Raw genomic sequence first — 70382 nt, forward strand, 5'->3', positions numbered from 1 at the left:
TTGTTTCTGTTGCTGTCGTGGCTTTTGTGCTAATGGTTTTGCTTTTGATTTCAACATTGTTTTGTGGGCCAGTTCCCCCCCTTTGCAGTCGTGTGGCCGAGACCCAGCCCCGGTCCACTCCCCGTGGAACCTGCTTTATTGATGATTGCTCTCGCCGTTGACAGCACAAAGGCAGCCAGCCAGCTCGAAACTTACCCTTATCCTGGCCAGTGCCGCTCCTCCGGTGCTCTGGGGTCGTTGTGATTTGACTTACTGCTCGAGTTGAGTTGCAGCGGAAAGCCCGACAAACAAAAAGCAAATTTGCATACAGTCGAGGCTGGGACTCGCCTCGACTTGACCAAAAATGGCAGAAGCCGCCATGCAAATGGGAGACTGGAGACCTTCTTCAGTGGCCAGATCCGCATCCATCTCCCGTAATAAAGTGATATGCGTGCCCCGAAACAATGGGGTATGAAATTAGCATAATAAAAGCCAAAGGCCAATGCTCAAAGAAAGTGCAGCTTCTCTCTGTGGAGCACTCAATCTCAGGGCCAGGTCAGCTTGCAGCAATTTGGCGGGAGGAATTCTCTCGAAAATCAAAGAAATAACAAACAAAAAATGGGAAATACCAGCACTGGGAGAAAATTTGATTTAAAATTGGACGTAAAACATCTTAAGGTCGTTGTTTTTCCTAGAAAATAAGTCAAGTACATTATCATATATGAAACAAAACAAAATCAGAGTCATCTGGCTTTCTTTTTTATGGGTTTCTTATAATGATTCTAAATTAAACATTATAAATTTTCAACAATTTGTTTCTTAATATATTTTAATTTTAGAAAACAATTCTTTCAAGTGCTGGCAAAGTGTTACACGCATTTTAGTCACGCGCAGCCAGTTACGTGCTTAGCTATTCAGCATCTCGGCAACAGTGGGGAATCGGCGGCGGAATCAGCATCTCAGCCACAATCAACAACTGCGCGTTGCGTGCAAAGTTTGGCCAAGGACTTTGGGCCACTGGGTTCGGACATGACACAGTTATGCGATTTATGTAACCGAGAATTATGTGTCAAAGCGGCAAAAGTGACAATGAGGCAGTTGCTCTTTTTTTTTACCCACTGCTTGCCTTGCCTGCTGTAAAAGTGTGTAGAATGTAGCCACGAAAATGGCATGCACTTAAAGATCACTCACGTGGTGACATTTAAATTAAAGATATGCAAAGATAATATAATATATTTTGATGTAAAAGAAGAAAACAAAAATACATATCGAAAATTTAAACAAACTGTTTCCCTTGCTTCTTAAACTTTACCTTCGGTAGGGCTGCAAGTCAGAAATTATGCGTAACAACTAGCTCGTTGAACCTCTGGAGTCTTGCAGTTTCCATTTAGCGCTTTTCAGTCTGCCTCCGTCCTTTGGTCTTTACGTCCCAGTCAGCGGACAAACGGGCCCACAATAAACTTGGCCCAAAAATATGGCCGGCTCAAACGACAATGGGCAGGCGGCTGTTGGCAGTTGGCAGGCGGCAGTTGGGAGTTGGCAACTGGGCAGCGACAGACGTGGTCTTGGCTATCGCCAGACCCCAGACCAAGACAACTGATATGCAAATTGCTGGTCCAGGCTGCTCTCCAAGTGACAAACCCAGCAAAGAGCTGGGTCGGCGGGTAAATCGAAAACGAAACGAAACAAAACAGCCACTTCAAATGGGACAGGCTGGGGACCACGAAATTACCAGCAAGGAACGCAGTCTTCGGTTTAATTACGGAAGGACCCACGATATGGCAACGCAATATGAAATTGAAAGGCGACAAACAGTTGAGTTTGTAAGGAATTCCAAAGGGGTTAAATAACAGGAATACAACATAAGGCTAAATACCTTTAAAAGCTAAATAACATTTCATGTTTACAAGTCATTTTTAATATTTTGCAATAAATATATATCTAAAAAACCCTTTATAACCCAAATAATTTTATATATATTTTTCTTTTATAGATATCTTCATTTCTTGTAGCAAAGAGACTTTATAGAAGAGCAACCAATTGCAATTGTCCATCTAGGTGTCCGCAGTTCTCTGTGTCATGTTCCTTTTGGTTATGGAGCCTTTGCCGCCTTCTCCAGCTCCAGTTGCAGCGCCACCTCCGTGATCTCCCCCTGCCGCCGAGTGTGTCACTTTATAGGCGGGTGGTGGTGGTGGTGGTGGTGGCAGTGGGTCAGCTCCATGTCCAGGGATCCGGCGTGGTCATAGCCAGCTGCTGCTATCACATTTGCTGGCCATTTGTTGCGCCATAATTTGACTCGCAGAGTCGGAGGCTGCTCTAATTAATAGTGGGTCGTTGGCTGTGGGCTCGATTTTTATCGCTGCCTTTAAACAATTTATGCCCGACTGGCAACTGGTAACTGGTAAATGGTAACTGGGCAACCAGCCATTATGGGGAAGGCCCTTACCCGGACACCGGACAGTGGGTCGCATTGATAACGAATTCCAAACATGAAACCGTACCCCTATCATGCGCATTTTAGATGAGCGGACACAGGAACTGGGGCGGAGGAACTAACTGATGGGTGAAACGCACATTTTCCCTGAATTTTCGTAAATTGAAAATGGCCAGGCCGGAGATAAAACCCTGGAAATGGCCGGACTCTCAATTTTCGCCTTGGCAGCGAAAATATTGAATTGGTTTGTGGAATGTTTTCATTATGCGCTCCGGGAAAGCGAAAGCGTGCCATTTTTTTCTGCGGGTTAAGTGGGCAAGGATCTGTAGATCTGGACCCGGAGAATGGATTACTGGCCATTGAAGGTGACTGGCAGATCAATATGCCGCCAACGCGCTGCGGGAGACTTGGCCACACCCGGCATTTGCCATTCGATTTTTTTTTTGTATTCGTAATTGGAAATGCAATTTGCCAATCGCATTAAATGGCCAGCAATTGTCGTCGTCGTCGTCGCGCACAGTGGCAATTTGACAAATTTTTTATTGTTTCCAGCATTGGCCATAAAACGTTATTAATACCTCGCTGCATTGTCCGCTGCGGTGTGATCGGCGATGGAGACTTATTGCTGACACGACTGCGGCGTATCGTGATGGGGCGGAATTATGGCGATATGATAATTAAGTGAGTTTATGATCTTGTTTTATTCAATTAAATGTGTGAAGCCAGTTGGCTTACTGTAATGGCCAATGAACGTGAGTTTAAAGCTGGCAACAAGCCATTGAGTTGAAGAATTAAAGGTAATTATCTTCTAGGTATGTTGAGGTTAAGAATTTTTATAAATTGTTAATGCTAATACACCTATAATTTATCTGATTAAATCTTTGTTAAGAAGTCCCTTGAATCTTAATTTATTTTAAGTAGTTTACCAACGCAATAAAATTCCCTTATTGTTGACCTGATTTTTCCTCATTCCTTTTGCTCCTTGTAAAGATTGCCTCTGTCTTCAACCAATTAAGCCTTATCGGCTGACCTCTCTATGGGGAATTTCCCCATCTACCGACCCATTGAACCACCCCAAAATCTGCAATTGGGAGAACAATAAATGCTGTCAATGCCAGCGGTCGGGAAATATGATAAATCAATATCTCGGGGGGCCTGCTGCACATTTGTGACAGGCCTCGGCCCAATATGCATGCGCCAGATATCAATATAAATAAATATTTGTGTGCTGCAAACAAAATGGATTGGCGACTCATGGGTTAAGCGGTTCCTTGGCCAGGTGACTGTGAGTCAGGCCTCCAGAGAACTCCAGGAGACCTCCAGCTGAGAGCCGGAGTCAGAGGGCTTTGTTTCTGGGCGTCTCTCAAATGTATTGCATAACACCTACGCGATGACAGGCGGGGTCCAGGGGATTTCCTCCGATCCGTTACGATCCGTGTTAAACAGCTGTCCGGCCGGTGTTCTATAAATTTTCCTGATTGATTTTTATTGAAATGGGGCGCAGCTTGAGACCTGCTGACAATTGCATAAATATAAATATATATTTCTCTCCCCCATGCGGGCTCTGGTTTCACCGCCTTTGGTGGCGATTTATGAAGTGACAAAGTTGCGACCGGGACGAGTGGAACTTCACCGACTCCTGGACTCGAAACGGGTTTTCCCCGTTGAGGAATTAATACTTTCAAGGGCAATTTTTAATCTAGTACGTGATTTAATTCGCTGCCCAGTCAACGGGTTGCAGCGACTTTAAATACAATTTAGTTGCTGCCTAGTCTAGCCTCGAGTTAATTTGCAAATGGCTTTTCAGGCTACTGGCCACGTCCTGACGTTCCGCTTCCGTCTCTCGTCTCTCGTCCCGCGTTGATTGGCCACGTTTACGAAATTAGTCCGCACCGGGGACGCTGGTCGTCATAACTTAGTCTCCGCCGATCCGGCTTGCTTCTGCTCCAGCTCCGCCGACTACTCCAGATGATGAAGTGGTCCCTGTCCTACCCTGCCTCTGCCTTCGCCTACCCTGCTGCCTGGCCAGGGAGTAAGTCGAGACAATTAACTCGGTTTGGGCGGCCCCTGGCGTAGGTGTCTCCCACTTCTAGTTGTATCTACCAAGTTATCTAGCTACCTGTATACAACTATCTCGCTGTTGCACAACAAACTACTTTACAATAGCTTTTTGAAGCAAGTTGTTTAGTAAACTTTAAGAAATAATATACAATAAAATACCTTTTTTTAAGCTCAAAAAGTAACAAGATAATTGGGATTTTCCGTAACCAACCGAACTTTATTTACAGCTCAAATGAACAGGTTTAACCCTTGGCAAGCAAACTCATCAACGCCCTCAGAGAATACCTCTTTCGCATCGAACCACTTGGCAATTCCATTGGTATATCCCCCAGAACAATTCGCTCGAGGAGCTGCCACTTCACACAGGACAACAGCACAGGAGCACGCTGCAGGAACCGCACGTACATATGCATAAAGGATTTTTATTTGCTGCGTGCCCCGCCACCTCAGCGATAGTGAACCTGGCGAACAATAGGCTCTCCTCCTGACGCCCACTTGTTTGGATGGCCGAAAAAGCGGCAACTAACATGGGTCGCAGTGTAATCCTGTTATTTGGCCGAGTGCAGCAATCAGCCAGGTGAACAATCCAAACACAGCAATGGCATTACACAGGGAGAAATCAAACTAAAATATTTTTTGATAAAGAAATTAGGAAATGGATGTTAAAATTGTTTTGACTCGAAGATAAAACTAGTCTCTTTTACATCTATAAATATATTTTCTAGGTATTTATATGAAATACTTTTCTTCTGAAATAGGTATAATATTTCTTACGGTGCATTTTTTGGCAAATTTGGATTGTGGCTGTGCATTTTTGGCCGAGCTCCGGCACTCCACTGGCATTTCGGACTCGAGTCGAGCGTCATAAGCGCATCACAACGGCAAATGCCACAGACATATCGCATATAGCCAACAGGATATAGCATAGAACTCGCTCCCTCCAATATGCAGTAAAAGCTGGGCTTCGCGGATGGGTTCGGTGTGGTTCAGGAAAGGCCAGGCCAATTAGAGCGGCAGAAAAGTGCCAACTCGACGTGAACGTGCCGTTAATGCTGAGCCTCCTCCTCCTCCTTCGGGCAGATTCAGATACTCGTCAGTGCTCCCCCTTAACCCAACTCTAACGCTCCAGTTTGCATTGAGCCGGCGGCTGAGTATTTCGCGCTAATCGAGTTGTTACATTTACGAGGCCCCGGCAACGAGAGCCGCCTGCCAAATGTCAAGAGTTCAAACGCCTTGAACTTGAAGCGAAAACGTGGCCAAGACGCGAACGTGGACGTGGACGTGGGCCATGAATGTGGGATGAGAACGGTTGCTGCAGCCCAACACCAGCAACTGAAACTGCAGTTTATGGCTTTTGCCAGCAAATACCCTCTTTAAATCTAATAATCCGGGGCATACAAGAATGCGAATGACTCTTTTATGGGTTTAAAATGTATTTAGAGTTGAGGGAAGATGAAGTCTGGGATGGAAGAGAATTTATAAAATAAATTGGCTTAGAAAGAAGGCTATTTAAGGGAAAGCTCTTTACTTATTAGGTCTTTAAATTGAGCAATAATACAATAAATATGAAATTACCAATGTTATTAATCTATTTTTGAAATTAAAAATAAAAGCAATTATAATCTGATGAATCTTAGTCTTATCAGTCCTTGTAAACTATCTATAATTATTGCATTCCCCAACACCTTAATTAAAATTTATTCAAATTTTATTTTAGAGCATTCCCAGGTCACCATTATTCATTTCCCGCCAGATCTCTCGTTCGAACTGGACTCCTCCGACTATCGCGATCGCAGCGTGCGCATGCGCAGCCCAGACAGCGGCGTCTTGCAACGCTCCCGCCTGCGGGCCAATGGCCAACGATGGCCAAGATGCGGCCGGAGCACAGCTTGAAGTCCGCGGCAAAGTAAGAAATCATGGAGCGGCCTTACAGGCGCTGAGAGGTGTTAACTGAGCGGCCATTTCGCGCAGTGTAGCAGCCACAGCGGCCCATCAACGCCGCTGATTATGATGCATGGCCAAGGCACTCAGTGGGCTAAGACGGCGGCGGTGGTGGGACCTGCGTGTAGAGCACATGTGGCGATGAGAAGGAGATGCCGCCGCCATGATGAACTGGAGCTGGTCGGACGCGGAATCCGATGCCGATGCGGGGATTCCTGTGGCGGATCGGAGCGGACATAATGAAGGCCCATTATCCGGCGACCCGGAGGCATATGACCGGTGCCGCGGCCATTGCCCCCTTTGTCTAATTACATAATGCAATGCAAATTGCCACAGCCACGCCCCAGTTGCTTTTCCCATTTGCCACAATAATGCGGCTGGCAGCTTAACCCCTGAGTGGCCCCGGGACCACCCAAAAAAGCACTCGAAATAGAAATAGCAAACAATACAGAGCCAGACAGGCAGACAGACGAGACGGTGGGGCTAGAAAAAATATAGGAATATAAAACGGCAAACTTTGAAATGGAAATGCAGGGGAACACGAGCAACTACGACCAGAGCTTCACCTTGACGTTCTAAAATGCCAATTATAACAAGCGCAAATACAAATAAAAACGCAAATATCAAGCCAGCACAAAAGCCAGCTTCGAGCACTGTTTTTGGCCAAAAACAAAAGTATTTTCTGCTGTTTTGCTGTAGCTGCCTTTGTTTTTCATCAACGGGTTTCGGGTTTTCCATTATGCTGCCGGCCATAAAAAATATTTGCCTGCAACCGATCCAAACTGAGTCAAACTGTGGCCAGGCACCAACGTTTTCTCAGTTGATTTGTCAGCGCCGAGTCGTGACAGGGATATTCTTGTTTAGAGCCTATAAACTTGATTTGTGGAATGACATTTGTGTAATGTCCGATGGCCCAGGAATGTGCGATATACTGCGACTGCTTAAAAAATATTAACATTGGTTTGTGGGTCCCTAAATGGTAGTACTGTCTGTTTTTTCCTTTTACTTCTGATCTACTTAGTCATTCGGTTTTTAAAGGCCTTATCAGAGTTGGCTTTAAGTATTCTGATTTGGTTGTAGGTAGAGATAAGTTAAATTTGAAAGTATGCTGATAAGATTTTCTTAATTGAAATTCAAACACTTGAACTGTAAGAGGGTTCTTAATAAACTAAAATACCTTGACGAATATATATTTTTTACCTTAATGTATTCCGTAACCTGAAAGTGCATACAAAATTCGATCAGTTATTACCTATCTGTTTTTTTCGGGTGACCCACCTCCGTCAGAGATCTGTGAAACGCTTGGCTCACATGAGTTACAGTTACGGCTCAAATATCGTTGGCGGTGAACTCGTTAAATATTCGTCGGTTTGGCCAATTGAAATTTTCGCATTAATCGTCCAAGTGCAGGGTGTGCAGGGGGTAGCACTCTTTCATTGCCTGAATCCGTCGTAATTGGCAATTGTTTGCTGAGGGAAAAATCACAGTTTTTGTTTTGCCTAATTGAAGTTGCAATTATTGATTGGATGCAAATTGATTGGCAATTGCCCAGATGCTTTGTGGGGTCTCTTGGTCTCTCTTTTCCACAAATTGATTGCACCTGCTGCCACCTGCTAGCCGAGAGCCAACTTAATGAGGCCTCCAAAGTGCACAGGCGGCACTCGACGAGAACTCCAGGAATCCGCAAAATGATGTAACTCAAAACTCCATGAAGGCTGAAGTCCTTCGCATTGTGTTTCTTGACAAATTTTCCGCAAGCGGATGGGAAAGTGAAAAGCGAAGAAGACCCTGCAGATGCGTATGTAAATGAAATCCAGCCAGCAGCAAGGATGTTACTTTGGCCAGATATGTGTGTGCATGCCATATATGTGGTCTATATGTCTGTTGGCTGTGCGTGTCTGGCATGGCAAAGTTTCGTTTGTCTGGCGGAAAGTTCTTCCAGCAGCAGTCGAAATTCTTATGTTAATTGTTGGCATAGGTGGAAGTAATAAAACATCTTGGTAACATTATCAAGTACCACAAGTTCCGCCAAGGAGTAAGGCTAATGAGCTACTCCGGGCTACAAGCTGGGCCAGCCAAGAGCCCTCGTATAAAACTGCTCTTAAATTGCATTTTAATGAGTGCGAGGGTTAGAGGAAAAGTTATATTATTATTTTTATATGATATGTATATAATCTTTGAGCTTACCTTTTGATTTTATAAAAAGTACATAAAGTTTCTTAGTAAATCCAATTATTTTTATTGCTCTTTGTTGGCTAACCAATAGTCTCATATATTTCAAACAATAACAAATCAAATATCCATCGAAATTAAAAAATTCAAAATTCAATTCCCAAGCAGCTGCAACATTGTCATTATTGTTATTGTCAATGGTTATTAAAATGTTTTACAAATGTTTCTGTCTGCACCGGCGATCGACTGACAAAAACTAGAACCGGACTGTCGGGTAATAACACATAAATGCCTATCGCATATGCCATGTTCCACGTTAAAGCCATGATTTGGCCAAAGAAAATTGCGCATTCGCCGCGTTGACCCACATGAAACGCACAAATATGTAGGCACTTGAAAAAATATATACATTTAAATATAAATAATTAGCAATATATGAGTTTATAAAGATTTTAAATTTGTAATTTCTAACCCAAATAAAAATATTTTAAATATAGGTATTATGTTCTTCAGAATCTATATATTTTGGGTCTGTAGTACTTCACTTTAGTATTTATTATAAATTTTTTTCTGTGCCCCTACTGTGCAGCAGTTTCAAGAGCACCTGAAAGCGAATGCGGTAAAATTATTGGCAATGCAATTGGCAAATACAATTATAAACTAACCCGACTGCTGAATTTTCCACTAAGCGCGCAATTTAATTGAATACCCAGCGATTTATCAGCCGCATTTTCCGCCGCGTTGCGTGCTCTCCGCTTGAATCTGAATTTATTTGCTACCGAAAATTGCCGCGTTTGGCATTTGATTGATCCCCCGGCTGATCCGCCGCCCCCGCAGATTTCCGCAGATTTTCCGCCAGCCATCATCATCGTCATCATCATCATCATCCGCCGAGTGGGGTAATCGCTGTGCTCAGATCTTCGAATAGCTGCGAGGCCCCCGAGGCAGATACAGATTTATTTGCGGCTGCCTGGCTGGAAAAGTGAAAGGATTACGGCATTTTATTGGCTTTCGTTACCCTTTTTCCGCCTCCCAGGCCCACTTGCATGTCAAATTAATTGATCTCCATTCGGCAGTGCAGTGACGTGTTAAGAAACGCTCGAAACGTCGACAGGTGTCGGCTAATGGTCGTCCGATCAGGTGTCCCTCGATTCGGTGCTGATGGAAAATGAAAACCTCGTTCGACGTTTGGCATTTACCCAAACGAAGTGAAAGTGAGCTGGTCCCGAAACTGACGGCGAATTTATGGCCCCCATTATCTAGGGTAAGCGAACAGTTAATCGGCCCCCAATAACATATGCCAATCAGGTGGAATTGCCGGCCAAACCCCACCAATGAATACCCATTTGCAGAGCCATTCGTTGGGCCAATAGATGCCTGTTCCCAGATAAACACAGGGGATGGCCAAAACGATGGATAATTTGATTTAAACTGAAGTGCAGCGCAAGACTTAGTTAAATTAATTCAATGGGTTAGTTAAATAGACCAACTACAAAGTTCTCAGAAGAGTTGGTTAACTAATTTGTTTACATAGAGCCTTTGATTTAATTAAAATATTGTGCAATTATTTTTATAAGGTGCTATTAAAATATTATCATTTTACAATTTAATTAAACTTGTGTAAAATTACATTTCTATAGCCCCTTTTATATGCCTATTTAAGTTATTAAAATGCAAAATATTTTAATTAACATTTTATAACTTAACACTTTATAGGACGGTTGCCTCTGGTGAAAAGTAAAGGCAAAGTTTATGATTTAAATATTTTTTAATTGCTGGCTATCTTATTCAAAAGTTTAATACTAGTTGTAAATAAATAAAAGTTGCATCGGGCTCTTTTATAAATTTCGTTTTCCATTTACTTTACCGCGTTTCTACTTTCTGACTAAAATTATAATTTTAGAATTAACTTTTTTCAAGTTTTATGTAGATCGACTCTTTATTATAAATTCTTCTGTATAGATCAAAAGAAACCCTAAATTTAGAAAATATAATAAACAACACGTACCACTAAAAATTCAATTGCCAGAATGTTCAGCTATTTCAATCACCCATCAATATTTCCAGCATTCCCGATATCAGCAGCTGTGTAACCATAACCCCAATTGGGCAATAGAGACTCTTAAACGTGACCCAAGAGCTCAGTTCTGTCACCTCCTCGGCCAAGTGTCAAAACTGAGACGTGTTGACAAATTTTTTGAGGCGTATCATTGGCGTATTAATTTCCGTACGAATCGTTTGCATAATTTCCACATTTATTCACTAATCACCCGCGTCAGCCTGCGATTTGCCCTACCCAAAAAAAGGCAGCCTTGGTTGCATATTAATTTCCATCATAAATTACCAAAAAAGAAACGAAAGAATGAAAAGAAAAAAAATCATTTAAAGAGTTGTCATAGAACCAACCAAAAATATATATGAATTCAGCATTCAAAAGTAAGAAGCCGGCTGGCATTCATAATGCTGCCAGTCGAAAACTCTGAGGCCTTGTGCATGTGTGCGCCAGCATGTCTATAAAATATTAAAATTATATTTCATTTGCAATTGTCGCCAGCAGTTGGCGGCGAGTAATATTGGGGCCTTTGTTTGAAATATAATAAATGTCTGGCAAAAAAAAGAAGGAGCATTCCACGCCCGGCGAGCGGCTTGAAATTTATGCCCCATGCGAGCCTTGTCAGCAGCTAAGCGGGTCCAAAATTTTTATGTGAGAATTTTTATGCGAAACATTTTCTGATTGCCACCAAAAAGGGTCTCTAAGCCAGACAAAAAAAAGTGTTTCGCGCCTGGCAAATGACATTTAATGGACACTTTAGTTAAGTCGGAGCTATGAGCCAGTGAGTTGGATTGAAAATGTAATAAGCGTGGGTGCAACTCATTTCCCAGGACATTATCGTTTTAGAGATTTTGATTTACAAGGGCCAAAAGGGGTTCGTTAAAGATTCAAAAGTCTAAGGGATAATATTATCTTATATCGCAAGTTTAATACTTAAAATTATAAAGAAATCAGTAGCCAATTTAGTTCTTTAAGAAAGATTCCTTTTCAAACTGAATCCTATACTTATTATAGATATTTTTAACCATATTAAACCTAAACAATCTCTTATGCTTTAAGTAATTCCAGTCAGAACTTTACATAATTATTAAAAAATAAATTAAAAAAATATCTCAACACAATTATCATCCCATTGCATATTTATTATGAGCCCTCGGCAAATCGGATTTTGTCAATTAAACTGTTTAGTAAACACATCACACCTCCGCGGGATTCCCACAATTACCTGGGGATCGGACAAATGTTGAAAATTCCAAATTAAATATGAAACGTACAGGGGATTTGCATAATTCAGGAGACAACAACTTCGAAAACAAAGTGGGGAAAATAACCTGCCTGATCCATAATTATATTTTGACACCTCAAATAAAATGCAGCGAGCCTTTATATACAAAATACTCGTATTTGAGTCGCATGGCAATGAGAGTGTTCAATAAATATCCGGGGAAATAATCGTATTATCGCTGCCTCGGATGATGGATGGGAAATAGACATGCTCGGGCGTAGATCCCCTCCTCGGAAGGGTCTCTCTCGGTCTCCATTTGGAAATACTTTGGCTGTGATTATCATAAAATACCAATAAAACGCTGCAAAAGGGTTCGTCCCGTCGCAAAGTTGTTCGCCGTCCTTATGACAACTCTGTCGACGGCCACAAAAAACTGGTGCTGGTCGGGCTGGCATAAATCAATGCTTCTCGTCGAGAAGTTGACGTACTGGTCGCTGGTCGACGCTCGATTGATCGCCGGTGGAACGATCGCAGCATACTATAAATTATGGGATATTTGACAGTAGCGCTCTTGTAATGAGAGATCACCAACTGCTTAATTGATAAGTTTCGCTGTGACCCGCGAGGCTCCCGAGCTTCCTGGCAGTCTCCTTATCGCTATCACTGCGTGATGTATTGTTAGCCGTGACCAAATCGTGTAATAAGCCGGCCCATAAAATTGCCAACTCGGCCCAGATAATGCCTTCGACTAAACAACTGTCTGCCCGCCGGTTTATCGCCGCTGTTAATCTGGCGACATTATGTCAAACAAGGACAGGCCCCTTCGGAGGGGCTGCTCTGGGTTCCAGCTCTGCGCTGTGGACCTGGTCCAGCGACAGCGACTCCTCTCGCCAAAATGATCGATTGCGCGCAAACGCATTGACATATCGACATGAATCTTGCATTATTAAGCAACGCCAGGAATCTTAAATGAAGACCGAGACGCGTCGGTCGACGGCTGCCGTTTAGCCGCGATTGTTATCGAAATGATGCCTTCGGAGGAAAAGGCAGCCCGAGGCACTAAACTGGCATTCCATCGCATTCACACGCCGCCGGCCGGGAAAGGAAAACCCAGCCAGGTTCGCGGAGAAGGGCCCAGGAAGAGCAATGCGAGAAAATTAATAATTTCGCATCGACACCCAATTGGCAACCGTCGCTGTGACAACCGGCTGATAATAAATTATATTTTATTTCTTTTCGATGCTAATGACAACATATTCCGGCAGCAGCATCTTTATGGCCCATGTTCAGGTGTTCAGTCGTCAGCCAAAGATCTTTGGCACCAGCACCAATTAAGGGGCAGATCTGTCTTTCTCATCAACATAGCACAAATGTTTTGAGGCTTGAGAAGACACAGGGGTTCTGAAAATACTTACCTTATAGGGTTTTTGTTTAAACTCTCAGTAAGCTCTCACTAAACTTTAATTTGTAAAAATACACTTTGATTTTCATAGAGATTTAATAGTTTTATCTGCATTTTTATAGCCTGCCCCTGTCTTGTTTACTCAACTCGTACATTTTCTGCAATAATATGAAATATTATTCCAATATTTATTACATATTCCTGTATGCTGACACGATTCACCCTCCTCGCTTGATGGATTGCATTTGTAGGCATTGTCACACAGCATTTAAATTGAAATGCAAATCCTAGCCTGGCTCCTAGTTTGCCGTTGCATGCACAAAATGCAAAATAATAAGCCAGCCACAATATTTGTTCCAGTAATTAAAATAAATAAATACAAATATGTGAGCTTTGCATTCTCGGTGTGTCTGTGTCTGCATTTTGTAATTATTATGTGCGTGATTTTTGGTTGAAAAGCAGTCCATCAATCCCCGGGTGGCCCATAGGAGGTCACCTGGCCCGGCACGATTATTTCAGTAATACAATAAGACCAATCAATCAAACTGTTAATTAAGTAACCCACAGTCGATGCATTTTTAATTTTTAATTAGCTTGTCTGTCATTTCAGAATAATTTTACAAAATAAATATGCCAATGTATTTAGATGAGTTTAATGCTCTTTATCCCACAGCTGGAAATGTAATTTAGTTTTGATTTGCCAAACAGTTAATTGGAATATGAGTATTTGCATTTATTTGGATTAAAAATAGGCATAGAAAAGATATTTATAGAGGAGTCCAGTCACAAATCGATTTCAACCTCTAAATAAACCCATTTAAGTGCACACAAAGGATATCACTTATGCAACCCGCAATTCCGTTCAGCCAAACATCGGTTTCAATTCGGTTTCTGTTGGCCCTGTTTGGCTGTCAAACTTGGCCAACTGTGTCAACTGTCAATTTTCCCCGCCCCTTCGAGTAAACCAATAAAATATACCTCGGAACGATACCAGAACTGTATGTAGTTCAAGCTGAAAAATTAAGTAGCTCGGGGACGATTTATGCGATTCGCCGGCAGCGGACCAAAAAGGAAATCTTAAGCACTTTTTCAGCTGATTTCGGACCGACTCCTTGCACTTTTTGGCTGACTCGGGTGCACTTTGCGATTTGTCAGGCAGAGGAGAGAGATGTCAGTGCAAGTTGGCTGCAAAAGTTGCTTGCTTAGAATTTATCTACTGTCAGCTGTCCGACCGCCCCTGTCCAGGACATTAAAAAAGTTATGACAGTGTCCTTGTTGACTGCGTTACAGTTTCCTCCGTCTTTCTTTCTATTTTTTTGTTCAGTTTTGCCACTTGGCTTTGTTTGGCGGCGAATTCTTGGCCAGTTGTCCTGCAGCTTGTTGGTTGTTTATTTGTTTACGGCCAGCCAGGAGCAACTTTTGATGTCCTGCCGGAGTAGGGATAGGGATTGTGGGACCTGGACATTGGACCTTAGCGCGGGCGTCTGGCTCTTAATGCCAGAAGTTTTATGCATCCACGGCCGGCATTCACTTGAGATTTATGGGTAGAAGCCCGTTCCATTTGCCATAAACATTTTATATGGAAAGCCCTCAGAGCAGCGACGCCCTCGAAGCTCATTAGACCGAGATGAGTCTGGGATTGGGACAGGCGGGGGGATCCTGGCCAGAACCAGTTGCAGAACGATGTGACATGATTGCGGACAGATTGCAATATAAACCCGACGACTGCACCAGCGGCTGGCACATAAAACACAGGTCCACACAAGTTGTCAACCAGTTGGCAGCTGCACGGAAACATTTGCTTCCTTAAACAGTCGCTCCACGGCCAAGACCACGACCAAGTCCAAGACCAAGATCCAAGACCCTGGCCAATGGCTTAAATTATGGTCAATGGAATTTTTATAGATTTTCCAAAGACCAGGAGAGGCTGAGGTGGAAACTGAAGCTGCAGCTGAATCTGCCGACCGCACAAAAAGTGTGCAACAAAATTAAATGCATTTCATAATTTCTGCGGCGAGCAGGCGATGTCTGGGTCTGGTTTGGGGTCTTCGGTCCAAGTCTGAGCCCCAAGATCAAATGCAGAGAGAAAAATAATTAATATATATCGAAACTTATCAAGTTTTCACTCCATCTAAGGCTTTTATTATAACTTTTCCCCTTTATAATTTGTTTGCTGCACATATTTTCCATTACCTTTCTAAGTTTTGCCAGATTACAACTATTAAGATAGCATTTTCTTCAAGTGCACATCTAGCAACTCCTGGTCCACGTTCAAGACCAAGCTGGGGTCCGCGCTTTTTGGCTGCGGCAAGTGCAACATTGTCTGTCTGTTAACTTATTGACACCCATATTTGGGATTGAATCATTAAAGCCAGTTTAGCTGGCCGTATGTATCTGCCCCATTACCGCGACTTTAACCCTCCTCCTGCGATCTCTGCGGAAAATCCCCTGGCTAGCTGGCTTGGCCTTTGTTTATTTGGCTATTGTCTTGGCCGTTTTGGACAAATTTTATTGGTTTACGCACGCGCAGTGACGTTGACAATGTGACCTTGTCAGCATTAGTGACAAGCGGACCGGGCTGTTATCATATTTTCTAAAGCGGAATTGGTCTGGTCCGTTTTGGCCAAATGGGATGGGAAAGCCAACGAATAGTGCCTAGTGCCTGTAGTATGAGGTCATCCCATCTACTTTATTTCTGCCAAGTTTGAAAGTTGCCTAGATCGGAAAATGGTTATTGATATTGTCTTAACTTCTTATGGGGGAAAGTTTTGGTTATTTGGGGGGTAATTAGGCAGATAATGGGTTTGTACTTCTTTTAAATAGAGCTTTATTAATGGGAAATCAATAATAAATAAACTTGAAATAAAAAGAAATACTTTACTTTAAGAATAAACTAATACCTGTTCTCACACAAAAACAATTCCCTTTCAAAATGGTGCCACTGTCAATGTAATAACCCTTTAATTGCAACCATTAAACATGGGAAAAACTCAAGTTTACGACTCAATCATTCATTCGCTTGCATATTAATTGCACTTGGCGCTCTGCAGTGCCGCCGCCCACCTGGCTTTATGTACATATATGGTATGTAGCTATCATAACAATCTAATGAGGCACTTAATTCGCTGCTGCCACACTCGAAATCGAAATCTCGCACGGCCTGACAGTCACACCTATCTAATAACTTCATTACCCAATCAATCAAAGTGGCAACACGGCCACTGGCGGCATTATAATGCGACACTTGGTCGATTCAGCTGCACAGTGCCAAAAAATGCGGGGAAATGACAGACAATACATAAAATAAATATAAAATATTTGAAATCTAAGAGAACAAATATCATTGCATACTTTTTGGATAAGTGATAATTTCATTGTTTTCACAATCTTCATTTAAAATTTAATACACAACGAAATCTGCTACTAAAACTTATTAATATTTATATTTTCCCTAAAAGAAAATGCTTAGGTTTTTAACTTTATTTCCTATAACATATACCCTTGATTACCCATTACGGAAAATAGGCCTAGAACGTTTTCCGTAAAGCTGTCCGAATGCAAATGCCGAAAGCTTGCAGCTTAAACCCGAGAAAAGCTCCCCGAAGCCGCTCGGCCTTTCACACACAGCCGAGCATGTGTGGAAAAGCTCCCATGTGTGTGTCGAAAGAGAGAGAGTGGGTTCAGTTTCCGGCCAAGCTCATTTCCGCTCACTCTCCCACGCGCTCACGACTCTCAGCGGGCAGTGCAGTGGGTGGCCGAAAAGACACCGGAAGTAGGAAATTGGGTTACAAAATGCATTTCGTGCGCGCCAACATTTCCGTAACGGCCACCGCTAACAGAGCCGCAACATCGGGCAAGGACATTTCGGGGCCGGAAAAACTCAAACTGCAGAGCAACAGCAGCAGCTACAGAACACACGCATTTCCCACATGTTTTCCCCGAACACAACACACACACACGATGAGCTGCAAGCTTGGAACTGGTTGTGCCGCCGGTTCTTGTCTCCGCTAAGGCGCGAGTGCATTTTCAAACTGCAGCAGCAGCTCGGCCTTAACCCCCTATCCCGTCCTGTCCTTAACCCCCAACTGCCTCGGAGAGAGACCAATTTGAATGCCTCCAATCGAGTGCGCGGCGGTAACAAGCTGAAGAGCCTTTGAGTAGCGACTTTGGCAGTTGCAGGCAAATTGAATGCCGGCTAAATTGTGCGACAAATTGCTGGCCAAGGACTAAGGACGAGGCATTGAGAGGAGGTTTGTGGGCGGCGGCAAGTTCACCTTGCAACTTTATGCGCGCTTTGAGCAGCCAAACTTTGAGCAGCGACTAAAAGGGATAAGTTGGGGGAAATTAGTAAGAACATGAATAGGGATAAAGCCACTTTTGCAAATGGGAAAATAATCTTTTAGCTAAAAAAATATGCTCCACCTTATAACATAGTTGTTTACTATAATTTAAACTAAATTAGCGCCACTTCTGTATGGCTTTAAGCCATTAAAATGTATTATCTATAAATATCACTTCAGGAAATAATCCACAGGCGTATGGGAAACGAAGAAGGGTTGATTTTTCACTGCCGCCAGCTGCTTTTAGGTAATAATCCACCCACTGCCATCGCCCTGCCCTGCTTACCCTCAGCAAACCCTTTAAGTAGTTTTGTGTAATTTAAATATAAATACCGATTTAATTAGCCCGGCTGCTGCGAGACTCACTCTGGCTCCGAGACCTTTGATCTCCGGCAAATGTGTAAATATTTGACATTAATTACAAGTTGAATGCAGCCCTCGTCGCCTGTCTTCGGTTAACCCGTTGGGGCGCCGCGCACAGACGCAGGCAATAACTGGAAAATTTATTTAATATTCACTTGTGAGGCTCGCGAGCCCACGCTCCGCCACTCCGCCGCTCCGGCAAACGGTGGCAAATTACTTAAGTGCTTATTTGTCAACTCCGACGTGGGCGGCCGACTTGGCACATTCCCCATACATTTTATACACATATATATTATGCATATAGAGGCAGTGGCAACTCATTAATAGCTACTCCAGACGCCGGATGATCAGGCAGCCCTTAACCCATCGCAGCCCCATTGAGGCCTCAATTATTCAGGCGGCACGCGATGCCGGAAACGCCAGACGAAAGATGGCCGCCAGCAAAATGGCGTTTCTTACTCCTAACGGTAACCGCCTGGGAAATTACTTGCGCTCGTGAGTGCTAGTGCGAGTGTATGTGTGTATGGCTTAGTAAACGGATCAAGTGCGTGGCTTGCAGATAGCTTGAAAGTCACCGAAAACTTTGTCACACTGGCCACAGATGGATGTGCACAGGGAGAAATTGGGTTTATGATAAAATCTGTATTATAAAGAAAGAAATTTCAATAGGTAACTGTAGAAAATATTCGAAATAAACCACATATTTAATAAGCAATATGAGTTTTCTGCTTAAAGTTACTATCTATTTATTTCAGTACACCAAACATCAACAGCAAACTAACAACATCCCAGTTGCACTTGCGAAATGATTTCCCAAGTAATGGAATTTCTATATGCACAGCTCGGGGCAACTCTCCAGTAAACAAACAGAATAGAGTTAACCTGGAAACTTTCACTTGGCAGTCGTCATCGTCATCATCGCACACTTTGCATGTAAATCCCGAATGCATGAGACCGTACATTTATATCCTTAGTTGTTGGCACTAAACTCTCAATGGCATAATACATTCATTTGGGCCACCGACGCACAGACGCAGCAGGAACTTTAATTGTAAATAATTATTCGGGCTACGAGTAGGGGCACTCAACAATGCAGAGTTAAGGGATTGCGTCCACCGTCCCCTGGCCATGTGTTAGTAATGATGAGTAATGCGGCAGTAAATATTTGTTAATTAAATTAGCATTGCCTGGCTACTGGATGGCTTGTGTGAAATGTATAACCAAAACTCTCAGATGTCACCATGCGCTTATTAATAAATTCCTTGGCTTAAGGTGTATTGGCGCCTTATTTGTATTTAAACAATATGGTTTAGTTTATACTGGCAAAGGTGTTGTTAATAACAGAGTTGTTCTCTTTATTATTGATATAGCGACAATGATATGGGCTGCTTCTTGATCCACTTATTTAGGACGCACCATTATATTGACAGTCTTGTAGCTATAAGACGCGCCTTTCCAGTCGGCCCAGACTATTCCGGAGCCATAGAGATCGGGATCCGTATAATTACCGCCCAGATAGGCACCATTCAGATTGCTGCAGATAATTAAGGCATGAGTTATGGAATTTTGATCACCAAAATCGTTAACAATTCTCACCTGTTCAGGCAATCCCTGTACCACCAAGCTCCCTTAAATTTAGCTGCGCAATTAACGTAGCTTTGGTCATTATCCTTGTCGAAGGTGCTGAAGGACTGGCCCACATGGTATCTCAAGCTGTCGCCAGCAGTTCCACTGTAGTTGCCCAGCTGCGTGAGGGAGTAGTTACTGTACACGTTGCCCACACTAAACAGATCGTATTGGGCATATCGAGAGGTGTTATTGAAGTCCACCAGCTGGATGAAGAGCTCCTGGGGCTCCAAAGCCGTGATCTTGTTCAGCTTGTCCAGTCCAAGGAAGAAGTTACCCTTCAGATCACCGAAGCCCGTCTGATACGAGGTCCAGTTGCGGAAGAAGTTCTCCTCGACACTGACCCTGCGTTGGATGACCAGCCAACCCTTTCCATTGATCCCTTCCTCGCAGTACACCTCAAAGGTGTCCTTGCCCACCTTGATCTTCTGGACACCACTCTTTTTGGGGCTCAAGGCCTTGCAGGAGGAATAGGTCTTGGCAAAAGGTTCCGCTTCTACAATCTCAGCGCTGGCCACGGAAACAAGGGCCAGCGAGAACGCGGCTAGAACGAAGCAAATGGCTTTCATTTTGATAGCGAGAAGTGAAACTAAAATCTGTGGGCGCTGAATTGGCCTTTTTATATCAATTTCTTTAGTTCTTATCGTTGACCATTACCGAAATTACTTAGAAATATAAATTGATAGAGGCTATCTCGTCTGAAAGGTTAGTTGAATCCGACTGAAACTTATTTGGCCATCGATAAGAGCCACAATCAGAGAAGTGACTCACAGACAAGGGGAACTTTTACTTGAAATAATATACTTATTACAATCAAATTTGAAATTTATACAGGCCTTGAGGGTATTTTTAAAATGCGATAACTTTTTACTAGACTTTAGAGTTAGATGTATCATCGATGGACTGATATTCTCTGCTTAAAAAAACCCCATTTTCCAATCACAATATTTTCTCCTCGTTTCCGCAATCTACAATCGCATCTGCTACATGGACAAACACTCATCCGGAGTTATGGCGGGCAATATTTTCGCGGTGCAGCGATGCCAATATCGTGTTAGCCATTCTAATTAGCCCTGCCCATGCCCATGCTCGTGGGCCGTGGGTCGGGCCAAGGCGGCTTCGCTGCTGGAAATTTACATTGGCCATTCACCGCTCAACATGCACTAAATCCAGCTGAGGGCCCCTTGGCCAGAAACCACATTTACCACCGCCGCTGCCAAGTCACATAAACTTGCAGCAGCAACAGCAGCGGCAGCGGCAGCCTTCTGAGCCGGCAAATGCATGGGCCGCGCTTTGTGGCCAATTAATTTACGCGCACTTTCCGAGCACTCTGGCTTAGAGAGATGCGGCCCGATGCCTATCGCCGGATTAAACCTATATCATTTCATTATTATTTGGCCATGTGGCGCTCCCTTTGGTGGGCCCGTCAACATTTCTAAATTAATTAGCCGACGAGGACGAGGGGCTTGGCTGCAGCTCCCGGGTTGAGCAACCATTTTTGACAGCCTCAGCTGAAAAGCAAAGCAAAAAAACGGCAAAACAGGCGAAAAATTTAAGAAAAAAGCCATGAAAATTAGGAATAGTGGAAGTTTAAAATACCCTGACAGTGTAAAAGTGATATATCTTAAAGGACTAGGAGTAATAGATCAGTTAAAAGATATAGTTTGGGTTAATTTTATGGCAAACAATAAAGTTTTCTTTGCTAATTATTTCAACCCAAAAGGTAACACATTCAATTTTAATGCTGATGTTAGTATAGCTCCAAAATCATAATACTCTCCAATAGGGTACACAAATTGAAGAGAAAAAAAGAAAAGCCAGTTAACATTTCGGTAGTCCCTCTTATCTTTGGGCCACACGACGATGCCAGGCGACGTCGACGACAACGACAATTTATTGACAAGACAATGGCGCTCAGCGTATGTAATTAATCTCGACATAATCTGAGTAGATAATTTTTGCGGCTCGTTGTTGTTTTGTTTGTTTGTTTGCCGTTGCTGGTTGCAGATGCTTTTTGTGCCTGTGCGGCGGTCTATTTTGGTGTGTTGTGCGGTGTGGTGTGGTGTGTGCTTGTCTCCTCGTCCTCGCCCGCTTTGGTCATGTTCTTTTATAGCCGGCTTGGCCCGCCTCGGCATGGATCGGGCCCTGTCCTGTCAGCTTTATGAAGTGCACAGGCACGGGCACAGTCTTGCAGCCCATAGAGGGCTAGGGACAGCGATATTGTCCTTTTACGGCCTTCCCCCGCACCGCATCGCTGGCCTTTTTCAATTAAGTAAAATGCAACAAATGCAATCTGCAGAGAAATGCATTCCATAAACTTTCCGGAATGCCCCCTTGCCCTCTCTCTCTCTTTCACGCTGGTCGACGGCCCCGGACTTTGGCCTACTTTCCGCGGGGTGCAAAAAGAGTGCTCCTACCATTAATTCTGCGGAAAAGTTTCAGGCATTCAGGACGAGGAGGAATTTTTCCACGGCACCGGCGAGGCGAGGAATAGTTGCACCTAATGGGTATGTAATGGCAGCTCTATTTCAAAATATATCTGTGTGAAGACACACAAAAAGAAATGTACACAATTATGTGTAAAGCCTTTTCTGGGCTAGATTTATGGTTTGAGCACCAGACTTGGAACTAAAAGAAATTATATCAAAGACCATCGTAATTATTTGTGATTCCTTTAAACAAAAATTCCCTAAAATCTATATTCTTTCTTTTAAAGCTTCCTTTTTTAAGAGTCCCCAGGTACTAACCGTTCGATTGACCCCATTTCTCTTCTTAATGGATTATGCGTACGTGGAAAAGTTGTATTCGTATCAAAAATTCAGTATGAATTGTTGTAATGCAGGCAGTAGGGCAGCGCCCTGCCCGCCCCGCCAACATGCAACAATGAATTTACATTAATGATGAGGCAGGCAGCCTTACATCCCGCTGTTATCCCTGCTTTGGCGCATCCTCGGCCAAAGTTTCGCTGAATCGTAAAGCAAATGAAACTATGCGAGGCAGAGTTTTATTTTTTAGTATTTTCTTTTTTTTTGGCCCCACAGCCTGTATGCAATTTTAATGCTCTTGGCAAAGGCTGCCATCTAACCTGCTCCTTCCAGCATCCGAGCATCCCAGCATCCCAGTGCCCCATTATCCGCCCCCGAACCCACACCCGATGGCCTGTGCATCCTCATCTCCCTGGGTGGCCATTTGGTCGGCGTTGGAAAATTTTACGGCCATGCATATTTCAGATAGCGAAAGTGAAATTATGAGCCGCAATTTTTGGCAAACTTTTAAAGTGGATGGATTTCAGGCGCAGCCACTCCCCTCCACTCCCCCAACACACCCACTGGTGCAGCACATCCACAGCCACCTAATGTCAGGCGACGGCGTTTTTGACAACTCATCAGAAAGTTGATTGCCATTTAAGAGCCGGGGTGAAAATGCCTGAAAACGATATTAGAAGACGATGGCTGGCACTCGTAAAGTTGTTAAATTAAGTGGAAGTGGCACAGCGAAATGTCAACTGCTGTGACGACTTTTCATGGTTTATGTTCGGCTTGTGGCCCGACATCTGGGAGCGGCGCACCGATAATCTGGTCTGATGGAGTACCGCTTGCTGAATAGTGGGAAGCTTTTATCAGAGTTAAGCAGCAGATTCTAAGCATTCTTCGTTTTATTCTTTTGTTAGGAACTTGTAGCCCAACATAAACAGTTATGGGGTAATCGTTTCATATATGTAAATGGAAACCATAACAAACTAAAAATAGTACAAAACTACTACAATACAAACTTAGCATCTAATAAAATAAAAATATACAAATGATTGAAAATGAGAATACAATAAATTAAAAGAATAATTTAACTTCCCTAAACATTAATACAGGAAAATATAATTAACTTAGAAAATTATTTTAAACTAAATAAAAGAGAAAAAAAAAAGTACTTCACTTTACCCCAGATGGGACTCGAACCCACAATCCCCGGCTTAGGAGGCCGATGCCTTATCCATTAGGCCACTGGGGCATGTGTTGGTAGACGACCAAATGCTATTTTAAGCGCGGGGTGGCAATGCATGAGTCAGTGCCGATAAATGTTCAGACAAGCAAACAGAATGTGTTTTTTCAATGAAGTATTTACGGGGTGGAAATATTTGCTGTTGTTTTTGTAAATAATCGGGTGCCGGTTAGGGAAGATAACAACAAGCAACAGGATAGATAAATTTGCATGTTCATATGTATATTATATGTATGTAAATAAAACATGATTTTTTCCAACATAAAATGAATAAAAACTTTTATTTGTATTATTTATTTCCATTACATGTAACTAAGGCTCTGGGCAATACTACATTATTCTAATACAAACGTTCAATAGCCATCACAAGTGTTTTTTGGTAAACATAACCCCAATATTTGCGCAGATATTTACATACATATCTATGTTTGCATACCAAGTTTCAGAACAACAAGAGAGAACTTATTTAAACAGTTGTTTTCGCCACAAAACGAAATGGAATACAGTTATTTATAGTGGTTCTTAGTTGTTCTTGTTTTACTTGTTATAAGTCGTCTACAGTTCATAAAGGCATTCTGGCAGCGCGTAACTCAAGCCCCAGTGGCCTAATGGATAAGGCATCGGCCTCCTAAGCCGGGGATTGTGGGTTCGAGTCCCATCTGGGGTAAAGTAAAGTACTTTTTTTTTTCTAATCTCTTTTTTTTGTATTATTTATAACTACAAACATATTTATTCAAATATACAAGCCGAAAAGTATTTTTAAACAAAAATTCACGAATATAACAAAATCTTATCAGTATGAATTTTATTTTACACATATACCATTTGGTTATTTATAAATATATTTATGTGTTTAAACTTTTTAAAAATAATATACAGTCCCTTTCGTTTCGAAGAATTCTAAAAAAAATGTCTAAAAAATTCTACAAAGAAGGAATTAAATATTTAAAAATGTTATTTAATACTTCTTTTAAAACAACATATTCTAAAATAGCTTTCATTCGGCTATAACAGCAAGGAAATAAATTCAGTAGCCACCTTTGGGCTCATTTATTATATGCAAATTGGCGTTACGTAATCTGGAACGGAGGCAACAAGCTGCGGCCTGTAGTGTCTGCCGCCTGTCTCCTCGACTATTGTATTGATTTTTTGTATCATACATATTTATTTATATTTTTTTCGGTCTTTCGGTAAACGGCACTTTTATTTATTACAACTACATTAAACCGAAAATGTCACGACATTAATTTCGCAAATGCGATTAATAAACGTCAGCATAATGTCATTGTTTGCAAATGCCCCAAAGAGCCGCTCGCTATTGCTGTAGTTAATGTTGTTGTTGTTCGGGGCAGCCATTATGTACAAGCCATTGACCACAAGTCAAGTAAAGTCAAGTCTGAGCCAAAAGCCAACACCAGACAGACAAACGGACAGACAGTCGGACAGACGGCGAGGCAGATAGACAGCGAGCAATGCAAACATGATTTACACCGATCCATTGTCCCTGCTTAAATTGTCAGGGCGAAAAGTCAGCTGTGACTAGGAAAAAGCCCAGCAAGGTGTCTGAACTGTGCGTAGTCCAAATTTCTAAAATTTATTAGAAATATATACAGCTCTAGGTCGATTTTAGATTATATTAATTGAATGACAGAGCTGTGACCTCAACAGCAAATAAATATAGGTCATCCTTTGGAAAATTATGCTATTTTCTAAAATCTTCTATTTTTCCCCACAAGAGAGATCCCTAGTGACCCGAAATTTAAAATTAAAACCTGAAAAATTGCCAAATATGCACAGCTGTAATTTGGCAAGGGCGCGGCTAGAAAGCCTTGAAATGTCGCAATATTGCAGGCCACAAAATCATACTGAAAGCCGCATGGAAAAAGCCAATCTCGATTGCAATCAGTATGGATATCAAGTTAGTCCGGGGGGCAGGAGAAGCAGAAGGCCTTGCATGTCGCCGGGCGATAAAGATCAAATGAGAAATGAATCTCGCCGACGCAGCCCCAGATGACTGCATGTTGCATGCTGCGTAGATATTTGCATCGCTGCATCGCCGTTGACAAGATTTGTGAGCAGCCCAGCTGCAAATCGGAGCGAAACCGAGTAGCTGGCGGTCTGTAATTAACGAGCACCCAAGAACATGTGCTGTGTGAAATTAAAAACAAGAAAAATGTGATAAAAGTCAGGTATTCACTTGGTTTGCTGTAAGTGGAATCGATTAAATATGGCTTAAATTGAAATAAGTAATACGTTCTATCTTAAAAAATCAGCTAGGAAAAGAAATGCTTTATAATAAAAATAATTTGACAGCAGATTCGCCATTACAGACTTTATTTCAATTCCGAAAATTTCTGGGAATAATTTTGGCTAGATTCAAACAGGTTTCGCTTCAGAGTCTCAGTAGATGTGTTCGCCTGATGTACCTACAACTAATTGACAGCTTCCAGTTCGACGAGGCATTCTCAACTATTCCGAGAGCCGTTAACAGAGTTTCGTGATATGTCACGCGCCGGGGCAAATGGGCATATGAAAAGTTGCAGCCGAAAAACCTGCCCACATCTTCGGTCCACCTCAATTACTCGGTTCTGGGGGGAGAGACCGTAAATTATTTTGCCAGGCTGTGCGAATTAATTTCAACTAACTGACAGACTGGCCGACTTCGAGTCTCTCGAACGGCATTGGTTTTGTATAGTTTTTATGAGCGCCTGCACCACGCCCACTTTGGCTGCTGGCAGGCCCCGTCACCTGGCCGCCAAATTTGGCTATCAATTTGGCCAAATTTTCTGGCCAAGCCGTTCTCCTGTGGCAGTGACATTTCCATGCTGCAGCCAACGCGTGCCTCCGACAGCCGCAATTAGTGCTTGGCCAGCAAAAACCGGCCAAAACCGAGATCGTTTTCAGGTTGATATTAACCAATAATTACATGTGTTTGGTTTTTTAATAAAAATCAGTCTTATAAGGCACTCCTTTATACATTTTATTTTATATTCTTTATTAAAAAAAAGTTATAGATTTTAGATTTTTGGGAATGCATGGCGCTGGGCTGGCCTTACCGTTAATATGCCGCCCCCTCTGACATTGCAACAATGCCTCGGTTGAACTATGACATGACCGCAGTTGGCATAAATCAAAGCTCAGTTCAGGCCCATTGTAAGTCGGCTAAGATGAGGAGGAGGAGGAGGAGGAGCACCTCCTCTGAGATGAGTCGGAAAGAGTCTCGCGGAGAAGGTTTGGCTTTCACGCCGCCTGCGATGGGCACACCTGAACTATGGAGCCATCATCGGCTCCGCTAACTAAATCAACAGCCGCTGAACAATGGGGATATATCGGAGTGCACATACTATATATACTCCTACAGAGCGAATAGAGCCGCGCAAATTAAAGTTAATCGAATGCCTTTGACCTTTTCACACAGCCCTTCCTACCCCGGGACTAACCGGGAACTGCCTTGCATTGCATTCGATTGGCAATTTCAGATAAAGCCGAGAGTAAAGAATTTTTCTCAGATTTCTGGGATGAAATAGAGAACACCCTGTAGATGGATAGGTAATATCGTAAGAGAGACATCTAGCGGGAAATCTAGGGAACTTGAAAGTGTTGATCGTAGGGAAAAGGGAAATTTTAAGAATATTTCCCATGAACAGTATCTGGTTTCTACGATATTGATAGTACAATCTTCGATATAGCTAAGAATTTTTAAATATTAAAATATCATCTGATTCCCAGCTTTTGTACCAATAAAACCTGATCTCTCAGGAACTTATACCTTAACTCTTTCCCATTTTAGGTCCTGAATACCCTCAAACACCCTGCAATCCCATGGAAAAGTTCAGTTCACATAGAACGCCGGGCGGGTTGAAAAAAATCTACAGAAAAAAAAGGTGAACTGAGAATTATCCTTAATTAAATTTGTCATATCTGGGGTGTATGATCGACTCGGTTGTGTGTGGCCAGCTCTCCTCCCAGAACCGCCGCTAATGTCACCGGCAACATGACAGCCGACAAGCTGGTAACAAAAAGTGCTCTGAGCAGGCAGAAATTAAACAAAAGCCGGGCAAATAAGGCTAAAAGGCGAAATCTATGTTAAAACACCGGCGATTAGAATCGTTTTGGCCCGGCTAAAACACACCTAATTGCCGGACAAGTCACTGGAGGACGGCTAATTGAAACGCCGCCCGCTTGCCATTTTTTTGCTAGTGTCTTGTTTTTTTCAAGGTCCACTCTGACTAATTTCTGTGTGTGTTCAAGTTTCAGTTCAGTTTTTTCTCTAGATTGCATGATTTTTTCATTATTTTCGCTCTCGCAACTGCACAGAATAATTTCAATTTTATTTACTTGTCTTGGGGAGTGGCCGCAACCGGACACGTTTTGCTTTTGGCCCAGAACCGATGCAGGTTTCACGGACTCAAGCGGCCAGTAAATGCGGCCCCCTCCCCCACCCCTTTTTTTTTATGGCCATCAAATGCGTTGTTTAATTCGAATTGACTTTTTGAACTCGCTGGGAACTGGGGAAACGTGGCGCACGTGCCCCCGCCGTTATTATTATTGGATTATTGATGTAGGGAATTGTCAACTGTCAGTGGGAGAAATATCGGGCATCAGACGGTGGACTAACTTGTGGGAGATAACAAACCACTCAGCGGTGACCTATAATTCGGTTAGCGAACACTTGAATTACAGGTTATCGATGTTTAATGATTGATCGGAGGGCAGAGATAAGGAGTTCTGATAATGGGCTTTCTAACTAAGTAATATTCTTTGAAATTGGTGGTAAGGAGGGAAGGGTTTCATCAGATAAAAAAAAATATATATATATATTATTTGCTAATGGGTTAAGATGACACAAAAAATTCATTAAATAACTTAATTTCATATTAATTTATTTTCTCAAATACATTCAAATACTTTCAAACCCACTAAGTACTTGAAAACCTAAAACAAACTAAAGTCCTTTTTTGAAAGTTTTCAGTGTAGGCCGCCTCGCAATTGATAGTTATTCCATAAACTATCGCCGGCGCGCTTTAGAACTATTTCACAACAGCCGAAAAACAAAAGCCGAAAAATAAGAAATAAATGCAATCAGCGGAAGTTGCCCCCTCGTCCAAACTTGCTGTTCAGGATTGGGCCGAATTGGATTGCGGTGGGTGGATTGGGCGGTGGGTGCCAAACTTTGTGGCATAAACTTTTAATGAGTTCTTTTTATTTGCGATTTGCATGGCCACGCCCCCCATTTGTCACACAAATGAAATCTGCCAGAGCGAAATTGCATTAAGTTGCCGCTCGTAGGGCATTCATATCCACCGCCGCCCAATTTTTACCCATTTTCTCACACTTTTCCACACTGCACTTTGAAAAACTATAAGTTTATAATATACCATAATTAAAATAATAATTAAATATTCAAATGGGAGTTAAATTTATTTATTAAACTTATAATATTTGCAACCATATTGTATTTATTGAAATAGAAATTCGAAATTTAAAATATATGGGGGATTATTAAAAAAAATAGTTATTTAAAGAAACTCTTACTATATCTAAAATTAATTTTTAAAAATTACAATACTTATATTTCCATTTCTCCCAGTGCACTTTCTCAATGACATTGCCTACTTGGATGCAAACTTTCGGTCAAAGAGTCCACCAATTCGCTTGCCGCATGCCCCTCGCTCCGTCCCCGGGACTCAATGATGAGCGGAAAACAAAAATTGCGAAATAAAATAAATAAATATGCCCGAGTGCAAAACTTTTAAATTGAAAATGCGCTTTGAATATTTCAGCATTTCAGGATCCTTCGGATCCTTTCCGCCGCCATCTTGTGCGCCATTGCACTCGCTAACTGCACTTGTGCTCATCTTTGTCTCCGCTTCCTGCCACGCCCCCCTGCAGCTGTCGACGTCTGCGAAAGGCGAAAATAATTTGAAATTTTAATTAAAAGTATTTGGGCAGAAGTTGCTGCCGCTGCTGCCGGCGGCTCTGCTTTTCTATCACCAGACAAATACGACAAAATCAAAAACACAAAAAACGAATAAGCGAAATCACGAACGAAATTGGCAAGCCCATGGGCGGGCATTTCATGAGGGGGGCAAGCAGCTAGAGCTAGCAGCAGCGTTGAGAAACTATTTCCGGGCCTGCTCTCACTCCCGGCTGCAGCTCGATGGCATTTCGGCTTAAATTTTAATATTGCCGCCAAAGGCAAAAATTGTACACTTGAACATGCAGTTGAGATTTGTAAGGGACCGACGGAGGGTGGTCCGGGAAATTTGCAATTGTTGCCGATGCGACAAGTGTCCCCTCGGAAAAGTTTAAGGGCTCATTTCCTTTTGGGGGAGTTTATGCGTTGCGGAAGTTTACGAAATTGTGTGATTTGAATATTAAATAATTGAGAAGATTTTTAATAATATTTTTATAATGAAGCAGAAAGTATATTTAAACTATTTGTTCTGGGAAACAGAAGCAACAAGTTCTAAATATAATTAAAAGTCTAGAATTTATGATCTCGAATTTAATTCAAGCACACACTTTTTAAAGATTTTTGTATATAGATATCATAAGTTAGTATACTTTGTCACAAATATTGATGATTATCTTGGTTGTATTTTCATGAACATCAAGAAAATTCAGTGTCCCTTTCCAGGTTCTCGATCTCTGTAAACCTGTAAACCTATTCATCCTCTTAATATGCGTATATGCAATATACAAATAAAAATATGTAGAAAACTATTTCCCGCTGCTGGACCCTGCACTCTTTTTGTGGCCATAATTAAACCTTAGAGGCAAAAAGGGAAAGAAGCCTCGAGCAATACTCCATAGCCGTTGCACACACTTTCTTCTGTCGGCTCCAACTCCTCCGTCTTATTCTCCTTCTCCTTCGACAGAAAGAAAGAAACTTTATTAATAAAAGTTTTTCCTTTGGTATTTTAGCCAAGTATTATTAAAAACTTCCCTATACGCAGGGCATACCGCACTCACAACGCCACACGTGTACTCCAACATATGTCGACGTCTGTCGGAACATTCAAGCGTTAAATTGTAAGGCCCTTTTTATGCATGTGACAATATTTGTTGCTGTCGTCGTTGCTGTTGCTGTTGCTGATTTTTACTTTTTGCCTCTCTTGTTTTCCCCTTATTAAATCCGTTGCCATGACATTGAGTTTGCCAAGTTTTTCGGGTGCCATGTGCCGTGGGTGTCGAATCAGCAGCTAATTTGGCTTTGTTTTGAAGTCTTCACACGTCAATTGCTGGGCCAAAAAGATGCGAAATGGAAAATTTTACATAAATCTGTATATTGTTGAATGAAATAAATAATAATTAAATATTTAAAATTTGCATTATTGTATTTTAGGTAGCTAAATATATCAGCGATATGATTTTACTTTTATTTATAATTTATCCAAGTCTCAGTACCATTATAAACCATTATAAACCAGTATTCTGTATATAGTTCTGAGGACTGACAAACTTTGCCTGCCAAGTGGTTGGTCGGCAGGACAAAGTGCCTAGCTCTGCCAGCCTCCGTCCGTCAACCTCTAACCCGCTGCCGCCGGATACTGTATCTGTATCCGTATCCGTAGCTATGCGCTTCTGCCGGATTCCGGCTCTCAAACTATTTGCACATTGAGTGCATGCATATTAGCATTGGAAAGAGAATATCTAATGAAGTGCGTCCCGTCCATTAACTGGGGAACGCATTTTCTCTTAGTTTAGTTCCATTAGAGTCAAGTCTGGGCTTTGATGGGATCCGAGTTGCCTGCAGTTTAATTCCCACTAGTTTTATTTTTACGGCACTCACTTAGCTAGACAAACTAAACAACTAATTAAAGTAAATCGAAGGCATTTAGCCAGAAAATTCGTTGACCAGATGGGCGGAAGCAATTGCTAGAATGCAGAAACACCATGAATATGCAAATATGAGGCTGTCATCCAGCTCATTTCCATTCCCGTTCTATGCTTTCCCCATTTCCCTCAATTGGCTGCGTTGTTCATTAATTTGCCGGCGTCAGGGAAAGCCGGGGGGAAATGGGGGAAAGCCGAGAGCTGAAAGCTGAAAGCCGAGACATCGCAGCAGCTGCTTGCTGGCTTGACATCGATACGGCGACGGTTGACTTTGTTGGCTCTTAATTGATTGCAACCATTTAGGAATCGTTCTCAGACCCACTCGCATCCTCATCCTTGTTCTGGCGGTGTGAATCTTTGCACTTGTCTTTGAATTAATTAGCGAGCGTGTTTTCCAGCAGGCAAAGGTTATGGAAATTGCCTTTACAACTTGGAGAATATGTTTGTTAGCTCGAAAGGGAAGTCGAGTTAGCTTGAAATATTTTTAACATTTTATTTGACATTAGTTTTAAATGAAATTTCTAAAGAAAATCTCATTAAGATGTACTAATGATTAATTTATTTCAAGTTTGTCGCAGTCAGAGCGAACTTTCGTTTTATTTCCATTTTAAAATTGCTGATATGTATGTATACACTAGACTCATATGCGTATAATCATAATTTAGGAGTATATATGTATATACATTAGTAATATATATGTGAGTGAATGGGACTTTTTCTAGCTGATATAATCTAATATATAATATAGATTGCCACATAGCTTAAAAGCTCGACAGATCATAATTCATAAAATATATTTATAACATTTTAAACATTTATTAAAATTTAATTACAAGTCAACGGATACATTATTACTTTAATTTTCTTTTGAGCGTATCATCATCTGAACACTTTGCATGGAATAGTCAAATTCATGCCACTCTACGTCGTGCCAAAAGATGCCTGTGCCAATGTTTTCAAAGTCCAGATTTGCCAAAGTTGGATACTTGCCATTAAGATTGCTAAATATAATATATATAAATATAAAACTCTTGATAATAATTTGAGGGTATAATCTCACCTGAAGCCGCACATTTCGCTGTACCACCAAGCTCCCTCAGTTTTTTGTGCACACTCGTCTGGGCTATCTCGATCGAAGGTCGAGAATTTTGAGCGAAGATTATAGGACAAGGCATTCCCGGCATCTCCGGAATATTGTCCCAGTGACTTTAGCTGATAGGACGACTTCTCATCGCCGACCTCGAAGTTGTCGTAGCGGGCGAATCGCGTCTCGCCCTCGAAGTCCTTCAGCTGAATGAGTAGTTCGCATGGCGCTAACTTGCTGGTGAGTTGATGGAGATTCTCCAGGCCAATGAAGTATTCGCCAGCCAAGTCACCGAATCCATTGCGGTAGTCCGACCAGTTGAGGTAGAAGTCGGTATTACCATCTGTTCGTCTCTGGATAACCATCCAGCCGGGGCCCTTCAGCTGTCTATCGCAGAATGCTCTATCCTTGCCCTGCCAGGTGAACTCAAATGGTCGGATGCCAGTGGTGTTTGTGAAGTTGCTACAGCTTGATGTCTTGGAAACCTCCATGAGATAAGATGGGGGATTAATTTTTTCCTTAGTAGGTTGCTTCCAGATTTCTTGAAAGTCTTGAACCTCTTCAGTTTTGGACTGTAGTTGTTTCTTGAGCTCATAATTTTCGTAATATGTGCTGTTACAGGACTCCAGTTGAACTCTCAGGTTGGAAATAATCCCTTTACTTTGGTTCGGTGTCAAGTCTTTATTTGGAAGCACTGTGTTTGGAATAGCAGCTCTGAGCCTTTGGATCTCAGCTTGGAGATATTTAATTTTTTGAGTATTTAGTTTAATCAACTCCTTGTCTTTCTCTCTATGAGACTTGAACTTTCCTATGACTTTATCCTGTTGCATAGATTTTTTAGCAAGCACTTGATATTTATTATATAGCTTCTCGAGCATTTTGGGCCAGTAACCGTCTTTACAATACTGGGTATCGTAATCGGTGACAATTGTTCCCACCTTATAAATAAGGTTATCCTGGTCACTTGTATATGTAGGGCACTTTGAACTGGCAAAGCTGCCTCTCAACACGATCGCAATTAACAAGAAGCGAAATCCAGGTCCCATTGTTCTTCTGCCAAATGCCACACTCAGACTGTCTTGCGGAAAATAATCGGGAGGCAATCACACTGAATGAACAGTCGCTCTTATATATAAATATACATTAAGAAGTCAAAGATCAGTAATACAACGTTAATATGAATCATAATTATAAATTCATTAGAATTTATTCTCCACTGGAATTATTTTACTTTATATATTTTCGATTATATATAATATTCTTATAAAATGTTAAAATAACGGAACTGTGTGGACAGTTTTTATAGCCTATTTTTGGTGTTGATATTATTGTTTTATTTTGTAATTAATTCTGGGAATTATGAGGTAACATCACAAGAAACAGATACCTGGCTTCTTTAAATTACAACTTAAAGTAGATGGCAAGGAACAACGTGAGATGCCTACGGTTGCCACACCAATTAAATGGTTATATTTTATTAAAAGCGCTACAAAAGACACATTGGCAATGCCAGTGCCATTGCCATTGCCATGGCAAATAGACGCTGCGATTCTCGCTCATTTTGCGGTGCAACTGAGCGTATACGCAACGCGGGGGCAAAGCGCCTGGAAGAGCCACAATGGGCAGGTGTCTCGACGCCGTCGGTTGCCATAACGCCCCTTTGCTGACGTGGCACAGCCCCACACTCGATCCGGACCCGGGATCCGCATCCGTATCCGCACGGCAGACCGCCGCAGGACGGGGCCAGACAAACGCTGTTATTTATTCCGGATTTGTCTACCTTTCCCCCTTTTTATTTATGTTTGGCAGACGCCAATTTTCATGGCGGTGGCTGCAAGTCTGCTGGTAGTCGCGTCTTCTCTGGCCGGCAAATCTGCGGATTCCAGTCCCACATCGATGCACTCGAAAAATCCTGAAGCATAGAAATTTGATTTAGGAATTTATCTTGATAATTACGGAGAGTAAATAATTTACAACTAGACTAACTAAATCTAATAATTTGATATTTCCAATTTGAAGAACAAATATTTTTTACAAAACAATCAAGTGTTAAAAAGCATTTCGAAATGTGTCCATTTTCGACAGGAACAAAGTTTTTCAAGTGTGTGATTTGAGGCGGAAAATAAAAGAAGACCCAAGTAGGAGCCCCGACCCCAGCCACGACCCGAGCAACCCTTAACTGTCGTCGGAGCTGCCAGCTCACCTTTGATTGTCTTAGAGCGGCATGCTGGTCAGCCAGTAATGAAATCTGCCCCCGAACCAGGGAACAGGCGGGGAGGAGCCCTTTGTTTGCTATCTGCACAAAACATTTCTGCTGTAAATATTTTAGCTGGAAATGCTTCTGCCGGCTGCCTGGTTTTATTCCTCGGCCTTTGTCTTGTGTCTTGTGGCCAAATGGAAACGTTTCAGATTGTTGCCAGTCAAAGTGCAAGCTGCTCTCCTCGCTCCTCGGCATCTCTCCTTTCTCTGTCATTTGGCTAAACACTTTAAGCAAACTATTCCAGCCCGGGGACTTTTGATTAAAAAACTTTTGGCCAGCAGGGCAAACAAATTCAATAAGTGGCGCTGCGAAAATCAATACGAAATCGCCGCCAGATGCCAGACTTACTAATCTAAGCCACAGAACACGGCCACAAAATGCGGGGAAATGGAACTGGAGGTCGGAGTGGAGATTTGCGGGGCATGAGGCACATAAATTCAAGATGTGGCCATAAGATTTATGACGATTGCGAACGTGAACGTGGAATTTTCGGAGAGTCCTGAATAGACACCAAAGTGGCCGAAAAAGAAAGCGGCCGAAGAGGGAAGGAAGCAAGTCCTGCAAGATGGCCGGCAATTTACAGTAGGCATATAAAATACACATAAAAATTGAGACTGCTCCACGGACATGGGGCGTATACTTTACGCATTTTAAGTTTCAATTTCACAGTCGAATTTATGGCCGGAGATGCGGATGTGGATGCGCCATGGCCATTTTATGGCCACTTCCGCTGACCAAAGGTCTAAGTGATTTCTGACATAAAAACATTACCTCAAGTCGGCGCAATACGAGGGAGTCACCAAATAAATCCCGGCCAATTCTGCCCCTACTAATGATGAACTCACACTCCGTGGGGCGATAGAAAAGCCAGGGAAATGTTTAAATCAAATTTTTCACTCGCTTAATGAAAGCCGACAAATATTTTTTCGTGCCATTTCCACGGCCAGCAATCAATTGTCAACGTCATCGGGCTCTTACTCCGCCTTCGCGGCGCTCGAGGGCCGCCATAATCCGGCTTATTATGCAAAGTAAATGCGACGGAGTTGGAGTCCGGAGTCCGGAGTTCCGTTGATAATCTTTGGCGATATTTCATTGTCGTCGCCGAGGCTTGTAAATGCGTTAACAGCCCTCGATTCGTCTTCTTCCGCTTCCGGTTGCCGCTTATGCACTTCCTTTGCTCATTTGTCGCCAGTTTGTAGCTCTGAGACTTTACGATTTTGCGATTTCACGATGTCTGCTCCGTTATACATTTTCGTCACATGCAAATTTCCTTTTCATCTCGCAATTGTCTCGCAGCCGCGGATTTTGCTTGGCAATTTCCGTAAGTGAGTCTCGATTCACATATCGCATATCGCGCTCGTTTTGATTGCCGGACTGGCGCGTTGCCCCTTTTCCGAGTGATTTCCATATTAAATGGTTTTCCTTCGAATTGATGAAGTATCAAATTATACGGGGAGGCGCCTCCGCAAATGACAACGACTCGATTTCAACCCCAATTTCGGACACGTTTCGTTCTATTCCGGTCTCAGCTGGAAGTTATATGAGTCTGCAGCAGTCCCATTTCGATTACGAATTCATTTGGGTATTCAAATCGAGGGCCAGGTTATGGTTTGCCTAGATAAGCGAACGAATATTGAAAACGGTTATTTATATTTAATTGTACATTCACACTCACTTCGCATTGAATCCATAAGAACCTCTTGATCTAAATATATTGCAGTATATTTTAAATATTGTTCTTATGAGTTGTTTATCAAAAAAATCTAATTATGTTCCCTACTTTTCTCTTGTGCTTCGTATAATAATCTTGACGATTCACCTCATAAGCTGTGCATTGCATATTGAACAGCTTCCTTGATGCGCTTTCCACGCTTTTCCACAACCACTTTTCCCATTATGCTTTCCCTTGGCCCTCCCAAGTTTTGTCATTTTCGGCTTGGCATTGAAATGACTTCATTTAGAAGCTCGTCCATGCAAATTCGCAACTGATTTCGGACCAAATCACATTGTCATGTGTAGGAGGGATGCAAAAACGATCTGAAAACTCTAAAATTAAGCCATCATAAGGTTTTACAGCCGGCCATCAACTTGGAGCACAAGGTGGAACTCTCCGTCCGGTGGAAAAAAAAGGAGAAGAAATCAAGAGTATAAAGAGCCAAAAACGAAATAAGTGCAGTGCAATGTCATTAAAGCAGACAAGCAGACAATGAGCAGGAGCAGGAGCAGGGAAGTGGGAAGTGGGAACTGGGAGTAGCGAACAGGACGTTCAGGAGGACTATGGCCAACATAAAATCACAACACTCTGCAGATACGAGGGACGTGCCGGTCAGTGGTGTGATTCTGGCTAGTTTTTGTCGATATATTAATATTATTTATGCAGAAAAAATAATAAGAAACACATGCTTGACTTTGACTACTTGAAAATAATTTGAATAAATATATAATATAACCCAACTAGTTTTTTATACATTCAAGTAGACATCACTGGTATTCGGAGAGCAGTTTGGCGTCCACTTAGAGCCTCCCGCTTATCGGTGCACGTTGTGTGTCCTGCCTGGATGTCTCCATAACCAAACCCATGCTTCTAGCCCCTTGACAACCCATCCTTGTGCGTTACGTATACGTAAAGCTGTAATCTGTGCTTATAAAATGGCAAATGGCAGAGCTGCAGAGGGTTTTTAATTGTCTGTGCCGGATGGCCGGCCTTAAATGCTCCAAGGAGTGCACACACACATGGAATGGCCAACGACTTTGTCGAGGGGGAAGAAACGAAAAAAAAAGGAAATAATAGGGATGTGCTTTGGGTTTTTTAATTAAAGCCCTCTCATAACATTATGTTAATGTGTGTGCGGTTGCCTTTGTCGCCCACGCACCTGGCCATGGCCCCGGCCACCTGTCAACTCTTTGGCCAACTAATTACTGGCCGAGATTGAAGTGCCAGAGCTAGAAAGTTATAAAAAGTAATTGGCTGGCAGTCATTCCACTAGATTTCGGTCCCACTCGAATGCAAATTGAGTGTGCTATCAGCGGGAAATCCCCCTTTATTCGCTCCTCTCTCCACGACCAACCAACCTGTTTTGGCCAGGCCCTGTCTCATTGTGCCCTTTTTGGAGGCTCCTCGCTGACGTCGGCAGATTTAGCGCACGTAGCCCATTTAATAATGCCGCCAATTGTCATATTTGTGCAGCCAAAACGCTTGTCTCAGTACGCGATCTGTTGGCTGTTGGCTAAATTGCAGCAATTGCTTTTGGCCAGGCCCGGCAATTAAAAGCCATGGAGCTGTAAACGTATTTTACAGAGAGAGGTGGTTGTAAAGAGAATGAACTGATACATACTTTGTTAGTTCTACGTTATTTCTAAATTATACATATTTATACTGAATTGTATATATTTTCACAATTCTTTTCCAGCTTTTTGCTTAAAATATACCTATTACAAAATCAGAATCTAGCCACTCCCAGGACATTCATCCTCTGCTCCCCAACGAATTCATTTTTATTGGCAATTTTTTACCCCCGCCTGGGGCCACCCGCCTGTCATATCAATTGTCAATTTTAATTGCTGGCAGTTGTCATAACTCGGTTGTTAATTTTACAACTGTTTGGATCCACGGAGCTGTCACTTGATAGCGCCCACGACACATTTTGTGTTTCTTCTTTCTTTCGTTTTTGTCGTTGTTTTTTGTTGGCCGTTTTTTTATGGTTATATAACAGAAAGCTATGGGGCTCTGGACTCTAGATGTGGCCATATTCGATGACGAGCTCGGAGCCCCGGCTGCTTAATATGCAACTAGCGGCCATATTGAATCATCTGAGAGGCCGGCCGACCGGGGTTTCTGTCATTAATGAGTTTGCAGCTGCACCGAGCGAAATTTTGGGTCATTAATAATTAAAAACGGATTCAAAAAATAACAAAATATTTGAAAATTGTAATTACAAGATGTTAGCTTTCACTGAAAACTGAGAAAAAGGATTTAATAATACAAAAACATTAAATATAATATTCCGTTTTAAAAATTTCAAACTTTTCCTTAGTGCCTAGCTAAAACCTGAGCTTGGGATCCTGGCCCTGCTGATAAGGCTACACCACAGTCACGTAGATATGATTTGAAAGAAATCATACATTAAATCGTTGGACTGGCCGACAGCACGTTTAATTGCGGCCGATAAGGTGTTCCGCGGAATCCCCAGGCCCTGGACTCTCACTCCCATTACCATTTGCCACTCTCCTGGATAGGCCAGTCCATTCCCCATTACCATTCCAGCTCTCAGCCGCAATTAGTCAAACGAATTTGTAGCGCCCAGCTGAGGAATTAATCAGAAGTCGTCGCCGTTCGCAGCTCGCGTTTAAAATGCAAAATGCGTGCGCTAAATTACGGCGAACTGTGAGCCGCAAAAGCCCAGGCATTTTTCAGCATGTAAAGACAGAGAGAAAGAGAGAGAGCCGGCTCCTTTGTGGCCTGGCCCAAAAGAAGCTCCTCCAGCCAGGCCCAGACCTAGTCCAAGTGTCGCTCCGCTGGCAGATGATGATGATGACTCGTTTTGGCGTCGTGCTCGCCGGCGCGTCCACATTTGAATACTAATTGAATTTGGCCCGTCTTATAGTTCGCCCCGTTTGCGGTAAATATGATAAACAACAAAGCGCGTCATTTTGACATTTGCCTGCTTTATGCGCCCACGTTGCCACCAAAACTCCCACGACTCTGCTTCAGCCTGAGATCCAGCTCCAGCCTCATCCTCAGCTGAGCCTCGTCCCAGCCTCATCTCCAGAGCCAGCTCCTCGGTAATCGCAAATAGATATGCGGCTCAGATAATGATCGTCTTGGCGGTTGGCTGGCTTTGAACTTAAATGGGTTTTGTCTCCGTGCTGCCGCTGCTGCCAGTCTGCGGTTTTGGCCCGGCAAATTTGCCATGTGTTGGCCAAAAAAGCCCGCTTGTTGTGCACTTTGAGTGGCAGTTTTTGCCTTTACAACTCTGCTCAAGTGTCAGGTTTTTTTATGGCGTAAAATAGCAATCCATAGTCCTGGTTTTTCGCTGACACAAAGCCTTTGTTGATCATTAAAATTAGTCATTTTCGTTACAGCAAGGAATGTCGCTCGTGAGTGACCTTTGTGTTTATACATATATTATATTTTTTTATTAAATATATTAAATATATTAAGCCAAAATTAAAGTTACTTATATTCCTTACTAGAAATCCACCCTTTTTTGTAAGCTATTTATTTCCACCATATGCTCTCCCTTCGCTGTGCTTTTCTGCTTTGTTTTTTTCTGTTACTGAAACAATTAATTTTTATGGCATTCCTCTCAGCGCCGCTTGTCGCCTGTTGCTCCTTAATGGCTACACCGAAATACCTACAAATTGCCCCCCGGTCCAGGACGGACGTGTAGGAGGAGCGCTGTGGGACCTCAGTCGGGGCAACACAATGAATAATCATCGGGTGACTACAGTGGAGCCGCTCGGACCATTCATTTGGCCACAACTCACAGCATCAGCGGGCTGCAAAAATGCCTGGTAATTATCACTAAGACGCGCCGCCACTGATTAAGTATGCGACACCGCCAGTCGGCATCGCTCCACAGTCCCTCGAATTCTGACAGTCTGCGCACCGCTGACATGACAAGCTGCCAGTGCCGAGATGACGCTAAAAACTCGCTCCACTCTGAATCCTTGCCTGCAAGTGCAACTGGAGGTGCATCTCTTCGGCTTTATGTGGCCAAGTGCCGACAACTGACGGCTGATTGCACTGAAAAAAAGAAGTTGTGTCATCTGATTCAAGGGGACTTTGACTTGACATTTCATTGACAAAAAGTGACAGTATCCTAAAAATATCCTTTTTATTAACACTAATAGTTGTAGTAAGTTTTCTTTTAAGGGACAATCAATTTATTTATACCAAAAACTATACTTAGCACTTTAGGTAATATTAAATTAGGGATGCACCTGTTATTTCCTCTGTAGCCTAGGGAATATGCTCACACAAGGGCCGATGAAGACCCAGAGCCGCATACAAATGAGGCGTGCCCAATGTTGACAATGAATATTAACCTTGAGTGCTGCTCCCAGCCGGTTTTTGCCTGGCCAAGGTCATCGGATCTCGAGGATGTGGAGATGGTGCGATGAGATGCTTGCCGATAATTGCCATAGTCTCCGCTAATGGAATTGCCGTGAGTGTCATTCGCGCTGATGTGTGTAATCGATTCCAAGTGGGTTTATTCAGTGGTATACAGACTATGAGTTCATAAAAATAGAAAATTAAGTCTAAAATCTAAAACTAAGAATTAATCTAATAACATATGTTTTGTATTTGGGTCTTTAGGCTATAAGCTAGTTGTTACCCACATTCTCCTTGAATAATTTGAATGCTCTCTCACGTGCTATCGATGGGTTTTGGGTTCACATGCCAAGCATCCATTCCCAGTCGCTTCGTGGCGGTTTCCCAATGCTATTTCTATTTTTCGCCATTTGGCTGAGAGTTTGCACCTCGACATTAACAGTCGCCGGTTACCAGTTACCAAAAAGAGCTGGATTCGGATTCAGACGACTGCTAACCCAGTTTTAATAATCACGAAGTGGAAGTTAGTGCGCGGTAATTACCTTTTGCATTCGCTAGATTTTTCAATATTTTCGCCTCTCGTTTGCGGCACGAAAGGCACTTGGTTCGGTTTGACTGACATATCGCATCGCACAAATCGCAAATTAAGTCGAAATTTAATAATTGCGGGGCCCAGACACTAACTCTGTCTGTGCCCAAAAACTATTTAATTTTGTGCTTAGCTACACTTGGGGAAAACTCCTGGCAGAGTTATTTTTTCTGCTTGCGTCCAAACTGCTCGCCGTCTTCGAGACTCTCCGGAAGGGGCAAGCCGCGCGTCTCCGGAATAAACAGGGTGCAGATGATGGCCAGTACGCAGAAGATCCCAAAGACGACCGGGGCAATCCAACCCCCGAAGACTTTAAGGTCGCATATATATGGGGCAATAACGGACCCAACCCGGCCCACCATCGAGCAGAGTCCCATGCCGTTGGAGCGGACAACAGTGGGAAAGAGCTCGCCGCCGTAGAGGTAGACATTGGGGAAGGATATCGAGGCCCCAAAGAGTCCCAGGGTGGCGCAGACCACCTGAGCCACGGAGCCAAAGTTAAAGAGGCAGGCCAGCAGGAACAGGCCCAGCGCACACAGAAAGTTCGAGAGGATGAGCGTCTTCTTGCGGCCCAGATACTTTGTCAGCACCACGCAAAGGCAGGTGCCCGGAATGCCCACGACGGCCGCGATCAGGTTGTTCACGAAGATGTCCCCGCCCAGCTGGGACACGTACTGGGCGGTGCCGTAGTAGACCATGCACGTCACCAACCAGTTGGTGGCCATGCAGATGGTCTTCAGCCGGAGGTATGGCGTCCGGAACAGGTCCAGCACATTGCCTTTTTTCAACGGCTGGAGGGCAGTCTTCACCGCATACGCTGCCTCGATTTCCGGCCGGACAGTCTCTGTCGGCGCCTTGTTGCACTTTGCGATCTTCTCCAGGATCCTAATGGCCTTATCCAGCCGGCCCGTGGAGAAGAGCCAGCGCGGCGACTCCGGCACTAGCCAGATGTAGACCACGAACACGACCGAGAAGATGGTAATGGCGAACTGGAACCAGCGCCAATCACGGATGAAGTACGCGAACACGGCCAGGGAGGCGTGGCCGATGTTGAATGGTATCTGGTACAAAATGGCTATGAGCTCACGCTTAGAGGGCCCTATGATCTCCATAAGCAGCACGAAACTGTGGATGGAATTACATAAATTACAGGATGTACACATAATTTTCGAGATTTTGAAGCTGCACCCACCTGATTGTCATGGTTCCGCCTGTGGCGAAGGCCACCAGGAACCGGAAAAGGCAGTAGAACCAGAAGTAGGGCGACACGCAGACGATCAGACCGGTGATCAATTGCATGAAGCAGCAAGTCAGAAAGGCTGGTCGGCGTCCAAAACTGTGGAAATTGTCAAATGAAGTTGAAAAGAGTTATGTTAAGTTTTGAGTTATACTATTCCGATACTCACCGATCTCCCAACATGCCAAAAGTCATGCCCCCAAACATAATGCCCGCCATGACGATGGACTGGGACATGCTCACCAGTGGCTTGAGAGCGCAAATGAGATTCCATTCGGTGGCTATGGTCGACTGAAAGACACTGGTGTCGAACTCGACCTCCTCGCAGTCCTTGCAGCACACATCTGTCACATTTTCTGTCTTGCAGGATTCAGGTGTGGGGGCGGCCAGGAAAATGTGTCCCAAAGTGTGCCAGCCAGAGCCGAATTTGCACAGCAGGATGAGGAAGAAAAAGAAAAGGTGGTAGCGGCGGAAGTCGCCGATCTGCGAGATGATCGGATCGGCAGTCTTCTCCACGGGCTTCAGTATCTTATCGGCCATGGTTAAGCTTTAAAAATCAAGAGTTATTTAGTTAATTATGGTAATCGAACTTAATTTTATATTATTTTCTTCGAGTGTAGGTCTACTACAAATTCCTGTGGGTGGACTTTCTCAAATATTTGCCGTTGAACACATCGAGAGCGGTGCGGCTCAGTGCAGACTGGCGTGAAAATATGGAACTCGGAGTAACCGGAGATAGCGAATTCATTTGCAAGCCAAACCGATCAGCAAAAACCAGTTTTTGGCCGAACAGAGAGAGAGCCAAGCAGCGTGACACCTTGAGCTGGATCAATGGAAGTTGGAGTCGGACTTAGACTCGGTTGGGGGACTGAGGAGCATTAGCACTTGGCGACGGATGCACCAGCGATCCATGGCATTTGGGGATTTGCTGGAAAACGGGAGTACGGCAAAAGGCCAAGAGACTGGGGCCAAAACTCTTACTCTTTAACTCTTTAAGTAGGTAAATGAAGCCGGCTGTCTGGTTAATTGGAGGTAGGTGCGCCCGCGCCCGCAATGCTGGCTGCCATCTAGCCGGCAGATTAAGCCATTGTCTGCTGGCAGATAGCGCGGCCCGAGTCCCAGTTACCCATTAAGATGGCTTAATTAAGGAGGCACCACTCTGGGCCAGAGTGAAAGTTGGAATAGCTCGAGAGTAAGGAGAGCGGCTGGGAGATTTGCGCTCCGAGATTCCGCGGCGAGTTCCCACGGCAGCGACAACCTGTCTGGCGGCGCAGGTATTTTACTCGTACTTTTGCGCAATCGTCAATGGCTGGCAAAATGTCACAACAATTGCCAATAAATTATATATGCAAATTGGATGGCCAATCAATGGCAAACACACGCTCTCGGGGCAGCGTTATAATACGATCGCCACATGATAAATCTGGCAAGAGCGCCCACGGGGGAGTTTGAATATCACGGACAATGTGTGTGCTTTCGGCAATGCCTTTGTTTGGCCACAAGATCGCCATTCAATTGGTTATTGCTAAAATATATATATTTTAGCTATGCGGGTGCATAAAAATATACAATGATTGCTTTGGCATAATACATAATATTTATTTTAATGCTATTACCAAACAAAATTCAATTATTCCGATTTTAGCTGCTCAACTCTCAAAGTATTTGAGTCTTGAATTTCGGTTTTTAAACACTTAGTGAACGAAAAATAATTTTAAATAAAATATGTTTTTTAATAAATATTATGTTTAGCGATGACAACATTTGTAAAGCCTATTTAAGCAATTTAATTGCTTTGTTTTGCTAAGCTTATTCGCATACAAATCATTGATAAGGCTTCCTGGTATTGATAAGACTTGGCATGGAATCAAACGTAATCATACAAGCTATTGAAATCATTATACATTTCCAAGAAATTAAAGGGTTAAATGGACATAGAATTAAATATTCAACCCTCAATAAATACTAATAATCTTCAAGGAAAAGTTCTATTTATAAACATGTTTACACTTTTCCATAAGAAGAAAATGTTTTACAAAGACAGATTAATCCTTTTTGGTTTACCATAGCAAACTTGAAATCCTCTTTTTCAACAACATGTATAAGTGTAACTTTAACTCATATATTTCATATTTCTGATTTATAAGTTCTTTAATTAATATAATTATTCCCTATAATGATTAATTATTTTATCTTAGACCAAAGTCTTACCTATTTAACTTTACGTTCTGGTTTCACTTTCACTTATCTCTTAATAACATTAGATTTGCATTTGAATTTCTCTCACAATCACTATTTCCAAGCTTTAAACATCTTTATTTCCTAAAATATTCGGATGTTTCACTAAAATTGGGGGCTTGTCCCGTTGCCAGTCTGATTTATGTAATTCAAGCGGTAAACACTGATTAGTTCCCCATCCGTAATCTCGCCCTCGAACCACGTCCGAAGGGTTTTGGAGCTCCGCAATCAATGTGAGCGACGTTCCGCGACTGAAAACTGAAAGCTGGGAGAACCGAGATGCCGATAAGGAAATATGTACTTTAGTCTCTGGGTGATAACTGGCGATCGACGGCCGCCGCGACTGTGGCAAAAACAATGCCAAATGGCGCTGAACTGAAAGGCAGATAACGCCTGTCTATTTATGTTATCTCACCTGAGATAAACCCTTTCCTATATGCTGCTTAGATAATCGTCTAGGTAAACATCTCAAGCTGATATCTCGGCTTCTGTGTTGGAAAATAAAGCAAAGGTGTTTGTGGTTTATTAATTAATGGCGACATCTCTAGCTGATATCCAAATCAAAATCGTGTCGATATCGGAAACTTATAAAAGCCAAACATAATCACGCAGTGTCCATCAGTTGACCACGAGTTTGCCAAATGATAATAATTCGTCTTGATAATAATTTGTTTAAACATATTTCTCGATACTAAAACAACAACAAAGTTGATTTATTTAGTGGTAATTAAGATTAATTCCCCTTTAACCATTTGCTATAAATATTTTTTCGTTTTGGTTTATTTTTGTAGCTTGATAGTGAATTAATGTGTGAAAATATTCAATTAGCTAAAAAAAAAACATTCAAAGCATTCATGATCATTGAAGGATTTTAAAGAGTCATAATTTTTTCTAAAAAACCCGAAATACTTAACTGCTTTGTGATTTAAAGCCTTTAAAGTCAAGAGGTTTATTTTCCAACGAGTTAACAAATCGTTTATGTTCTTATTCTATATTCCCATAGAATTTCGCCGCTCAAACTATATTGATATCGATATTTTCATCCTCCCATTTTCCACTGAACTGGCGTGCAACCACAAAAACTAAATCCAATTAAAGAGCCCGCTTAATATTTACATTTGCTGCCCTGACAAGTGGCCTAAGCCGATTTCAGTGCCCTGAATGGCCGCCAAACTGTGTGCTGGAACTGTTTAGGCCAGATATTTGCGGGACTGGTGCGGTGCGGGGTATTTATGGCAACGGGGCAACGCTCCAATTAGCACACAAAAGGATTACAGGGGAAAATGCCAAAATTCTGCAGCTACTGCTGCTGCTGCCGAGCATTCGGCACTTGGCCCGGCCAGCTTTGGAGCTCTATGCGGTTTTTCCTCCATAATTGCTGACCGGGACTGAAGTGGACAGTGGTCGAGTGGCCCTGGTCGTCGGATTGGGCCGGAATCCACTTGAGAGCTAGCGAGCAAATCAGGCAGCAGGCAGCCAAAGCAGTGAGCAGCATTTAATTTCCACCGCCACCTCCTTGTCCTCCTCGTCGCAATCAAAATATTTTATAGGTTGGCCATAAAGAAATTCATAAAGCGAACAGCAGCGGCAGCGGCAACTGCAACTCTGCCAATTCATACGAAAATTGCTAACTCAGCGCTCACATATATCATCTTTATGCGCGGCCACGCCCCTTTCAGCTCGTAGTAAATTGACAAATGCAGCGGGCCCAGTCTGCGAGATGTCTTTGCCACTATTTAAGGTCTTTTACGAGGTTACTCTCGGCCGAGGCAGGGCATAAGAGGACTGGTGAAATCCCTGGAAGCTGCGAGCAGCGGGATGAAAAAGCGCACCAAAAACTATGAGCAGCGCTTAGCGAAATAAAAATGCTTGTAATATGTAGTTAAAGTCCAACTAAGGCGATTACAAAGTGGAAAAAGTCGACTAACTGATGCTTTATAAAATTATTTTAATTATAATTTAGATAATTACTAGTAATACTTCCTTTGAAGTTATATATTAAATGTCTCACCTCCACTAAAATCCGTTGGTTTCTGCAGTTACTCACTTCACACCTGCCAACTGTTCGTTTTCAACTGAGAAAAATCAATATACTGACCTTACTTTATATATGGAAAAGTGGCAAACATGTCTAAGCCACCCTTGGAGCGAAACACACCTTAACCTACCTGTTTGCTTATCGAGCATCTGCCGGTCTGTCTTTTTGCAATTAGCTACCTGTTCACCTGTAGGTAGATAGCTTGTAAACCTTCAGAACGAATCGATAGAAGTATGCCACTTGTACTTAGGGTCTGGTATTTGTATATACATTTTCTTGGCTACGACTTAAACTTCATTTTGAGCAAAGTGTTTGATTATTCGTTCATGCCCCAGTCGGGATCCTAGAGCATTCCTGAGGGAAGAGGCAGCTAGAAACAAAGAGCCGCATCAACGCTTTTGGCCCCGGTCGCCTTGGCTTTTTACCCTGGCCCTATTCCTCTCTAAATCCGCTTTGATTAAGTGCTCAGTCTTTTATGTGGAGATTTTTTAATCGTTACCTCGTCCCCGCCGGAGGAGTCGGAGTCCGGAGCCCGGCTAGAGTCCGAAGGGCGTGCATGTGACCATGCCCCGTAGATTAATCGCTAATCTGTCCCTGGAGGGCGGACTGACATTTTTAAAAACTGCGCAAAGACGCTGCCTCATCCTCATCCTCAACCTCAACCCGTCGGCCAGTCGGAGTTGTCCCTGGCTTTTTCATTCCGTCACTCGTTGGACTCGCAGTTGGACTGGGATTCGCACCTCGTTCCCGGTGCCCTTTTTGGCTTTATAAATAAATTAATAAATTTAAGCCAGCATTAATTGTTATGCAGCTCGGCCGGGCGGCAGATTAATGTTTTAATTTCGTTCGCCTAGCTTTCGATTAATTTATGCGCGCCCTGTTTGCAATTTGTATTCCGTTGTTTTTACCTTTTTTTTTTATTTTTGAGTAATTTCCCATGGCCGAAGGCCCTGAAGTGCATTAACGTGGAATGCGGCTGCCGCTGCGGGCTTTTGCTGAAATTGTTAATTTCGAAGGATAATAAAGCGCGGCGATATGTTGCGGCCAAGCCGGGCCCCTTTCAATTTGCACTGGACGGACGTCCTAATGTGTGTCACATAAATCAGAGCTCACCGAGATCTCTGTTTCCTTGTGATCATCTGCCTGCCCGGCTTGCCCATTTCGGGATCTAGTGTTTTAGTGGCTTTGATTAGGATCCAGAAGCTGGTGAGAATGATGATGAGCGGCCTGACAACACTTGCCAGATTAATGGTAGAATGGGAAGGCCCCTCCCCCTGGTTTTCCTTCCTGTAACGATCGCAGCTAGTTGCTCACTTAAGTCATTTGTAGGAAAATCTATACAGTTTTTGATAGCTACTAAACAAATGCTTGGATTTTATTTTAATTACTACATTTAGTATTATATTTTTAACACTTGCATTGCATACAAAATTATATAGTTTTTATTGTGTACTTTAAACTTTACAGTTTCAGGCTAGAGCAGGTATTTTTCACCCTCCCCTGGCATCGCCTTTGAGGGCTCTAATCAATTTTGGTGGCCAGCGGCCTCGGCGGCCAAGTGTGTTGCCTTTACCTGATTTACGCGTGACGGGCACGCAAATCGAGGCGTTTAATTTCCGCCGCCGACAGCCGCTCTCACCACAGCCTGTCAGTCAGCTGGGCAGCTGTCATAATACCGCTTCGGAAACCCTCGACATTCGACTTGCGACCCTCGACCCACGACCCATGATCCAAGACTCTGGGCTTGGCATGGGCTTCAGGCCAGCAACAGACCAGAAGGTAAATAAACCCCTTGTCGGGGCCGCTGCTTTATGCATAATTAGCTTTTGCCGAGGCGAAACTTTGGCCCGGTGTAAATATGTTGCAAACTTTTAATTTATGCCTAGGACGAAGCAGGAGCAGCAGCAGCAGCAGGAGCAGGATCAGAAGCACCGGGCATCGGTTATAGCATAGTTGGCCGTTCAGTTTGCTCTACATACTGCATAAGCAAACATATTTTAATTTGGGGTTGTGTTTACATGCTGCTCCGTGCCACGCTTCAAGTCACACAACACGGCAACAGAAACAATAATAAGAACAGGACCTGGGACAACAGGACAGCAGGACTAACAGCATCCGGAAGTCCAACGAGCACCTGGCTACAGCATTTTCGGTTTGTAAATATATTTTAAGGGTCAATAAAGATTTGTTTTTTAGGACTTATTTTCTTAAGAACAGCTATATTTTGAGTAATATTATATATGCTTTCATTTCTTCAGTATATTGTTCCATTATTTCAAGGCCATTATAAAAACCCTTACCTTGTGAAACAGTGTTACTTCCCCTGTGGGGGAGCTGTGGGGCCCCAGCCGCATACGCATGCAGTGCATTATCGCCAGTGCCATATCAGACACAAACATAAATGCAAACAATAATATTTGCTTAAAATTGGCTCCGCCTGGACACAAGGGGGTACTAACCGATATCGGGCCGGGGTGGCTTGGTGCGTTCTCGACCGTTCCGATGGCGAAAGAAATAAGGGGCAACATGTGTTTTACATGCCACTGCCGCTGCAGCTAGAACTGCAGCAGGGGCTGGGCTACTGGAGGAGGCCGACTGCTGTTTGCTGTTCAATCAGTCGTTCAGTTTATGGTACCCTCCGACTGCCGATCCGCCCGATAGTCCCCACTCTATATATGCATGCATACATTCTGCCTTCTGCTGCCCCGAGTGCGCAACTTCACAGCCTTGTTTACTCTCCGACTTGTTTTCGCTGCTGTAGCTGCACTTAACGAAGTTATTTCTACTATACATGGGATTTTGTGACTATTCTGTAGGAGGTATAAAAACATTTAAAGTATTTTTTTAAATTACTAAAAGGGGGAAAGGTTATATAAATTTATAAATATAGCAAACACTGTATAAGAGTATAATTTTAAACATTAATTTAATTTCAGAAATAATGTATTTTACATTTTACCAAACAGATAATTTTTTAAAAAAGGTTTTTCTACAATTTTTTTTGGTTAGTGTGCGCTCTGCATTGCGTATACGCCGCGTGCGCCATTGCTGCCCATTTTGCACCTGACATTTCTGCGCCGCCTTTGCTTTGGCACTGCAGCACAACTTTATGCAAATGCAGCCAAATATTCTGGACCGGTTCACTCTTTTTTCGTGACAGGAGGCCCCACCTCTGTCGCAATAAAAAAATGGACTAACATGGTCACAGAGGCAACAAAGTATCCAGTTCAAATGCCAAGGCCCAGTGGCTTTTACTAAGTTACTTTACATAAAATAAACCCTGTTACTTTGTGTGAAATAAAATAAAAACTACACCTTGATATGGGTTATATTTTAAGATAATTTCATTGAAATTTAATTGTTACTTTCCCAACTTTGTAACTTTACAATTTTTGTTCTTCGTTCCACTGAAGTTTTCTCTTTGCTTTTACCTAAAAATACGGTTAGTGCCATCTCGACTGCATCGATAAGAGGAGAAACAGTGCGTGCCATAATGGTAATGCGTTCCACCAATGATTTAATCCCTTGGCCGTGCAAAATGCATTTTAATTACACGCCAGCGGCGATGGAAGTGCACTTTAGCATACTTAACAGGGCCACTTGGCGAGATTTTACGGCTCCGGGATCCTCTCTGGATGCCGGCACTCTAACTATCCTTTTCGGCTGCTGCTGCTGCTGCTGCTGGATTTTAAAATGCACATCATAAATGCATTCATTTGTGACACTTGATGTAATTTGTTAGTGCGGTAATTACATAAAAGTGCAATGGCCAAACAATCACACACTTAAAAGCCTTTCCCTTGGGGGGCGAAAGGCGAACGACGAATGGCGGTTGCTGGATGGCGAGGGGCGGGGATATTGGGAGCACTTCCGGTGCATGCGTGTGCGCGAAATCGCATTAAAATTAATGTAATTTACAACAATGACCATTAACTTAAATTAGCGATGAAATGCAGTGGCCGCTGTGAGGCGAAAGGGTATCCCGCACACATGTCCTTGCGGCATGTGTGGCATGCAGTCACGTGCATTTCGGCCAGTGTCCCATCGCTTTCGTTGTCTGGTCATTCGGGAGCTCCAGCCTTTGTTTTCAAACAGGCGCCAAGGAAACAAATCATTTGCACACACAGTGGACACACACACACACACCTACAGCTCCCTTTCCCCCCTGCCGTTGCCATGGCCAACAAATTAACGACCATAAAGCGATTTTCAGCAACGGCGGGTGCACAGGGGGCGGCAACGGCGATGGTGGAAATTTACGAGCGCGACTGCCGCCCCAAAAATTATAGCGTACATAAATTGTTAAATGCGAAATCCTTTGATTTTAATTACGCCGAGAATTTTTATTGCCAGACATGCGGATGCGGATGCCGAACTCGGACTTTTCCAGCTTTTCCCAGCTTCCTGGCAGATACTACACGGCTCCTTTCCGCTTTGTTCTCCTTCGCCGGCCAGCCAGCTAGCCAGGCAAATTAATTTTAATTGTGGTTTCGCTGACGTAATTAATTGCAAGTAACCTCGAACACTTGAAGAAAAATGTTGTTTAGAAAGTAAAAGCATCCCACTGGAAAAATGTCTAAAAAAGTTTCATTTTGTTACTTCAGAAAAACTTACCTTGATAAACAAAGTAATGTAAATGCAAATTTAAACTTTGAATCATGTTTTTTTCTGCGTGCAGAGGAAGGCAAAAAGAAAGGAAATTCATCTAAAATATGCGGCGTGCTTGATGGCCTATCAAAACAAATCAAATGAAACGCATATTTCTGCTTCAATTAATGGAATTAATTGAAATTTAATGAACTTAATTGTTTATGCGGCTCCCAGTTACCTTTTCCACCTGCAGGCTGGCAGGCAGCTCGCGGTTAACGCAGAAAATATGCAAAATGGAACAAAGGCAAAGCGGAAATGGCAAATGGCTGCCGAAAAATGGCGGCGAAATCAAAATCAAAGGCAGTGGCAAAGTACTCAAAGCATTTCCTGTGCTGAAAATTTAATAAAGTCCCCTCGAAGGCGCCGGGACAAAATGGCCACGCGCCTGTCAGCGATTCCCACAGGAATCCTGGCCGGTATCCTGGCATTTATTTGTGCCTCCCTCCCCCCTTTTCATACATATATATATTCTCTTTTATATATATACAACTCACCCCTCGATTCGCAGGCATTTTTCAATTTCTTGTGATTTTTAAGATGGCCCGGCAAATGACAAAGTCTCAACATTTTAACAACGTATTATGGCTAAGCAGGATAATAACACTTGGACTTCCTTTCCGCTCTTGCTTGTATGAGTGTGTGTGTGTGTGTGTGTGTGTGAGTGAGTGTGAGCAAGTGCAAACAAAGCTGAAATAAAGATACTTCCGGCCGTGACCAGTGACAAGCACTTTAGTTGCGGCCAGCAGACAAAGGAATTGGAGCCGGGACCCCAACGAATGGTGTTGGGATTTTGGAGGATTTTCAGCGGAATTCCAGCAGATTTTTGGCTAGGTTTTTTGATAAATTTGCAAAGAAAATTATACAGACAAAAGTAAATAATTAAAAATAGCATTTATTTTGAAAATGTAGGCTAAAAGTATGCCTAATTATAACCGTAGCTATACTAGAATTCTATTTATTTATTTTAAACCTTGGAAATCGCATTGAAGTTGTTGCTTAATAAATTCCTGTGTTGATCTCTAGCCCCTAGAAAAAATGCAAAGAATTTTAAGAGCTTCCACCTAAGAGCCCGTCTCATTTTCTAATTTGTTATTATTTCGCCAAAGTTTATTGTTCGTCTGCTTTGTGCTTAACTTTTGTTGGCTTAGCTGAATTCGTAGACGCCAACTTGAGTTGGCTCGAACGTTTGTTTGTGTTGGCCTGGCCATTGTGTGTGTGTGTGTGTTTTTTCCACTTTTCTTTTTTTTATGAGCTGCCACGAGGATGCAGGACTTTGCTGGTCAACACTACACAAATTGTTGATGTGACCGGGTCCCGTGTCCTTTGTGTTGTGTGTTTTCTGTGTGTATGTGCTGGTTGTGTTTTGAGTCGCCTTCTTCTTGTACGTTTGTTGCTGGCCCGTTCATTGTGTTTGCACCATAAATCGCTTCCGTTTATGTTTTAGAGCCACACAATGACCGGACCCGGAGTGGAGAAAAATGCACGGGAGAGGAAAGAGGAGCCATCGTCCTGATCACAAGCGTAAACAATAAAGTTTAAAACAACTAAGCAAGATACAAAATGTTCTACGGAATTTCATTTCGTTCTGAGCGGATGCAGAGAGAGAAACTAGGAGGTGAGTTTTATTTTTACTTTACTTTATATTAAATCATCATCTTACAAAACAATCTTATATCTTGACCAATTTTTTTCCAGTGCACCTTCCCTATTTCTCTCCACTACCAAACTCTCCTTCTCTGTACATGTGTGTGTGTGCTTTATAGCCATGGCTCGCTTCACGCTCTTGACCATGTGACCAGCTAGCCGTGTCAGTCATTTTGAGCGCCGTTCCGCTTTTGTGCCCCCGGAGAAGAACAAATCTCATCTTTGTGTTTGCCCTGTCTTACGCCCGGCCGCCTCCTTCCCGCTCGCTCTCCCGCTCGCACTATCAACGTCCACGCCCTGCGCCGGCATAAAATAAGTTAGTCCTGGGCAAACGTCCTGTCCCCGGACACGCAATGGCCCAGCTCATGTTGACTTTTCCTATTTTAAGTCCGTTTATTTCTTTTACACTTGCTCTGCTTGCCATCTCTCCCGGTCAGACCTCTCCGGGCTCGTTGTACTTGGTGGAAAAGTTTTTTCCGCCCTCCACTCGCCGCCTGCCAAGTGGCAGGACACAGAGGAGCGGCAACAAAGCCGTGGAAAATTGTGTATTGCATTTGCTTAGCGAAAACTTTTAATGATCCGGACGAGGCCATGGCGAAGGGCTCGATGCGTAACCGGATCCGAAATGGCATCTAGAGAAACTGAATGGGATTTGATTCAGAGGATAGTTTGACTAATTAAGGGAAAGTTCTTTGCTCTATTTTCAAGTCAATATTAAAGGGAGAACATTGCTTTTAATAAGTCAAAATATGTAGATATGGTTCAGACACAACCCTTTTGTGGATTTATGTAGCCCATTAAAATATGAAACCCCCATGTGGAGCCATTTCTCCACCTCTTCAGAGCTCGTTTTCTTATCTTTGGTACTTTAAAATAATTTATATCTACGAAATATGCATATAAGTGCCATTAATATTAAAGAAATGGTGACTTTCATAGGCTGAGAGCATTCATAAAAATTTCCTTAAAGCACCAAGGCTTGCTTCAGTTTTTTTTGCCAAACTTATCAGTAAGCTCCGCCTCCTGAGTTAATTCGCTGTTATCGCCTCCTCTGGCAGTGCTTTTTTAATGTCTTTCTGTGTGCCTGTTGTATAAGCCATTTCTATCTGCGAACCGTTGTCGAACATAATCGAACTAATCAATTTGCGTAAATAAACTGCTCTCGGTTTATTATCGACAAGGTGCCACGTGCCCCGTGCGACATAAATCTTTATTTACAAAAGTGTAAACAAAAATTACTCACTCGCTGGGGGAAATCCAGGGAGGAGAAAAGCGTGTAAAAGGCTGAAATGCGAAAAATCAACGACTTCGACAGAGGGATAAAAATGGGGCCAACCTCTCGAACTCCCCATTGAGCATGTGTGTGTGTGTGCGGGGGTGTGCGAATTAGCATGTGAGCCGTTACATAAGCCACCCACTCAGCCACCCCCTTGGCGCCTGCTAATGGCTCTCCCGTGAGTCTGATGCTCCCGTTGAAAAGTCAACGATTGCCGCGCTGCGGAAATTAACGGAAAATCAGCAGCAAGGCACAAAGAGAGCGAAAAGCAAGAGGCATTGAGTTACAGGAGGACCTCGATGTATTTGTCAATGATATTTTACGCATATTCAAAGAGTTGTGTAGAACAAACTGTACACTTTTCATATTTTAACCAATTTTTTAAACAGATTCGCTGATATGAAAGTATTGAAAATAATTTTTACCTTTAGTATTTTTCCCTTATCAAGGCCCCACTGTAGCTGACGTTAATAGCAACAAATGGCGAAGGATGCTTGATTTAATGTACAAAAGTTTTTGATGTTCCTTCTCGGCTTGATGTTGGCAGCGACGTGGAGAGGCTCCCTCTCGGTTAGCTGTCTGCTTATTTCAAATTGTAATTATAGTCCCGCCACGAAGGGTGTCAGTGTCAGGCGGCCGGCGAGGTCCTGATCGCAGGACTGTCAGTAGCGTTGCCAACTCAGTGGAGCAGAATGCAGCAAATCACGGGCTCTTGGGCCTCTCTCTATGTTTCGCATAAAATGTGTATACAAATTATGCGTATTTATCGGGCAAATTCAATGAACTGTAAATGGTGTGGAAGTTGTTACGTGTGTAGAGAGAGTATGTGTATGCTGGCAAAGGTGTTGTGCCATTGTTGTCCTGCGGTTGTCTGTTACAACATTAAGCCCGCTGGATTGGGGGGCTGAGAATGCGTACAGGTGTGTGTCAAAAGGCATGGCGAATCAGCGAAGGCGGGCCTCCAAGGGTGGCATAATTAACGTGGGGGGAAAGGCACTGAACCGTTTCCATTAGATCGGGCGGGGGTTCAGACAATTATCTGGAATTAAACGGTAGCTTAATAATTTGTAACATAATGTGCGCTTTCAGCTTTTCGCTTCCAACCAAGTCACATTATTATAATATTAGATTAAAGATTTCATATTTTATTAATACCCTTTTTAGGTCCCCTTAACAAAAGCCTAATCGCTTTGGGAAACATTTCAAATCACAGTCTATATTCGGTCTGATTTATTTCCGTATATTAGTCACTCAGTCGACCAATTACTTTCAGCTATACCAAGTTCATTGAGTCGCCTGTGACAACCTTGACCCTTGACCCCCTGACAGGTGGCAGGCGCATAAATATTTCATTGGCCCAAACTCTGTCAACGGGAAAATGGAAAACTTTTACGGCCAACACGTCGCCCAACTGCCGCGTGCCAGTTATTAGTTAATAACTATTTGCTCTTTGTTTATTTATAATGTCTTAATTGCCTGAACGTGGGTCCCCCTGCTCTGCTCTGCCACCTGCCGCCGCCGCCGCCGTATTGGGAAATGGGTAATGGGTAATGGACGAGGGGCGGGGCAACTCTGCTTTGGCCATCCATCCAGGCATTGTAATTTAATGGCCGTCGCACAATTATTTTCCAATTCACAGCCCAATCGGGCCCAGAGATCCGTTGGAGTTGGCCCAATTGGGATCCCGGCTTCGGTTTGGTCTCTCTCTCTCTGCCGCTCCAACTGCCAGGTTAATTTGCCTGCCGCACAGCAGGTGTTGAGTTTGGCTAATTAATAGGCTGCCGGAGACTGCCTGGCTGGCCCACAGATTTTTAACGACAGGCTTAAAGGGGTATTGGGAGCAGGGAGCAGGGTATGGGCCAGAAATCGGGGAATGGGTCACGTCCTGGGCCGTAAACGCATCGCAAACTATACGGGCGACAGCTGCTGCGGCTGCACAGAAAGAAATTTAAGAAATGGTATAAACAATTCTGTATAGTAAGTGTATGTTATTCCTTAAGATATGTAATAATTCACAACGATTTCTTCAGGTAGTAGTAATAACTTTGAACTTATCTTTGTTAGAGCTGTAAATACCATCTGTATCAGCCTTAAAATCTTCCCATTTTGTCTCAGTGTGCTCCTCCTTTTTATAGCTTTGCGTGTTTGGCATCGTTTTGTTCGGGGTCCGCGTTCCCCGAGTTATTACTAATTTTTAATTTATGTGCATTTAATTGAAATTCGGCAGGGGCCAGCCACTCGGTGACTCTCCTCTGGATCTGGCTGTGACTCTGGCTCCGTCTTTGGCTTTGACTTTGACTGTGACTGTGACCCACTTGCCAGACAAACACGCATCGCATCGCATTGCATCGGACACGGCCAACAAGTTGCAAACAAGTCGTCGCCAAAATCGCAAGCAACATAAATTTTCGCACATTTTCGGGCTGCGTTCGACGAGCGCATGCAACCAGAAATCAGAAATCAGCCAGTAACAAAAAAAAAATGTCGAAAAAAATGCAGGACAAAGGAAAGAGTTATTTGGCTGCCTGCCTGCTGGCCGCAAATTTATTACGTTAATTAAAATAATTCTTAATTAATCAGAGGCCCAGTGAGATGCGGGCATTGGCAGTGGCCACGGCAGTTGACCAGGCTGAGAGGTGGAGAAGAAGTAAACCCTTTTGATGTCACTCCTCCTCCTCCTCCGCCTCCTCCCCAATGGGCAGCTGCAGCCAGTTTTGTCTAGTAATGCATGGCACATCAATTATGGAGGAGTCCCCTCCAGGATCCACTGGAGACGCGCCCACTCGATGAGTTTCTCACGGGACTCGCTTAAAAATGAATTTAATATGCTCTTTAGTTCGACCGAAGAAGCTACGGTGTCATCGGGAACAGTGGGAAAAGGGTTTAAAAATAATAATAATATAAAATAATGCCAGAAACAGTTTATAATTTAACAAAAAAGAACAAATAAATAGTTGCCAAACACTTCTTCACTTATGAATAACTTTGAATTACTTTAAAAATCTCATATTTTCTTTGAAAAGCGATTCTTGTTTTATAATTAATACTATTCTAGCTGTTTTTCTAATATTTTAAAAGATTTTTCTCCTTCCGACAACCACTGTGACCCCATAGAGGGAGCTACGCTGCACTTGTCCTCCATTCGCTGCAACTCATTACATTATTTTCGTGTGTTTATTGTTTCTTTGGAGTCTCTTGCCGCCAAAGCAGCAGCAGCAGAAAAGCGGCAGCTCGGCTGGCGCCCTATTGTTGCCGTTGCCGGTGCCATTGCCAGTGTGCCCGGGCCCTTCCCCCCCTGGAACCCGGTATGCCTGGATCCCCATCCTGGAGTTTATTATGCAGCAACGCACCCCCAAAGCGGTTTGCTTCGCCTCGGTTCTGTCGGTCGGTCGGCTGGCAAACAGACAGCGCCTGACAATGAGTTTTTAGTTTGTGCAGCGCTCATTTCGCCGCCGCTTATCTGCGCTCCGGCAATGTTTGCTGTCATTGCAAATTTCCGAGTTTGACAGCTTACAAGCAGCCAGAGCCCGAGAGTCGGTTGCCAACCGCTTTTAGCCCCTGCCGCCAGTCGGAGTCCCATCACCGCCGACCGCAGGCTCAATGTCCATCGGCTTTGGGCTCTCCCGTCGGACGCAACTCCACTCCACTCGATGTTGCGGCGCTGCTTGACGCACAGCGTCTTCGCTTAAGTGGCGCTATGCGTCGGACATCTCATCGACCGCGTGCACAGTGAGAAATTATGAAAAATAATTACAGTAAGAGCATTATTTAGAAACTGCCTATCTAGGTAAGATCAGTGAAATCTGTATTGAAATGCTCTGGCCTACAGTAAATGACTTAAATTTCCATAAAATTATATTTTACTTATACTACAAAATATTCTTATTTAATAATTCCCCAAAAAAATAAATACTTATAATTTGTTCAAGTGCCTATATATACTCCTCGCTCTCATTCGCATTCTCATCGTCGGCGGTTATTAGTTGGCCACTGGCACTGCGTCGAGTGGATCCGTCGTAGATACGTGGATATGTGGTCTTAATGATGTCAGACCGACCCGAGCGGGCCAAACGGTACAGTGAACACAATGCCGCGCAGCCACGGACCTGATTAGCCTTGTTGGCTCCTTTGGGACTTGGGGGGGATTGAGGGGACTTGCGCCTTGGCTCTCGCATCTCTCGTATATTGTTTGGAGATACACGTAATTAATGTGGACTTAGCAGTTTGGCACTCGGATAACGAAAGATATTGGCCAGACTGCAGACTGTGCAGACTGGCGGCAGTTGCAGGCGGAGGAGGTAGATTTTCGGTGTCGGGTACGGATAATGAGTGCAGGTCCTTGGCCATGGACATATGTAGCCTCCCCACATGTTCAACAATTTAATTAGGACTTTTTAGTTGCAATCTATTGTCTTCTTGAAAGGGTACTATATTGAATGCCTGTAATTAAAGATTTTTTTTGAGGTAGAGATATTTGTAGTACTTGCTTTGTTTAAAATACTTTTCTTTACGAAATATTCATTTTCATAGAATCTCTATTTAGTTTTTGAGCAGTTCTTCCTTGCAAAAAATTAAATTCAATAAAATCTTCGCTATTTAAGGCATTGCATGCTACTTATATTCGGCTTATTTTCCGTTTTCCCAATTTCCCAAAGCCCTGTGTGCTAATAGTAGTGACGCTGCACTTTTCCAATACCCGCCGATGTGCTTGAGATATTCCCCGGTTAAGGAGTAATCGCATTAGCTGGCCCCAAAACCCAAATCCGCACCCATTTCCTCCGGCATCGTGTGCTCATAATATACATGTCGATGCCAATTTAGCTATTACATAAGTGAGTCAGCTGAAAAGGAAACCAGCTTCGAGTTTCTAGCTCCGTGCTCCATCATCTGGGCTCCAGAACAAGTTGGTTAGACATCCAGGGCTGAGTTGTCAGTAAGTCGATGCGATGGCGAATAAAGGGGAGTGGCAGCTGCTGCGAGTCATCATTACGTTGATTTGCAGTTCAAAAATGCATGCACTTATTTGCTACTGTCCATGATTTCCTCGAACCAAATCGGGTTCGATTCCGAGTCCCAGGGGATTGCCTCACTGCCTCACTGACTGACTGACTGACTGGTCCTTGACTCGCTGACCCAGTTGGCCTTTGTCTTAGCCCCGCCAATATTGTTTGGCCATAAGATATTTATTTGCCTTGCTTTTCCATCGGGAATTTCCAATGTTTTTTTTCGTGGAGATGCCTCCACTAGAGGCAACCAGGCAGCCAGCCAGCTGGGCTGGGTGCTCCAAAGGTCAGCCCATCCGCTGCAGCAACAGTCTCTAACCGACTCCATCCATCCTCCAACCGACCAGTCATCGTCGTCATCCTCACCCGACTTTCACATTAGTTTGTGTGGGTCGACGTGCTCTATCGTTCATCGCTTGTATTATCGGCTCCGACATCGCCATCTTCATCTCCATCGGCATTGGCATCATCATCATCATCCTCCTCGTCGTCGTCGTCATCGCTTTTGGGCCACATCCCTCTCACCCATCCCACAGCCTCTGCGTTGGCCAATTCCTTTGATTACCGCACCCTTTTCGCTTTTCGCTCTTTGTTCGGGCCTGGGTCATCATAAATTGTTTGCTTTCGAGTCAATTATTGATATAGGATTTTCAGGCCGTGATTAGGCCGCCTCTTCCCCGGCCAAGTGGGTCAGTGGGCCCATTGTTTCGGGCCAATCTCCGGTCTGGTCCTCGCTCCGCTGAAAGTTCAATGCCGCGGCAACTGCACGCCAAGTGCATTAGCTGAGCCCATAAACATTGATAAGAGGGCGATAAGGAGACATACCCACTCCCAGTTCCCCTGCCAGGGCTCCGATCCCATACCGATCCGCATTCCCCGGGCAAATTGTAGCACTCATAATTTGTTTTTGATTGCCTGGCACTTTAGCTGGCCCCTCGGACCTAAGCAAACCGAAATATAAATCCAAACAAGTGCTCTCTGCGCCGTCTAGGGGACACTCGAAGCGCCGGGACAAACAGAACAGGACCAGGCACCAGGGACGAGGCAAAAGCCGGGGACCGGGACCGGGAAGGGACCAAAGACCTCAACCTGGGCCCATCTTTCCTTTTTGTTTTGTCGGCATCTTTTACTTTTTGCCGGCGCTTCCGTAGCTGCATCGAGAGATGCAAATGGGAATGTCTGACAGAGTACACTCAGCACAAAAATTGGGGCGAATTAATAACAATAATAAAGTAATATAAATTATATATTAAAGAAATTATATGAAACTTAGAATTCTTGGTCTTAGACTTTCAAAAGGACAGCCAATACAAGGAAACTTTGTGAACTTCAAGGATTTTGATTCCAAATTTTATGTCTTAATAATATTCCAAAAATTTCGTTTAATCCTTCATTGTTCTCGGTGCATCTTCGAGGGGAATGGAATTGAGAATGGCTCTGCTCGAAAGCCTTTTGACAATATTTGCGCGCCCTGACAATAAAACGCAAAGTGAAGTCTTGAACTGCAGCTCCTCCATCTGTCGCATGTTTGTGTGTTTGTGCCTGTGCGGCGGGTCATTTAAATTTCATGCTAAATCAAAAATTCTTGTGTTTATTATTTGTTTTGTGCCCTGTCTGTTTCGGCTGCGGTTCTCCACTGCCTTTCCTGTTTGTCTTTGCGTTCTAGTTCATTTCAGCGGAGCTGAGCTGCCTCTCCTTTTGTTGTCAGCCAAGAAGGCGCCCTTGCTCTCCTCCATCCTGCATCGATTGCAGGCGGCATCCTTTGTGGCCTGCACACAGGATGTCGATTACATTTGTTTACTGCACTCGGCGCACTATAATTTCCCCCGCGTTTAATGAACAGGTGACCACCACTCTCAGATCCCTGAGACTTTGGAGACAAACATGGCCATCCCCATGTTTCTGGCATTTAATCTCAGAAGCGCATCACCAGATTTACGCTCCAGACAAGATCAAAGCGTCAACTTAGCATTCAGCAGGCCACCAATCAGCTGAACTGGCCAATCCACTCGAGATCTCGAGATGCCAGTGGATATCCCATCCAGTTGCCTTGAGTGGGGTCTCGAGTGGCTAACTGGAGTAATAGCCGCGTTGATTTGCATTGAGTTCTAAAGGTGCTGGGATTTATTTTCTTAAAAAAAAATTACACCAGGCACTGCCACATATCCCGAGCTTAAGCTGACTATGTAGCTGTACAAATGTTGCCAACAATGTTGCGTTAAGGGGATTAGCCCAGCTAAGAGCCAAGGTCTGGACAACCCTGACCACTCCTGGCAGTCAGATAAATAAGCGATAACATTTTAATGACCAGGCCTCAGCCAAAGATCGTGGGTGAAGGTGCTGCGGGATGGGAATAGGGATTGGGATAGGGGATAAGGATGGCTCTCCAAGTCTGGGGCATTACTCAATCAGCAGGCCATAAATGCAAGCTGATTAATGCAACTGCCAGCCCGACGACAAGTGCAACATTTCCGGTGACAATGATGGGGTCTTGAAAGCACAACAAAAAATTTTGTTAAAATATTTGGAATATTCGCAAGATATAAACAAACATATTCCACAGATTTTTTACTTAGAAGCAATCTAAAAATCTTATTTATTACATTATATATTATATAGATTAATTATCTACTTTACACAAATATTTCTCAGTGCAGTCGGCTGTTGCAGATGTTGGCCAGGCAGACGACGTCATGCAGTCTGTGTGGATCACGGAGTGGCAATCAAACGGAGGCCACATTTAGGGGTCTGCGACAATGACAAGTGTCAAAACGCAGGTTGCACTCATTCAAATTGGCATGATTTACGTTCGCCCCGGCAGATACCAGATACCAGTTCCAGATCCCACTCCATCCAGCTCCTGTCATCCGCTGGATGCGACTATGGCCATGTGGCAGTGTGGCAATATGGCAAATTCCAGCAGCACTTAACAAGCCGCTGCCGAGGGCGAATGACAAACAGCAGCGCGGATCGGAGACAAGATTCTGACAGGGACCCAAAGGGACTGGGAGATCGGAGATCTGGGATGAGGCAACTAGCGATCCGATCCGATCCCATCCCATCCGATCCGATTCGGATTCCAGAGTCGGGGGCCGAGGGTCGCCAGCGTCTCATGTTGTCCATGTTCATCGCCAAGTCGCCGCCATTTGGTGTGCATGCAAAGTGTTGAATAATTTGTTGCGAAATATTTCTAGATACATGTCCACCTAACCAATGTGTCGCAGAAGGAGAACTGTTTGTGGATTAATAGTTTAAATTATATAGAAAATTTGTAAGTAATATTTGGTAAATAAAAACATTAGTTATTAGAGGATTAAAGACTTTAAATCTCAAATATTTAATACAATAGTTTACTCTAACCTTCCTGGTAATTTTGTCTGGTGTACCGTGGTAGTTAGTGTGCAACAACTGCAACATCAGCAGCAGCAGCAGCAGCAGTTGTGACTGCGTTGCTGCGTAATTAAGTGGGCGACAGTCTGGTAAATGCAAATTTCTTGGCCTTGTCGCGCCGCTCGCGGCAGGACATGGCCGAATGCAGATGCTGGATGGCGATAACTGGGACCGATAGCTGGGCGCGATGTCGCTGCTCCTTGTAGACGGCGATAAGAGCTCGCCTATGATCTATGATCCTGACCTTGGTTGAATGCAGAATGCGCATACGCAGTGTTGCACACGCTTAATTAAAATGTCAAAACTGGTTTAATGGCGCTAATGAACGAACAGCGCTCGGTTCGTTAGTTTGACAATATTCTCTGTGTGTGTGTGTGTGTGTGTGTGTCTTTTGCCCCCAGAAATACCTGGGATTCCTTGGCATTGCTCTGTTTTGATCTGCTTGGCGATCTGGTCTTTGATTTATCGCCCAGTGCCCAGCGAATAAAAGCTGCCGCCAGCCAGTAAATGGAAAACGGAAAATGAAAAGTTTTCCCCATTGCCTTGACAGTTTGCGTAGCGGCCTTTGATTTATAGAAATCAAAACGCCGTCCGCTGGCTAATGCATTGTTGAGTTCGTTATCGAGACGGTAAAACTATGCCGAACAATTGTTGAGTATGTTGCATAACTGATCAAGGCTTTCGATCAGCATAAATGGTTTGGTTTACAATGCCAAAATGTTGGCTATAATTTGGTAAATCGTTAGGATTTAGTTCTGCGGATATTAGTCCTATTTTGAATATTGTAAATTAAGCAACTATTATATTTAAATTGTTCAAATAAGTTCTCCCCCTTTCATATTTTATTGGCTCAAAATGTACTCATCTGTGAAGAATCCTATGCCTTTCAGCTGCAACAACAAATGGCGCCGCTTTTACACAACTACACCAAGAGAAATAAATAATATCTATTATTTACATTACTTTTGTATATATTTTAAAACAATCCTACTTTGACGAACATTTTTCTCTGTGCAGCCAGCCAGCCTCCTCTTGGGGGATCGCTCTTGTCTGCAAAGTTGCGTGATTTATTTGGGCGGCTCGGGTGTTTTTTGCTCTTTGTGCGCTGCGCTTTTTATTATGGCGAAATTTTGTATTTTATTATTTTTATTGGTGCGCACTCGAGTGGATTTCGTGGCCTGGAGTGGAGCACTGCAGTTGGGGGGGCCAGGCCAACGGGCTCCACCCGCACCCCTTTCGGCCCGAAGGAGGCGGCCCAGCGCCTGTAAACACAACGGCAACGGGAATGCATATCCAGTATATGTGCATTTATTATTTTACTTGGCCTGCTCGCATTTTGCAGCAACGATCTGTAGACACAATAAATTACCAATTATATTTTCATTTCATATTTCTGTCATTGATTTCGCTGCCAGACCGTATTCAAAGGAGGGTGCAGGCGGCTCTGGCGAATGAATACTCATATTCGATGCCAGGGACAATTTGCTTTATCAATCAAGGGAACTGAATTGACGGAACGAGATGGAACCTACTCCATATTTTAATTACAACTCACAGACTCCAGATAAATTAGTTACTCTCCTTCCATGTTACAGGCACTGTATATAAAGGACCCTTTGCTTGGGCTTTTGATTAGTCAGGCTGAGACAAATAAATAAATATAAAACAAAATGAATTCACTTTAATTCTGACAACTGTCATATGGAGTATTATATAGTACATATGTATAAAAAGAAACTCAGTCACATTTAGTTAAACTAGATACCTATATTTAGCTTTACATACATATTTCATTCGACGCCATAAACATATAATTTATTTATCCAACCCTACCGAGTCTACGTATCCTCCTTGTTGAGTGATCCAAGGAATAAAAGTGAGTTGTAGACAGTGACCACGACCATACCTGGTGAAGGGTCAATTTGGAATATTATAGTGACTTTTTAAAAACTTCTCAGGCTGTCTTACATATATATACGATTAGAAATATCACATCCGTCGCTTTCGTAAGGTCCGTTTCATAGTCCCAATAGCCTCGCAATATGAGACAATGTCCAATGACCACTAGCAATGTCGAAGGTAGAATAATCACAAGCCACACCCACACTGGTATAACCATATTCTGAAAACAGGTATTGCAATTTACTTTACTATTTACTTTGCTTGATATAAAAACTATAGCACTTACCAAGGCAGCCGCAAAAATCAGGCAAAAAGCGGCTATAATTGAAAGGACCAGGCCCGCAAGAAAGATAGAATGGCTAGTGTCATATGTTCCGTCTGTGACAAAAGGACGCAGTTAAGGACTTTAGAATTTGAAGTGGAAGAATATTTACTCCAAAAGATAAGGCTCATAGACACAGAACATATTATTATTATGCCGATGCCACCAAAGATGCAGTGCACCCGATTAGGAATTCGCATACAAAAGCACATTTTCAACCAACGAATTTCTAAACAAAGACAAACTGGAATTTTTTTACTCAACTTTGAATAAATTTCTACAAAATGTGAAAGAAAACTCAAGCATAGCTGCGGCTTTCGAACAACCAAATCTATCAAAGAAATCTACCTAACTATATAGATATATAACTAATTTACGATGTATTCGATTTACCACTAGTGACATTTGAACCATAATGCAATATAAGGATTTCCTTATTTTCATTTAGAAATACTTCAGAGATATATCCCCAAAGGCAATACAGTTGTCAATATGTAACAGAAAATTCCAACTCTGTGAAACCATAGGAATATAATTATAAACTATTGCTTAATACTTAAGAATAAAAATCTAAATGTCATTATTTTATGATATAAACTGTATTTTTCCTAGATTTCTTTTCCCTTCAAGTTCACTAAACTGTTTTGCAGAAAGGAATAAAGTAACTTTAATGAAGGCAAGCAGCCGGAAAAGTGCAATCTTAACCGAAAAGCCAAGCCAACCCCGGGGCTCAGTTGACTGGGGAAAAAGCGCGAAAATCCCTTTGTTAGACTGTTTTTATTTTCGTCTGCCGCCGGAGACCGTCCATATTTATTTCCTTTGTCGCCCTATAAAGCCGGGCCAGCTGGCTTTGTGCAGAGCCCGTTGCCACATTAAGACCCCGTCCAGCGACACGGCCTGCCTGGAAATCAAAAGTCGCTCCCCCAAAGTGTCTAGGAAATTGTGCATGCATTAAATAAATGAAACTGCCGGACGGACAGAGTGACCAGGGGTCGGGACGAAACAGAGCCGAGGGTCCATGTTCAAATTAAAATGGGAGTCGAAGTCGATTGGGGGTTAAATTAAAAAAATGAAATCTTATTTGGGCTGGGAGGTTCTTTAAAAAATATATCTTGGAATGAAAAGATTAAAAACCTAAGGGTTGCAAGGCTATCAGAAGAAAGGTTTTCAACTTAAATGAAATAAATAAATTAGATTAAGCAAACTTATAACTAAATGTCTTACATGGCTATTCTAATTTGAAGGCTCACATGTTTTGTTAATTAGGCCTTTGTCTTTCGCGGAGGGCCCCTCGGGGATAACGACCTCCAATACAGTCTGGATAACGCTTCTGCATTTCTCCCGTCTTGAGCTCGCGAACCAATAGCCACGATAGGTAGACCATATACAAAGTCCAAACTGGTGAAGGGGTTTATCGGGTTTTTGATAGATTTATCAGCTACTCGAAATTTCTAGCTTGCTTACTTATGACCAGGATCATCCCTATTATTTTCCGCGCCTTCTCATAGTCGGTAATGTAGTACCAGCTTTTGTGCAGTATGAGACAGATTATGACGACAACTATGAAGACCACAGGACAAGCCAGAAGGGTCCAGACCAGTACTAGGGGGTGCTTTCTCTAGAAATACATAGGCAATTCAGGACCTTCTATGCAAAAAGCAAAACTTACCAGAACAGCGCCCAATAGTAGACAAAATCCAGCTAAAGTTCCAAGGCTCAAGGCACCTAAAAGGATAGAACGAAGAACACCATAGCGTCCCTCTGTGATGCAGAAAAGGTTTCAGAACTTCTGTAATTATTAATTTACGAGAATAGTCACCACAACAGACAAAGCCTATACAGGTGACACAGAGTACTATTTCAGCGATGGCCCATATGATGCACTCCAGTCGAATGGAAAGATTATTTGAATTTTTGCACATTTTTTCAACCCATAAGTATAAAATATAAATGAATTTACAGTGATTTTGACATATGTCAAACAAAATACATACAGCAATCTTTAGTTAACTTAAAGTAATAGATCGAAAGTTAAGAAATAAATAAATTAACATCATTTCTATTTTATATAATTTTATTCCATTAATTTTTCAGAGTAAAACCATTTCCATGCCAGAAAATCAACAAATTATTTACCCCTCCCAATTATTTGCAGCATTTAATTGCCAGGACCAATTATAAAGTTGAGCAGAAGAAAAAAAATCAAGGGACCAAAACTAGTCGAAAACTCCGGTAAAACCAAAAGCCACGTCGATGGGCCCAGCAGGTAACTCAATCTGGGCAGCTCGGCTTTAAGGGGTGGTAATTATACTTGCCAATTTTCATGGTTCACAGGAATTTGCGTATTTTCTTCGTTGTTTTTTTTTTACTTTATTTTTTTACCATAATTTGCTGCTCTTGTTTGTCTGCCATTTGTCCTGGCGCACAAATTGCGAATTGAAAACTTCGGAAACTAACGGCAATTAAAGTATTTCTCCTTGAAACCGAAACCCAACCCCACAGCACCCGCCCAGAGGAAAACCAGAACCCGAAACTTGGACTATTTGGCTGACTGTGCGTGTAATTATAATTTTCTTTAAGTCGGTTTGCGCAAACTTTTCTTTATGTCAAAGTTTCCTTTCCCCCTGCCTCCCCCCCACCAGCCTGTTTCCGTTTCCCTGTATCTGTGCGACCACAAATAATTTTGTGGAAAAGTTGAAGTTCGCCCCCTTTGCCCCCTTTTGCCGGAATTTTCCTGATTTTTTTTCCATGTTGTTGGTAATTATGCTCTTTGTGAGACGCGGCAAAGTTTCGGGTACATCGTCTGAGTGTATTAGTTGTAATGTGCTTCGGTTAGCCCAAGGAAGCGAACAAGTTGCCAAACTTATGACAACAATAACGGCGGAAAACAAGGATCCGAGCTGGAGCAGGACTCACTGAGGAGCGAGAAGCATGTTTATATTTTGGGAGCTCACCTCTCGGATTGGCCGTGGGTCCTTTGGCTAGACAATGTGTCTTATTAGTAAACTTTCCAATGATTTCCATTCATTACAAGTTCGGCCGCAAATTTTCAGCTAATCACGTTGCTGATGAATGGAACTGCAACTTTATCAACAGTGTTCGGCCATAATTGTGTTACCTGCTGGAAAACTCAAATGATGAGTTGATGGATTATATTGCAGCTCGTAGAGATGGTAAATTGTGAATGGAAGTCCGAGGCATAGAAAAGCCAATTAAATAGGTAAATAGATGTACAAAACAAGTCTATATTTTTCACCTCCAATATCAGTTTAAAAGTGCTTCAATTATGCTTAATAAATGTAATCCGACCAAGGTGATGACCATAAGGGTCAACCAATAGCACTTACTTAAGACATGTTATTCTATTTTTTACCTTATCAGACAGAAATTTCTGCCAGGAGACACGTACATACATATAAGAAACTTCACATTTCCAGCACTTTTGCTTTAATTTCAAAACCCTTATTGACATTAAATTCCAAGCCTTTGCTGTTTTTCATATTTCGCATATAAATGCACCAATGAAGACCATCTTACATATATTACGAAAGCGAATTTTAGGTTTCCAGCACTTAGCACCGACTCACGACTTGTCCATTTCGGCTAATGGCCAGTTATAAGGCCAGATATATAGCTGAATTCGACCAACATGCAGCTCCCTTTGAGCATTTTATGGGATTACTCAATCAAACATGTGCAAGGGAATCTCAGGTAACGAGAAGTCAACCTTGCTAGCAAATAAATCTCAATTAAACTGAGAAAGCGTTGCCAATTAAATGGGAAATTTGGTTTACAGCATGGAATCGATGTCTGGTAATATAGTTCCTTTTAAAAATGGCAAAAACATAAGCTGAAATATCTCTGAACAACTAATTGTGGCTCGATACATATATTTTCCATTTTTTTTTTTTGTAGCTCTGATATACCAACATTCCACTGACGCAATGCTAATTCGAATGCAGACCCTCGAACATCCTTGAGAGTTATGCAAAGCAGGAGCCGCCGACTGCGAAATGTGTTTTCACTTTTGTTCGTTTATCAAACGGGTGTCGGGCTGACTGGTTTGCTGGTTTGTTGTTGGCAAGGCGCCATGGTCCAACTGCAATATGACCAACGGCAACAAATAGCTGACAGTAACAGCCATGGATACAGCTGAAACCTGAAAAGGACCCGGAGCAAATTCACGACTCGCATATTGAAAACAAAAACTGCAGTCTGAGCCACACGTGATGGGGGATTTTGTGATTGTGTTTATGGTGTGGCTACAGGGATGTAGGCACTGCAAGAAAATGTCGTATAGATTTCTGAATTACTTTTCCAGCAAAAAAGAAAATATATATTAAAAAAATACAAGGGGGTGAATGAGGTATCAAGATATTCTTATTAGAGCGCCATTTTCCTTACAAAACACACTCAAAAACCTATCAATTAGTTTAACTATATCCTTTTCCTATTAGTTAACATTAGTATTTCCCCCTCAGTAATTTATTATATCATTTAATTTGTATAAAATCTAATTCCCCCAGTGTGCATGTATAGAGTGCAGCTGCCCCAACTGCCGCATCCCTCGCTCCTTCCAGCAGATCCCTTGATGTGAAGCGAAGTGAAAATGAAAACAAAGTTTAACAAACCGTGGCTAACGAGCTACATTATTAAAACTTCAAAAATGCATAAATTTGCCAGAGACGAGCGGTGCGGACTGTGGCATTATAATAATATAATGCATATCCTGGGCAGGCATTTGAAAGTTATTGACACCTTCTCCTCTCTCTCTCTCTCTCTTTCCAGTCGTGACGCGATCGAGACCCACTCCTCCGGCTCGAGGTGTTGCCAAACTCCGAGCCCACCTCTCCGCCACCGGCACGATCTGTCTCCACTCCCACTCCCGCTGCCAGACTCAGGCCCAGTCCAGGTCCAGTCAAAGCCAACTGGAACTCGAGTTCGCGACTCGGCTGCCTAGTGATTCTGCGCATATTAGTTGGCCATTAGGCGCACACCATTGTCAGCCGAATCGCATTAAAATGCAGGCAGTGTTAAATATTACAAGCGCCCCTCGCAGAAAGGCGAAAAGGTTTCGCGCTGATTTGCAGCTGCCACTCGAGATGTGGCCAGAGGAGGGCTCGGGCTCGGGTCTCGCGGGGATCATCGGTTCGCGGAGGAGCTTGTGAAATGTTGTGGCTACGTGATATGTTAATCCCGGCGCTCTAGCCAAGTCGTGGAGTGCCTGGGATGCGGATGTTTTGGCAGGCACAAAAACACATGT

General features: G+C 43.0%; 4 protein-coding genes and 2 non-coding genes across 14 annotated transcripts; 1 reads left to right on the forward strand and 5 right to left on the reverse strand.

Moving 5' to 3' along the window:
• Positions 1–19278: 19278 nt before the first annotated feature.
• On the reverse strand, positions 19279–20181 carry LOC108082125 (ryncolin-4-like). The gene is made up of 2 exons (XM_017177426.3): positions 19567–20181; positions 19279–19504 (listed from the first exon to the last, which is right to left on the reverse strand). Exons 1-2 carry the CDS (start codon positions 20163–20165, stop codon positions 19372–19374), a joined length of 732 nt encoding a protein of 243 aa, XP_017032915.1. The 5' UTR covers positions 20166–20181; the 3' UTR covers positions 19279–19371.
• A 3347-nt stretch (positions 20182–23528) lies between these two features.
• On the reverse strand, positions 23529–23601 carry TRNAR-CCU (transfer RNA arginine (anticodon CCU)). Its single transcript has one exon. It is a non-coding gene; the product is annotated as a tRNA-Arg (tRNA).
• Positions 23602–24186: 585 nt separating this feature from the next.
• On the forward strand, positions 24187–24259 carry TRNAR-CCU (transfer RNA arginine (anticodon CCU)). The gene has a single exon. It is a non-coding gene; the product is annotated as a tRNA-Arg (tRNA).
• Positions 24260–32287: 8028 nt separating this feature from the next.
• On the reverse strand, positions 32288–33544 carry LOC108082094 (microfibril-associated glycoprotein 4-like). The gene is made up of 2 exons (XM_017177390.2): positions 32492–33544; positions 32288–32432 (listed from the first exon to the last, which is right to left on the reverse strand). Exons 1-2 carry the CDS (start codon positions 33391–33393, stop codon positions 32288–32290), a joined length of 1047 nt encoding a protein of 348 aa, XP_017032879.2. The 5' UTR covers positions 33394–33544.
• Positions 33545–40587: 7043 nt separating this feature from the next.
• LOC108082221 (organic cation transporter protein) lies at positions 40588–47058 on the reverse strand. Of its 3 annotated transcripts, none has more exons than XM_017177555.3 (4): positions 46906–47058; positions 42826–43203; positions 42612–42755; positions 40588–42544 (listed from the first exon to the last, which is right to left on the reverse strand). In XM_017177555.3, exons 2-4 carry the CDS (start codon positions 43194–43196, stop codon positions 41581–41583), a joined length of 1479 nt encoding a protein of 492 aa, XP_017033044.1. In that variant the 5' UTR covers positions 43197–43203; positions 46906–47058; the 3' UTR covers positions 40588–41580. The 3 variants fall into 3 exon arrangements, with proteins under 3 accessions (XP_017033044.1, XP_017033045.1, XP_070140282.1); XM_017177556.3 differs by lacking the exon at positions 46906–47058 and adding an exon at positions 44868–45145; XM_070284181.1 differs by lacking the exon at positions 46906–47058 and adding an exon at positions 44273–44380.
• A 17171-nt stretch (positions 47059–64229) lies between these two features.
• LOC108082137 (uncharacterized) lies at positions 64230–68280 on the reverse strand. 7 transcript variants are annotated; one of them, XR_011444603.1, is made up of 8 exons: positions 66939–67106; positions 66789–66880; positions 66584–66735; positions 66370–66517; positions 65084–65175; positions 64864–65017; positions 64451–64801; positions 64230–64244 (listed from the first exon to the last, which is right to left on the reverse strand). XR_011444603.1 is itself a non-coding variant. In XM_070284591.1 (7 exons), exons 1-4 carry the CDS (start codon positions 68141–68143, stop codon positions 66378–66380), a joined length of 456 nt encoding a protein of 151 aa, XP_070140692.1. In that variant the 5' UTR covers positions 68144–68280; the 3' UTR covers positions 64557–64801; positions 64864–65017; positions 65084–65175; positions 66370–66377. The 7 variants fall into 7 exon arrangements, 5 of the variants coding, with proteins under 5 accessions (XP_070140692.1, XP_070140691.1, XP_070140690.1 ...); XM_070284591.1 differs by lacking the exons at positions 64230–64244; positions 66939–67106 and adding an exon at positions 68074–68280 and having other exon boundaries at positions 64557–64801; positions 66584–66737; XM_070284590.1 differs by lacking the exon at positions 64230–64244 and having other exon boundaries at positions 64557–64801; positions 66344–66517; positions 66584–66737; positions 66939–67105.
• Positions 68281–70382: the final 2102 nt, after the last annotated feature.

This window comes from Drosophila kikkawai, chromosome 2R, assembly GCF_030179895.1.
Source record: "Drosophila kikkawai strain 14028-0561.14 chromosome 2R, DkikHiC1v2, whole genome shotgun sequence".
NCBI classification, from domain to species: domain Eukaryota; kingdom Metazoa; phylum Arthropoda; class Insecta; order Diptera; family Drosophilidae; genus Drosophila; species Drosophila kikkawai.

Coding starts and splice junctions, on each gene's coding strand:
- LOC108082137 (XM_070284590.1), bottom strand. CDS start 67,041: ATGTGCAAAAATTCAAATAATCTTTCCATTCGACTGGAGTGCATCATA. Junction 66,881..66,938: donor TATAGGCTTTGTCTGTTGTG/GTGACTATTCTC, acceptor TCTGCATCACAG/AGGGACGCTATGGTGTTCTT. Junction 66,738..66,788: donor TACTATTGGGCGCTGTTCTG/GTAAGTTTTGCT, acceptor ATGTATTTCTAG/AGAAAGCACCCCCTAGTACT.
- LOC108082125 (XM_017177426.3), bottom strand. CDS start 20,165: ATGAAAGCCATTTGCTTCGTTCTAGCCGCGTTCTCGCTGGCCCTTGTT. Junction 19,505..19,566: donor TACAGGGATTGCCTGAACAG/GTGAGAATTGTT, acceptor AATTATCTGCAG/CAATCTGAATGGTGCCTATC.
- LOC108082094 (XM_017177390.2), bottom strand. CDS start 33,393: ATGCTCGAGAAGCTATATAATAAATATCAAGTGCTTGCTAAAAAATCT. Junction 32,433..32,491: donor AGCGAAATGTGCGGCTTCAG/GTGAGATTATAC, acceptor TATTATATTTAG/CAATCTTAATGGCAAGTATC.
- LOC108082221 (XM_017177555.3), bottom strand. CDS start 43,196: ATGGCCGATAAGATACTGAAGCCCGTGGAGAAGACTGCCGATCCGATC. Junction 42,756..42,825: donor TTTGGCATGTTGGGAGATCG/GTGAGTATCGGA, acceptor CAATTTCCACAG/TTTTGGACGCCGACCAGCCT. Junction 42,545..42,611: donor GGCGGAACCATGACAATCAG/GTGGGTGCAGCT, acceptor TTCCATCCACAG/TTTCGTGCTGCTTATGGAGA.